At 41.6% G+C, this 72,089-nt stretch overlaps 1 protein-coding gene across 1 annotated transcript; it reads left to right on the top strand.

Moving 5' to 3' along the window:
- The first annotated feature begins 22,897 nt into the window (after nucleotides 1-22,897).
- Nucleotides 22,898-39,338, top strand: NPTX1 (neuronal pentraxin 1). The gene is made up of 5 exons (XM_072403515.1): nucleotides 22,898-23,443; nucleotides 25,004-25,211; nucleotides 28,455-28,699; nucleotides 30,880-31,059; nucleotides 32,988-39,338. The coding sequence occupies exons 1-5, from the start codon at nucleotides 22,988-22,990 to the stop codon at nucleotides 33,207-33,209; spliced, it is 1,311 nt and encodes a 436-aa protein (XP_072259616.1). The 5' UTR covers nucleotides 22,898-22,987; the 3' UTR covers nucleotides 33,210-39,338.
- Nucleotides 39,339-72,089: the final 32,751 nt, after the last annotated feature.

Genomic DNA, 72,089 nt, shown 5'->3' on the forward strand with positions numbered 1-72,089 from the left:
TTTCTATTTTTGAGACATACCAGGAAGCAAAAGGAAATCACCTTTAGACAGGTGTCACTGGATACATTGCCCCAATTGAAGATTTCGACAGACAACGATAAAAACCAGTCTCCAACGCAGAATTTTTTTAAGGGAGGAAGCTGTAGGTGGGTGGTGGCCCCTGTATTGTGACCCAGCATAATATTAAAACTTTGCTCCGGTGCTCACCAATGGAAAACCCAACACATTGATTTCTGTGCATCTTCTCACAATAGTTGTATCTGTAGAATATAATTTTGCTATAAATGGACAGAGTGATATTATGATGAAAGATTAATCAGGTCTGAAAAAAAATAAATAAATCTTATTTGAAAAGTAAACATAAAAGAAATGTGACTTCAGCTGAAAGCGAACATTGACCAGCGCTAATTGCAAAAACACAATCAATGTAACATCTCAGGGGATTATCGATCGGAGGGAAAAGGTTCAATGGCCATAAAACGTAATGATATAAACAAATCAGAGGAATAAGCAGTAATTATCCCCAATGATTTACCTCAATAACCTGTCAGCCAAAACGACAACATCAGAGGAGAGAGCGATCGCTGTCACTTGGTACACTAATGTCGTTAGTATTGTTCTTGGCTACAGAACAACTCCCTCCTATGTTATTAAGATAATAGCCGTTCTGTAGCCCTGTGCTAGGTTGGTACAGTTGAAACTGGAAAGTGGAATCACCAGGTGACAAAGGGAAAAAGCCAGAACAAAAACTCCTGCAAACACATTTATAAACTCCTCAGCTGCAAACTAACATTTCCCTTTCTGGGTTTAGATACAAAGTACGTTTCTTTAGCTGTCTGGATTCTATTCTGCAAGTTCTGGTTATACCTGGACAAGAAATGAGAGAGTATTGGGGTCATCAGGATGAGAAGACACAGGAAAAAGCCCAAAGATCTGGCATGTGCACAAAGAGCAGCCAGAAGCCTCCTGGGTTACGTGACATGGGTATCCCAGGAGGTTCTGGCTGCTCCTTCTGCACATGCCCGATCTTGGGGCTTTTTCCTGCAATGCACAGTGAGATCCTGAACTCCCCCCCCCCCCCATTTACTGCAGAATACAACACCCAATCTCGTGCCTGCACAGTGCGAAATCAGGTGGAATAGCCAAAAAAAAAAAAAAAAAAAGATGGAGGCACCAGGCCGAAGGAGGACTGAATAGAGGAGAGGACAGCTCTGGAAGAATCTGCAGAAGTAAAGTTAAGCAATTTTTTTTTAGTTTAGTTCTGCAGAACCTGTTCCCTCAATGGGAACCGCCATCCTTCCATCCTTTTCTTTTTGCTTAGGACAATTTTCGGACATCTGGATTAGCCAGTGCAATGAAACTGTGCAGTTCATTCATTGGGCAAAGCCAGAATTGATGGGAAACCAAAGATGACCCTGCACATTCGCCTCTACCCAGAGCAATCATGCAAGTAGGAGGGATTACTGCAAAAGGAACATCACCTGTCCCATTCTGCAAAAATGACCGACCTGATCCTGGAAACTTAAAAGCTGAGCATTAAACAGAAAAGCGCTCAGTGTACAATGTTCATTCATTCATCTCTCACTGGAAACAGTCACGAAAGATCATTTTGCAGAGACAGATTAATAAATGAGCGTTGTACAGTTCAATGGAGCGGGGAAGGGGGACAACAAATGGGTGGCACACTGAATTGCACCTCTCCATAGCAAGTAACAGTGGTTGTTCTAAAATTAGTCTTTGACCAATCAACCATGGCAGATTGATGGACAATGTCAAGGAACCATTGTATAGGTCAGATTTTTAACTTAAATGTCCCCAATGGTGGTGCAGATGACATTAAATTTCCACCATACCGCAGCACATTGCACATCCTCTCTGCACCGCCTTGTCCAAAAAGCCCAGGAAAGTGGCAGAGATAAAAAAAACAGGTTAAACCCAACTTTATAATTTCCTCCATTACAGAAGGTACATTACCGCCGGCGAGCTGTCAGCTTCCGATAAACAATGCGACTAATAAAAGCAATATCGGTGCCAGTATATCAAGCCCAGCTTATGGCCCGACCTCGTTCTGGGCCGCTCCGACACCGGCGGTATTGTGCGTTTCTGTATATTTAAAGACGACGGCATAAAAATGAGAGATAAAAAGCTGAAAAAAAAAACAAACAACAGTCAGAGCTGAATTATAAGATTGTCTTCAACAAAACAGAAAAAAAAAAACAAAGAAACCGAACCGCAGAGCTCTCATCTAAAACCCGGGCTTTCTATGAGGGTAAATAGGATTTGTTGGGAGGTCACAAAGGTTAAATCAAGTGGGTCAGGCAGAATAGAAATGTTTAAAACACGTTTAGCCGTGAGCAGTATCTGTTGAAACATGCTGTATAGCACAATTCAATTGTTGGGATGTTTCTGGGCTTTAAAGGGGACTGTGTCACATGCAACACCTGGGAGATAAGGCACTGATGGAACCAGTCATCCCCCAGTCATGTGAAGCGTGCTATTTCTGGAACATGGACTCATCGCAGTGGTTTTTGGCAGCACAACGGTGTGAACGGAATCCACAGGTCCTGGTGTTGAGAGCTTTGGGCAGCATGATCCAAGGCTGCTGGGGTGATCGAGCATTTAGCTTCAGGAATTCCTGAAAATAGTTTCCATCGCAGCCTACACATACTGCTGTATAGCTTCAGTGAATAAAAGTGAATCAGTACTTTGATCTAGAACAGTGGTCGCCAAACTTTCGCACCTCACAGACCACTAAATTCATCATTTTAATTCCTGCGGACCAATAATATGAATTTTTTAAAAAAGATAAAATATTTTATTTGTAAAATAATGCTCTTCCTAATGGTGCTGACAAGGACTGTGGTGGCTCTGATTCATTGATCAGCTCACAGTTAAGTGAAGTATTACTAATGTTACTATTTTCATTAGTTGCATTATCTTTGGTATTACTACGGAAATGCAAAATATTTGTTTGCTTTTTCTCACTCATTACGGGTTTATTTCATTTCAATCTAAGACCAAACAAGAAATGATAGTTATCAAACTCAAACTATTTGATGCCATTAAATATAACAGTTAAAGAAAATACACAGCTAAGGTCATACTTACCTAAAAGAACATCTGAGAAATAAACAAATAAAATACAGCAATCAGATGAGAATCAGTATTGGCGGAGCGGGGTGACTGTTGTAATGGTGGAAACAATACTGAAGCGTACGGCTCTGCAATGGTTGCCTCATACAATTTAAGATTACACTGACATCACGCTGAGCCTCCCTTGTTTTTCCATCTCTAGTACAATTGTGAATTTAGTGCAATATAAAGGCGAAAATTATCATTCAGAATATAAGATTTTATTAGAATATTTTTTTGTTTTATTATTTATAAAACATAAAAATTGCAAATAATATCCAAATTTTTCTCACAGACCACCAGCAGTCCACTGGTTGGCAACCACGGGTCTAGAAGGTTCCTTCCCTTCCTTCTGCACTACCTGTGGAAAGAATGGACAGCTCCGTGTAAGTAACCGGAGTCAGAGCTTTCACTGGGATATAGACTCCACCCGTACTGATGTCTGCTGATTGGCCCGATGTTGACACATGGAGCGAGCCACTCACCCTCCACACCTACAATAGCCAGTTATTTCCTTCCCTTTCCAGCAGGTGAATCTTCAACAGCACCTATTGAAGTATAAACAACTATACAGACAAAAGCATGCTATGTTTAATAATGTGCAGGCAACCTATTATCTCTCTCATTTTCTCACCTGTACAAACACTAAACGCTGGGCACACTTAAAATTTACTACATACCTTCCCCCTTTGGATGCTTTCAATGTTTGTTATCAGCTCTTCTCTGCCACTGCTGACAGTACAATGAATCACAAACCTCAGCTCCTTTGTATTGTTTCTGTGCTTATACAGGTGCATAGTAAGCAACCTTGAACCACCGTTAAATTGCCTTGTGACTCTACTGAATGTAAGTTTAGCAGAAATCTGTTTTAGATAATTACTGACAGAAGAGGAGTTTAGTAAGGACAGGAGATTTTTCAAGCTCACGGCACTGCCTCCCAGACATTGGGCCTGATTTAATAAAGCTCTCCAAGGCTGGAGAGGATACACTTTCATCAGTGAACCTGGGTGATCCAGAAAACCTGAAATGGATTTCCTAAAAGTCATTTGCTTTTTGTTAACAAATGTTTTCAATCCTGGACCAGATCCAGATCACCCAGCTTCACTGATGAAAGTGTATCTCGAGCCTAGGAAAGCTTTCATAAATCAGGGCATTTTATCAGGCCTTCTTGGATGGTGCACAGATAGGGCATTTCCAAAGCTCAAAGAACTGCCTCTCTCACACTGTATCAGGAATTCTTGGAAGGACCACAAATGGAGCATTTCCCAAGCTCACAGCACTACCTCTCAGACATTGTATCAGGCATTCATGAAGGGACTACAGATGGGGGATTTCCAAGTTCAAAGCACTGCCTCTCACACACTGTATCAGGCATCCATGGAAGGACCGAATCTGCAAACTAGAACTCAGAAATCATATTCAGGGGTCTGATTGCAGGGAGGTGACTGCTGGCCCTGCATTGTACGTTCTGATATCACACTGAACAGCAATGTAAAGATTTGAGGGACCTGTTACATATAGGAAGCCTGCAGAATAAAAAAATACATGTATTTACTCCCACCTAGCTGAGATGTAAAAGCTTTTAAAGTTTAATACAAAGCAACTTTCTGCACGAATCTAAAATAAGTATATTTCGCTATTCTATGCAAAACCATTAGAAGGTCGGGGTGGACAAGCGGCCAATATAACTCCACTGTAACACGAATGCTTTTACATATCTCCGGCTCGCTGAATCCTTGGAACGACGTACTGTCTGTACATTATTCTCACAATAGGAAGTGGAATCAAACAATCTGATAACATTAAACTCATTTACATCTCTGCGAAGTATTATTCCAGCATTAATATTCAACATCAAAATAAAAGAATACCAACTGGCAAACTCACAAGGGATTGAGCGATTTAATGTTTCTGTATGTTCACAAGGAGGATGCATTGTAACAAAGATGAGATTCTTCAGATTCCTCCCCAGCACCTCATTCACCTCTCCTAATCTGCAACCTTCAATGAACAATATAGTACTTCCAGGTACGGAGGAACATGTGACTCATTCCTTTTCTGCAATAGGTCAGCACTCGCAGGTGAGCCCTCTATAAGCTCCAATATGGGCAACTTAGAGCTTTCTTTACTCAATCCTGGAGGCTAAAGAACTCCATGGGCAAAATACATGAAGGGCATATAAATAAATGGACCTATTGCTATTGCAAAACTAACATACACACCTGAACAGCTTGTAACTGTAAATAGATATCAAGCACATCATCTACCCACAGCCAACAGGACCTGCAGCTGCCACAATGACAACTTGCCCCCTCTGCTAAGAAGCCACCCCAACATTTACTTCCGGCTCTGTGTAGTCACATTTATCGCTGCAATGTTAATTATAGATATATTCTCTATCCATGATTATCCAAACTATCAGCTAGTTCTGATCATTTTATTAAAGTACACCTCTATTATCAGTGCTTAACCCAGAATTTTTTTAAGCCGAGTGGGAATAAATTGTAGGCGGGTGAAAGCCTATGAATTGTGACCAACGCTTCAGTAACCACCCAAAAACAGCTGGTTGGTTGCTGAAAAGTGCCGGGTGGTGCACCCAGCTAAAATGGGCTGGGGAGAACACTGTTTATTATACAGTATTTATATAGCGCCATCATATTATGCAGCGCTGTACAAAGTCCATAGTCATGTCACTAACTGTCCCTCAAAGGGGCTTACAATCTAACGTCCCTACCATAGTCATATGTCATCAATACAGTATAAGGACAATTTTGGGGGGAAGCCAATTACCTAACTGCATGTTTTTGGGATGTGGAGGAAACCAGAGTACCCGGATGAAACCCACACCAACACCGGGAGAACCTGCAAACTCCATGCAGATAGTGTCCTGGCCGACATTCCAACCTGGGACCCAGCGCTGCAAAGCCTACCTCTATAGCCTACACGTTTGGGTTTTCTGCTGCCTATTCTGGAGATTATTCCATCATTTCGATACCAGTGACAACACAATCATCAAGAAGGGAAATAAATACAAATCTACCTGAAAGGAATTCAATGGCAATAAAAGTTGGTTTATAAATAGAAGGGTGCTGGAAATTCATCCAAGTTTTCAAACTTGCTTTATCCTCCAGCTCTGTATATATGAAACACCAAGGGAATATTGGTGAGAGCCCCCAGGTCCGTCCACCCAGCTCGGTTTATAAGGAATACTCAGAGGAAATATTGATATCTCTGTATACCGGTAGGCTCCGGGTTACATACAAGATAGGGACTGTAGGTTTATACTTGAATTTGAATGTAAAGTCAAAACAGGTACATTATATTATTAAATTCAGTTAAAAGAAAGATATTTGTCTCAACATTTTATTAGGCAGCGTGGTGTCAGTTACTGTATAAAATCCTCACTGTGAGCTAATTACAAACAAAGCAAAAAAAAAAACCCCTTATGGAGCCTAGACATTCATTAACTTCTGAACCAAACTGTGCTTTTATATGCAAAAAGAAACAACTGCAGAGTTTGTTGCAGAACAGCAATAGACTTCTTCTGCAAGTCATGCAAACTACCCCCTCTCCCCATCAAGCCTCCGTCCTGCACACAAGGGAGCAGGGAAGCCCTGTTCGTATCTAGGAGTCATCTGTATGTCGGATGTCCTTAACTTTGTATATACGGAACAATCAGAGGAAATATTGATATCTATATAGCCATCTGGTCCCCCCAGCTGTGTATATGGAATACTTAGAGGACATATTGATATCTCTGTATGGCCCCCCCCCTCAGGTCTGTATACATGAAATACTCATAGAAAATATTGATAATATCTTTGTATAGCTTCCCAGTCTCTGCAACTTTGTATACCGAAAGGAAATATTTGCAATATCCCTGCATAGTCCCCATGGCCCCCCGGCTCTGCACAGATATTATATAATGGCAGACTGGGGTAGAATCACATTCCCCCTTCCTCCCCCTGCCCTACAATGGGCTATGCAATGATGGCAAACCTATTTAATGTACAGCGCTGCGTAAAATGTTAGCGCTATATAAATCCTGTTTATTAATAATAATAATAACTGATCACACTACAACAGTGACACCAAAATTCCTCAACAGTTCTTTATCTTCCAGCTCCGCCCCAGCCAACTATCTCCTTGTATATACACACGAACACACGTCTGCCTGATTCTTCAATTATGATATTATTGTTATTATCAAACACAGCATTTATATGGCGCCAACATACTATGCAGTGCTGTACATTAAATAGGACTAGCAAATGACAGACGGTGACACAGGAGGTGGAGAGTACACTGCACCGAAGAGCTTACAATCTAGAGGTGGGGGAAGTATCACATAATAGGGAGGGAGAATGATATACAGGTATAACCCCCCTATACCCATTCACCGCCCCCAATCATCTCTGTACATGGTCACATGGCATTATTAGGCTTAACACTCCCCAAATCTCCTAGCTGTGCACCGTAATGTACAGTAATGGAGTATTCGTTGTGCCCTTGTACCCCTTCAGTCCTACAGTTCTGTACAGCGATATAGAGGAACCCCAACATATCCACCCCCAATTATCACCCAACACATCCCCCCCCAATTATCACCCAACATAGCCCTCCATCACTACACAGTGATATATGGGTAATATAGAGATGATACCCGCACATTTTTGTCTCATCCTATCCTCCAGAGTAATGAAGCCAATATACCCCGTACATCACCCCAATACCTCTCCATTACTGTGCCCTCACATTATCTCTTCACCCACAAAACCTCCATCTGTAAACAGTGATACATGATCCCCCTGCCCCCCAATATCCTCTCACCTAATCCCGCCCATTCACCAGATCTGTACAGCAATTTATGATTTACCCCACTAATACCACCACCCCCAATATCTCCCCCTCCATCTCTGCAGGTAAATCCCCCCCTACTTGTACCCGGAGACCACCAAACTCCTTGTACACGCTCCTATCGTCTCTCGTCTGGACTATTGTAACCTCCTTCTCTGTGGTATTCCACTAACCCCTCTTCCCCTCTCTCGCTCTCGCTCTTCCCCTCTCTCTCTCTCTCTTCCCCTCTCTCGCTCTCGCTCTTCCCCTCTCTCGCTCTCCCTCTCTCTCTCTCTCTCTCTCTCTCTCTCTTCCCCTCCTCTCTCCCATTCTTTCCCTCCTCACATTCTCTATGTCAGACATTGGTGTGGATCTGCAGATCTCATCTTCTGCACAGATTTGCACCTGGACACTTGTTTAATAAATTTGTAACCGATGACTTGGAGAATCTTAGGTATCGGCCGCCTCCCACATCAGGGTCTCAGATACATATAGGGGTCCATTTATGAAGCAGTGAATCTGACATTCACTGAAACATCCTGGTGGAGAATCCTCCAGATCCATGTCTTTTATTGGGAGTGACTGATCACCAGGGAATGTTTTAGTAAATGTCACATTCACCGCCTTATAAATAGACTCCATAGAACTGTGTCAGTGAATATTTATCATACTATTGGTCGGATGTAACTGGTCCCATAATAAGGGGTACAGGGGAGGAATAAATATCCAAACTCCTCATGACAGGTCCTCTTCAGGTCCGGATTAACAGGAAGCGTTTACCATGACGCTGAAAGCCGATGGAGTTTAATGCAGCAGAATGGCTGCAGCTGTATTGCGAATCGCATCCGACATGTCAACGTGATTAACAAACTTCATTCCAAAATGCTGCAGCCGATTGGCCAAGCAGCCATCAGCTTAATAATAGATGAGAGCCTTTGGGCCCTGAATGGGCCCCGTGTTCACCATTGGTCTGCACAGTGTTCTAATCTGTTCCAGGGGCACCCTGGGGAATTCCGCCAGCTGTTTGCATTCCCGGAAAGGGGAGCCCTGCGCCTTCCCGTAATACGGATTGATTTCCATTCAGGCTGGAGAGGCCATTCACAATTCCAGGCAGATGCCTATCCACCGAGCCGGTCTAGACAGCAATGTTTTATGGGCTCTGGCTTCATATAAATCTCTTATTTTACAACACCGGGGATCCCGGAATACCTTGCTCATCAACGTTTAAAATCAGCCAATCGACTTACGCGTTTTAGTCTCATTGGGAGCATTGGTCACCATGAAGAAAAATCCAACGCAGGTGGGGGACTTTCTCATCACCCATCACCTGGATAGGTAAAGTCGCTTACACTCATCGGATTCATTATTTATCATGGTCCTGACGCTTCCTGTGAAACCAAAGCGAGTGAATCCATTGGCTGATATAACATCACTTATTGGGGAACAAACCATCGGTCCTGCAAAAGTGCTGCTATACTCACCTCCTATCCAGAGCTACCCCCTGCAGTGTTCTTAAGCTACGTACATACCCCAGATGATTCTCGGCCTTACGTGTGCAGCGTTTCCCCGACATCTTTTATCAATTCACGGTGAATTGATAAAGGACTGTTGAGGAATGACCACTATGTAGGAGAGCATAGCCAAGTGCCCAATGGACATTTATCCCCCCATCATCATTCATCACAAAAGATCAATTCTGGCAACAATCATTGAGCGTCTGTACAGGGCTTTTGTCTTCATAGTTTAATAACATTCAATGCTATCCAACCAGGAAGATGGGCAAAAAACTAGAAAGAATTCAGGACGTCATGACCCCGCCCCTGAGGAGCAAGCTACAATGGCAGTGAATTTATGCAAAGGGCGGTGCTTATATCATCATGTGATCACTGCTCCCTACATCATTCATTATTGGATAGCAGGTCATGTGACCAGTCAGAGGCCATCAGAGGAAGCCCATTCTATCCCTGCATTTTCCAGGCTGGCCCACCTACAGAAGAGGCCCCAGTGGGTCATGTGAAGAGCCAGAAGCCAATAAGGGAAGCCGAATATCAAATAAAGCGTTAATACTGTGACATGATATAAACAAATAAATGCCTCTATTTCTGTCCACCAAATCCTGAAATTTACACAGCCCTGCCTTATAGGAAGGAACCTGATTCTTCCCTTCTGTGGATTCACTTTTACCTACAGGTGTTGTCCTACCCCTCATCCTGTGATCAGCTAATAAATAGTGAAAAAGCAGACCAAGCAGCTTCTCTGTGTCACTTTGCTCTCTCCTCCTATCAGCATGCACATCTGGCTCTTTGTGTTGCTTTTTGCTCCACCATCTTGAGCTCTGCTGTACAGACTGTGAGATACTAGGCCAAACTTAGGTACTTTTTAAAATAAATATATCTATATATATATCTATAAGACAGTATCTGTTTTCGTATAATAATATTATTCTTTTATTATTTTCAATAATGAATATAACTCTGATTGGCTGTAACAGATGTCTGCGCGTTGCTGATGATTGTGGCATTTCCCTTTGTAGTGTCTTCTTCCATGAGCGCAATGATGTTCAGGACTCGTCTCTAGAAAGTGATGTAATTAATAGACAAAGTGATGGCGGTGACACGTGAGTGACACGCCGTCCCATTTTCACCTCCATCCCTTTGAGATGATTAATCACGATAAAAGTCCAACGCTCAGCTCGGTGACAGAACCTCAAACAAAGGATTAATCATGGAGGCGGACAGCCGGAGAACCTCTGCACATTACAGGGATGGGGCTGAAACAATTGTCATATGTTGGATTCAGTTTTGGAGAATTCTTCCGCTAACAAACCGTCATGGAGTCAACATCAAATATCCGAGTCCAAATTCTGATTGGTCTGAATCTGCCAAACATAAACCAAGAAATAAAGATTTTATAATATGAAGAGCCAATATATATATTCTGTCCTTTGACTTTGGTCCAGAGGTCACATGATTCTCATACTGGGCATTGATTGGTTGTAATAACACATAAATAAATACATTGTTTCCATTATTTCTGATATATTTAGATCAGAGTTCCTCCAGAGGGACCTGGGCCAATGACTAATTTCTGCCTCCCAGGTCAGTTTAAGTGATACCAATGATCTTCTTGGCTAAAAAATCAGTAAGGGTGACATTCTTCCCAAAGGCCAGCAATGTAAGAGGAATTCTTCCCAATGGCCACCACACTAATATACTCTGAGCTGTGGATAAAGTAATTATAGGAGGGGTTCCTTGAAGACCTAAAAATGATTCCAATGGTTCCCCCATGGTAAAAACTTTGAGAAACTCTGTTCTATAGTATACACTATGACTTATGTGAATGTAAACACTAATAAATAATTTAATTTATTTGGTCCATGGACTGTTAACAAAACCCTGGGCTAGTATAAACCTAAGGGGCAATAAAAACACATGGCCGTGGTTCTGCGAAAATGTAAAAAGTCAAACTTTGTTATACACCTTATTCTTGGTGCTGTGTGATCTCTCTCAAGGCTTCTGGGTTTAAATGACAGCCGAAGAGAATGAGGAAAAAAAGGAGATAATAAGGAGAGAGAGATGGAGAGTGAAACTAAAGAAAGGCGAGATGGGTTGAGGAGAGAACAATGGAGAGGTATGAGAGGGAAAAGAAAAAAATAGGAAGAAAAATGAGAGGAGAAGGAGAGAGAAGAGAAGAATATAGAGAGACATCCATAGAAAGAGACAGATACAGAGTTGAGAGAAGGAAAGGGAAAGAACAAGAAAGGGGAGAAAGGAGGGAGGGGAATTAAGAGAAAGAGTGGAATAGATAGAGGACCAAATAAAAAGAGACAGGAAAGAAGAAAGAAAGAGAGGGAGGGAGAGAAGAAAAGGCCCTGATTTATTAAAGCTCTCCAAGGCTGGAGAGAATACACTTTCACCAGTAAAGCTGGGTGTTCCAGTGAACCTGGAATGGATCTGGTCCAAGAGTCAAAGCATTTGTTAGGAAACAGCAAATGACTTTAAAGAAATCCGTTCCAGGTTTTCTGGATCACCCAGAATAACTGATAAATGTGTATCCTCTTCAGCCTTGGAGAGCTTTAATAAATCAGGTCCTAAAAGGAAAGGGTGAAAAAAGAGAGACAGAGCTAGGAAACATAGGAGGGAGGAGAAGAGAGAGAGGAGGAAGGAAAGAAAGAACAACAGAGTTACAAAGAAGAGATATGGGGAACATGAAGCAAAAAGCACGCAGAACACATATAAAACATCAATGTAAAGTCAAACAGATACCCAAAAATTCTCATTTCCCTTGGCACCCCTGACCACAGAAATTGACCTAAATTTGCCTGGGACTTAGGGGCTCCCTGAACACCCTGGAACCTACCCAGCCCCCTCCTTTCACATCTGCTGTAAGTGTTCAATAGAAGGAAAGGCCGGCTTTAATGTTTTACAAACCAAATCAATGATAAAGATTTGAATTTTATTAACCCAGCAGAGTTCTGACACCCGGCCAGAGCTGGGCACCCCATATTAGCATACAGCCACATTTAAAAATCATTTCCCTGCTCTCATTTATAGGTCTGCACACAAAAATATATTCCTGTTCAGCATCAAGCAGAACACTGCATTTTTTAAGCCACAGATTGAATATTTAATGGAACTGCATCCTGGCCCCAGCCAGCGTAATGCAATATTGATGGATGCTGAGCAGGAGGCAGGCTCATAGAGATTTCTAGGTGTTATGCAACATGCAGATGCATTAATTATTAGCGGTGATGTGTGCGGCCCACCGCCTGCAGACTTGGGGTGGGGGGCTGTGTGAGAAGAGGTACAAGGAGCCCACATATTAGAAGATGTCTGGTATAAAATCAGACAATGTACATTGCAGGCTTTTGTGAAAATAAGAGGCGAGAGGGACGGAGGGAGAATGTGTGAACGATTGGAGCATAAAAAAAAATTCTGGATTGTTACGGAATCAGTTTATGGCTGTGAGTTGAAATAAGGGCAGGGACAAGCTCGCTTATTGATATGCAGTAGCCGACCTTTCTCTGCAAGAAGAAAAAATGGAGAATAGATTTCATCTGCAAGGGGAGATCTGTCAATAAAACTATTTCAGTTCTCCCCTAAAGGGTCAGTGCACCAAAAAGCAATATTTTAGTCAAGGACAGGGCCTGAAGGGCTGAGTCAGCTTTCCGATTCGCATAAGTCTTCAATATTTTAACAGTGAGATATCCCTGATATATTTCCCAGATCTGCTCTCATTTTGGGGAGTTTAGGGTGTTCCTGTGATCTAGAGTATGCATGGCGGGTTCATGATGATGGGCATTCTGCACAAGCTGCATGTGCTATTCATTTGCAAAAGCAGCATTTGATATGTTTTTCTTGCAGTTCAAATGCACCTCAACAGGAAGCGACACAAAACAGGCCAATTGGATTTGGTGTGTGTTAAACTTGCATTCCGATCTGAGCCGCTACAATAAACTTCTGATATTGGTTCTCTTTTGGCCTGCTTAATGTACCGTTACAAACATTTTATTATATCTCTTATAGCTGATAACTTCCCAAAGAACCTTGTCCCTCTTTGTTATTGGAAAGAGATGTGAGGAGGAGCCCCCTGGTTTCTATTGCCCTGATATAGTGGATTGTTGTCACCCAAAGAATGGAAAAAAAACTGGTGTTAGAATTGCCAGGTCTAGTCATTGTTAGTATATTAGTTTTTTATTCTTTGGTTTAATGCCAACTAATGGGATGCAAACTGTAATGACGCAAATGGTGGACATAGTCAAACATGGGGGCCCTGTGCAGAGTTGACTTGAGTCCATTGTGGGGGCTCCTGTTGTCTGGAGATGGTCCAGGGCCCTTGTGCAGCAGCACTCTTTACATCTTACTATGTCCGCCCTAGCATGACGCAGAATGCAGGATTCATCTTATGGTATAGGCAAGGAACTGGAATGCAAATTATTTCAGTGCAAAGATGGACAAAGTTGATCTTTTAAATGCATTCTTATATCAGGAACTGCAGTGGCGATGGCAGCTTTGCTTTCTCAGGTCTGCACACCTTCCATAGTCTATACCTTGGGGTTGGGGTGGAGATGGAGTGAGGTTCCCTCTCTCCATTCCGAATGTTACATTGGTTTGATATTCATGTATTTTGAAGTCTAAAGAATTAAAGAAAGTATTTTTGAAAGTTATGTTTCTACTATTTATCATTGCTAACAGCAGAGCTGGCAGGAAATGAGCCCAGTAATTATCAGGTATAGAGAGCTATAAATCCTAGTTTTAGGAACACAAAGCTCTGACTGCCATAGTAAAAGGTCATTCCACCCAAAAAGGTTCATGCCCACCTTGTGTGCCCCAGCTCTGCCTGCTACATTCTTCATATTGAAATCTGCAGGCATGGTGGGAATACTTCATAATGGGTCGATCCGGTGTGCAGACCCAGGAACTCAGTGCAGACATCTAACAGGAGAGCGGAGAGGAGAAGGGCAGAGACAAATAAAAACAGACAGACATACAGAGGAGAAGAGGCAGGGAGAGGAGAAGAAAAGAGGGTAAAGCTACGTACACACTTCCAATATTTATCGTTGGTAAACGATACGACATACGGTAAACATACGGTAAACATTGGTTTTGGTAAACATTGGTGCCAATGTTGGTAAACAACCAACATTCCTGCACGATATCTCGTAAAGCACCGATCCTGTACATGCACATAACGACCTGATCAATGAATGATATTGTACGCATGATAGATGCGATTGTTTTATTGATACAGGAAGTGAATAGTATATATATATATATATATATATATATATATATATATATATAGTGAAATATAAATATATATATAAGTATAGACATATATATATATACACACACACATGAACACAATACAGTAAAGCACCTGTACAGGACGTTCGTTCATCGCGCATGCTCGGAACATGCACGATCACTGAACGACCGTACACAGAATAGATGGTGAACGATCGTCGTCCAATCAGATCTGCCATGCCGGTCGTTCATTTCCAACGACTATCCTCATTCGTCGGCCTTGTTGGTCACTTTTTTTTAGAACCAATTTAGGTTTAACGACCAATTGGTCGTTCCTTTCCGTTAATTATTAGATGTCTGTACGCAGCTTAAGAGAGGAGTAGTGAAAAAGACAGATGAGAGACAGAGAAAAGAGGGTGAGACAGGAGAAAACAGGAGAAAAGAAAAAAGAGAAAAGGATTTGAGAACAAACAGAGAAAAAAAGGAAGGGAATGAAAGAGGAGAAAGGAAAGTGAGAGAGACAGCAAAGAAGAGAATAGAAAGGAGGAGTTGTGAAGAAACAGAGAAATAATGTTAGAGAAGAAGAGAAAGAGACAGAGAGGAGAAAAGACAATAGAGAGACAGAAGAAAGTCAGGAGGCGTTGAGAAGAAAGAGAGATGGAAAAGATGAAGTAGAGGAAGAGAAGAAATAAGTGAGATAGACAAAGAAAAGAGAAAAGAGAGGTGAAGTTGAGAAGAAGCAGAGAAGAAAGGGAGATGGAATAGAAGGGGAGAAAGACAGAGAGCAAGAGAGAAGAAGAAGAGATAAGAGGAGAAAAGAGAGTGAAAGAGACAGGAGTTTCAGAAGAAATGCAGAAGAAAGAGATAAAACAGAGAGATGAAAGAGAAAGAAAAAGAGAGAGGATTTAAGAAAGAGACATGGGAGAAAAAGGAGAAAAGACAAAGGAGATTTAAATAAGAGAGAAGAGAGACAGATGGGAAATGAGAGAGAGAACACAAGGAGAGAAATATAAAGCAGTCTATCTCAACCTGATTACCCTGGAAGAACCATGAAAACCAATTCTAGGTCTTGGGGAATTCCTTCCAAAACCAAATTCTACAGTTGGAATGCCCCCTTTACACTGGTGGATTAATTGCCACCCAAAAAAAGCTAAAATCATAGGTGTCTCATGCTGCTGACCCTAAATAGTCCTAGACCTGGAACTATATACTCACCATCCGATGGGAGGTCCACCAGCCATAGCAACCTATAGAACCTTTATTCAACGGTCATTTGGTAGAGACAAGCTGCCATAGGGTGCAGATAAATCTGTTGGGACCACTGACCTCCCATCCCACAAGGGGGGATTTACAGGTAAAAGAAACCCGCATGGTAATTGAAGCTTTTGTACCACCTCAGCAGGAGCACTATGTTTGTTCTATTTCACTCAGAAAGTATAGATATTGATGGATGGATCAGTTATGAGTTCACCTGATGTTGCACCAGACACCGCTCCATAAATCTTTTTAGAAGATCTTGGTGCAGATCATTAGTCAATGCCTGGAAAAGACTCAGAAAGAAAAAAATGATTGGTAATACTCAGGACAGGCACCTAATACAACAGTCGCAAAAGAGCCACCATTGCCCCATGTGACTACCTAATCCAAAATTTGGGGTTTCACAAATTTCACGGCAGACTTTATTTTTGTATCTGCTTTCATCCCATAATCCTCACCGCCTTGGCTCATCAGTCTAAGAACGAGTTAAACCTTCACTGCATGTTGGTGTCCCAGTCCCACCCCGGCAAGAGAAGTAACGTGAGACTTTTATCTTAATGGAAAACATCCTGGATTTCATCCTTTGGGGACCGATGGAGGATGGAAAATAGGAAGCTCAGATGCCTAATGGACACTGTAAGTTCCAGGATGGACTTGGATGGACCTGGTGTGGTTTACATGGATATAAATAAATTTGGAAAGCCACCGATTGGAGGGATTGTGGTCTGCGCTCCTTCCTGACTCCTTTTATTAATAAAGCTTTCATAGTGCATTAAATCTGAATGGACAAGGCTGATCCTCATGGTAGCAGTTCCACCTCCAGGACAATGGTGCACCCCATCATTTGAAACTGATACCAAGCTTGGTATGGCAAACTGCACCATACAAACCCAGATGTGCACACGACTCTATCTGCGGCACAGATCTTCAGAAACCATGTGACTTTTGGGAACCTCGCCACGACCCAGCTGATACCATTTACTTGTGGATGAAGCTAAAGTTGAGCTTGCAACTGAGTGCTGCAGCTTACCATGGGTAAGCGTATTGCATATTGTTGCGTATTGCACCACAGCAAAAATAGGAATTTCAGGGTAAGTTTACATGGGCGTGAGGTTGCAGTGCCATTATTGCTTTCTCATGCCCGTGATGAATGCCTGCGGTTGAGATGCTAAAGTAGTATTGTCCGCATCCATGACCGCCCATAAGGAATGAATGGGGGCAGTAGTGACTATTTCAATAGTTCACTATCCTTCAATGTCAAATAATAAAACAATGGTTCATTAGAAACCAGTGCAGCAGTGGAGGCTGCTGGCACTTTGCCAACCACCAGGTGCAACCCCCTGTTCCCGCTGCTCTGCAATAGTGTAGTGCTGCACCATTGGCCACCAATTAAATGTTGGGGGTGGCAGTGGATCAGTACCATCTGCTGTCAAATATTAAATTGCAGGTTCATTAGGAACCCGGGCTGCTGCCAAGTTGCCAACCATTAGGCAATGGGAACCCCTGTATTAGAGTCTGATCAAATTCCATCCCCTTGTGACAGGTACTCTTTATCAAAAATAAAACCTATTTCTGGATGACATCAGTGTGGCCCCACAAGCTATTCTCTCCCCTTGGTTTGTTCATTTTTCATTATACATCACTGAGAGAACCAATCAAGCATTGAAAAGCAAAATGCTATTTTTTGCCAAGGAGAACATTTTGACCTGGAGCTCTCTGCACTGAATTACGTTGGATGGGATGAAGGACGCGGCTGCTGGTGGCTCTCTCATGATGCTCCTATGTCTGCCGCCTCCTCTGAGCCAGAAGCAGGTGTGCGCCCTTCATCCTTCTGCCATTCAGCAGCACCATCTGCGCCACGGTGAGCTTCACTACACTACAGCATGTCAATATGTGACTGAAATCTTTGGGTCACGCTGGTCTTTCTGAGCAAATGTCCAGGTTATCTCAATCTGAGCACAACATCTGCATCTATTCTTTTATGAATGGAGTAGGGAAGGGCTCGAAGCCCGGTTCCAAAATTAAAATGCAAATTTTAGTTGTCACCAACACAGGAAGTGAGTTTGAATTTTCTAACGGAATCACATGTTATGGTGAGTCATTAAGTAATTTAAATTGTCAGGGAAGTCTTCCTGGTTTGTTTGCACTGCAATTAGAAGCTTATCTTAGCCTGTCAGTACATCAAAGTAAAGATTCTCCTCCCGAAAGTAGTGATCTGAGTAGATCCAGCATGCTCAGCCTTCCTGTTCTTTAGAGAAGGAATAGAAGGAGGATGAGCAAGCTGCACCCTGCTGTGATCACTTCCATTGAAATGCACAATAGACATTCTTGTGGTGGATTGATGAACAACGTTGGGGGACCACATGCTGGATGATGAACGATTAAGCTCATCGTGGGCACAAATCTAACATGTACATAGCTTTGGTTGGTTGTTTCCCAAACTTTAAAGATTTATTCCCAGTTGCCTTGATGTTTCTGGAACAGGAAGTGTTGATAAATATCCTTGAGATGCAGACCTAAAATAAATTTTAGGTCACAGAGGCAAAAGTTGGGTACAGTTGGTAGATCACTTATGCTGCCCAAAACAAACATATGCCCATGGGTCTTAAATATGAAACAGCAGAACACCCCCCACCCCAACGTTGTTTAGTTATCAGCTGCTTGCCGATCTTAAGGAGTGCTGTTGTTTTTTTGATGGGGAGGATGCAGCGGGGCTCCATAGAATGGAATGGAGATGTTCTTTCGACAGAAATACCCATCGATTATATCGTTACCGGTGACATTTATTGAGTGTCTGGTGAAATTTAGTAAAAAATGCCAATCTGAACCTTCTGCTTTGTATGAGCACGTATTCTGCGGTCCTTGGTGGTCCAGCATTCTGATGGAAATGACGCAGTTTTATCAGAAGGCTATTTTAAATCGGGCGCAGTTTAGGATTGGACGCTTTTTGCCGTCATTCTGATTTAAGCCCCCTTCACTCTTCAGTTCTCTTCGTGCTGAATAGAAGGAGATAATAGAGGAGGCTCAGGGGGGGCAGGGAAGAGACTCCGGAGCGCAGGAAGGAATGGATGCCGTTAATATGATTGGTGGTTTTGTTCTCGACGTACACATTGTGCCGATTCCCCAACACGGAATGACTGCAGTGTGACAGAACGAGTATAAAGTATGGAAAGACATGCAGCTATTAAACAGGGATATGGCCGACCCGTAAAGAAAATTCAGCCATCCTTCTCCCTCCCAAAAAAAAAAACAAAGTAATAGTTATCAATCAGTCTTGCAGCAGCCATGACCCCATGCCTAGGCATTTGATCGTGTGATCTCAGTTACGAGGAGCAGAACAGTTCAGGTGGAGTTGGGGGAATCCAGGTGTTGTTGTCAGCACTGAATTTTAATTATTAATATTATACAGGATTTATATAGCGCCAACATACTACGCAGCGCTGTACAATAAATGAGGGTTGCAAATGACAGACAGATACAGACAATGACATAGGAGGAGAGGACCCTGCCCCAAAGAGCTTACAATCTAGGAGGTGGGGGAAATCACACAATAATGATATTAAATTAAATTCTCTCCAAGGACCACATTAAAAATAGGCATGAGCCAACCGTACCAGCTTTACCATTGGCTGGTGGTTGTCCACATTAGCCAATAGGATTGTTGCCTCTGTGTACCTTACCATAGGTGCCCACCACCAATGTTCCAGCAGTGACAACAACGGGTATAGGAACAATATTGTCGGGTTAGGAAGTGCTCCAATATGGCAGGATCACCAAGTATTATTTTAAAGATTTTATGGTAATGTGATAAAGATTATGTGATATTTTGGTGATTGGATTACATCTGAAAACTGGTCTTTATTTCATCCATAAATGTATTTTTTAAATACCGACAGTGTAAGTACCGGAAAATCACCCCTTAAGTATAGCAGGGCTGAAGTGTAAGAGGAAGCAGCAGCAAAAAAGCAAATCAGTACAGGACCTATGAATGATAATGCTGATAGGAGGAGAAAGCAGAGTGATGGAGAGGTGAGCTTATCACTAGGGCGTTTCTCCTTTTACTGTCCAATCATAAGCCAGATTGAATGATGCTAGCCACCAAACTGATGACATCTAGTGGCAGAAAAAGGTATGACATGGAAAAATCCCAGGTCTAAAAGTAAAAGCTAGTTTTGTTATCTTTAAAAGGCCAATTATATTTAACTTTTGTTTAACTGCAGACTTTTTCCAGATCAGCAGCTAAAAAAGTATTGAAGCCAAAGGATTAAGATGACAAGGGGCCAATCATCAAGGAAAGCTGCTTCCACGTGCAAAGGCTGCACCTGTATATCCTGACACATTACCTTGAATATAATACATTGATATAGATTTCTCCCATCATACTAACACACCTGCCTCAGCCAGCTGACTCATTCTGCTCATTATTTGCCCCCCCATGTACAGCTGTCATCCGTCAGCCTCCCATCACCATCCCCCTCCTCTCTACAACCGCCAGCTATGCGCCATCACCCCCTCCCCGGGAAAAGCACGATTCAGTGTTGATCAAATATAGCAGAAACTTGATGGTGCTGCTTCACCGTTCACCAGAGTGTATGATTCACATCGCTGGGAAAAGCTAAAAACACTTTTTTGGATGTGAATGACGGCGTGGAGGAAGGAGGGGGTGCCAATCCGCGCACCATCTGGAATTAGGATTTTTTTTTAATTTACACACAAACATTACATTAAAAGGATTACTGGTTATTAATAGGATACGTGTGTGATTCATCGTTTATTTTATTGTTTACATTGCCGGTAATTGGGCGCCAACTTGGAATGAGATTCCCAATTCACTATTTTAGTGAATCTCAAATGGCTGGATATACAAAACGTGCAATTCACAGCAGGCAAATATTTGGGTGACAGTTTGCATTTTGCAATGAGATTCACCCATTTGTAATTTCTGATTGCCTTGGTATGCATGTATGGGCCAGGCTGTTCTCCAGAAATCACACTCTCAATACAATCAGTGAAATTCCCAAGAAATCAGCATGAGATTCTCAGTTCGCTATTTTGGTGAATCCCGGATGGGTGGATATATAGTGGGAGTGAGACGCTGCAAATGAGCAATTGGTAGAAAATGTATGTTACAATCTGCTGTCTCTGACCAATGGCTAGGCGGTCCTGCAAGGACTGCGCTGGTCCTGGATGACAATATGGAATGAGATTCTCCAGTTTGCTTTTTTGGTGAATCTCAATGGATGGAAATTAGCACATGAATGTTTTTGTAGAAAATGAATGATCCATGTAATAATTTGTTGTCTTTATCCAATGGCCAGCTTGTCCTTAAAGGACTCTGCCCCAGTCCAAGGTGACAATTTGGAATGTGATTCTCTTCTGCCATTTTGGTGAATCCTGAATGGTTGGATATATATACAGTAGGGGTGTATTGTTGCAAACTAACAAATTAAAATTTGGGAACAATGTTGCAACTTGTGAAACCTGCCATGGTTGTTTCCCAGTGGTTGCCCTGCAGGTGCTAATTTTAGTTCAGTTTCCACCAAATCAGCAGGCGGAGATTCAGGTAACAATTTGAACTTTGCAATGGGATTCACCAGTTCCTGAATGCCTTTGTACATATAAATATGGGTGTCCAATTGTTATATTGTCCTCCAGGAACTTCGCTTCCAGTCTTAATACAATGAATGAAATTCCCAGCCAATCAGCATGTGGATATTCAGTGACAGTTTGGAATGAGATTCAACAAATTGGGCATTTTGGTGAATCCCAAATGTCTGGATATGCATTAGGTGCAAGCAGCTCTCTCTTTGGGCCTGATTTATTAAAGCTTTGGGATACACTTTCATCAGTGAAGCTGGGTGATCCAGCAAACCTGGAATGGATTTCTATAATATATATGAGTTATATATGCTACTGTACAGTTATATTACAGGTTTCAGTGTTTTTTATTTATTTATGCACCCTTGTCCCTGGTGACGTTGGTGCCTGCGGGAGAGCAAATAAGTGTATTGAATCCAATACAAAGTAATCATTATATTATATATATATTATATATGCTACTGTACAGTTATATTACAGGTTTCAGTATTTTTGATTTATTTATGCACCCTTGTTTTATTAGATTTTAGTGTTTTTTTTTTTTAAATGTATTTTTACATTTATTAAATATTGGACATATTTCGGTGATTTATGCCTAAGAATTACAAGCCTACAATGTAAAATACATTTTAATGAAAGACAATGTACTGCTTTTAGACATATAACTCTGGACAGAAATGAACCGCCCAGTAGGGTAATGATTATTTGCAATTCACCATGCAGATATTTGGTGAAAGATTTGGCAAAATGTATCCATCAGCCAGGTCATCTCCAACGCCTGTGCTCCCACTCCCAATATTCGCACATTTCCAGCTGAATACCAATAAATGAGCCCCCACATTGCCCATAGAACTGGCTCTCCCTCCATCTGCAGTACGCATCGCTGCAGTCACACAGCCCATGAATCACATTAAAACTATTGGGGCTTTTCCAAAATAATTACAGACCTGCAGAAGCCCCTTGCTGGGATTGGGGGATACCCTGAGGTTGTCCCCTCCTCCCACCATGTTTTACACTTTTGCTGAGCACTTACCATGCTAGTGGAGGGTTGTCCAGGAACTCTTCACCCTGCAAAGATATAAAAGAACATTTTAGGATTGCATCAGACACCCCATTGCGCAGCAGATTGCTGGTTGCATTGCAATCTTCCTTTGTGTGAATGTTGCCCCCCAATGTGTGATGAAGAAGGGAGCAGGCTGATCCATGTGAACCCCCTTTGTAAAGTTGTGTCTGCCTATTAGGAGGAATTCCTGCCCCTATGACGATCAGCTCCCTCCCAGCTCTATATAAGAGCCAGGCAGTGCTGCAGTGTCAGTGGACAGCTCCTGGTGCTGAAACAAACTCAACCAGTCAAAGCCATCAGTGCTGAACAAAAAGCACAACCAACAACTCCAAGCAAGAAGAGCCAAGGAGAAGCCATGATCACAGGAGCTTGCTGGAGGTGCCTCCTCCTCTGCTTCTTTTTCCTTAGAGGATCTGCACAGAATTTCCCCCAGACTAGGTTTATCTGCACCTCAGTGCCTCTAGACATGGATATGTGCACTTCCTCCATGCAGAACAGTGGTCCCACCGAGGACCTGAAGACCACCATCTTGCAGCTGAGAGAGACAGTCATCCAGCAGAAGGAGACCATCATGAATCAAAAGGATACAATCAGGGACTTGACTGGCAAGCTGGCCAGGTGTGAGGGGCAGACAGTGCTGGAGGTGCCCTCCAATGAGCCCAAGACTGGAGCAGCCCCTGGCTCCAGGAGGAAAGAGACTGGGACTTCCAAAAACACCATGGGAGATTTGTCCAGGACCCCCACGGCTGAGACCCTCACTCAGCTGGGACAGACCTTGCAAAGTCTAAAGACCAGACTGGAGAACTTAGAGGTAGGAATGGAGCTTTTTTTCTCTTGGCTGTGGATTTTGTGGTGGGTTGACTTATTAAAAGTAAAATGCATAGGGGATGGTGTTGTAGATAGTAAAGGAAAAAAGGTGTGCTGTGCCTGTGGTGGGGGGCTGGTGTGATGCCCTTTGTCTGGTGGGACATGTGGTGGTGAGGAGAGCATGGATGGGTGCAGGACATAGTGGGAGGACATTACTGGGTGCAGGACATAGTGAGAAGACATGGCTGGGTGCAGGACATAGTGGGACAGAGCATGGTAGAGGTACATGGTTGGGTGCAGGACATGGATGGGTGCAGGACATGGTAGGAAGACCTTACGGGGTACAGGACATGGTAAGAAGACTTGACTGGATGCAGAACATGGTGGGAAAACATAACTGAGTACAGTACATGGCTGGGTGTAAGCATGGATAGATGTAGAACATGCTAGGAGGACATGACTGAGTTCAGGACATGTTGAGAGGACATGTCTGGGTGTAGGACATGATAGGAGGATATGTCTGGCTGAAGGACATAATAGAGGTATGTAGGACATGGCAGGTGTATGACATGGGGGTGTACAGGACTTTCTAGTAGTCATGAGACGTGACTGGGTGATGTCACACTAAAGGGCTGTGGGACATAGAGGGGGTCCAGGATACTGTGGGATATTTCTGTAAATCGGGCTCGTCCTAAAGATAATATGATACATGACATAATATGATAATAACTATACAATTTGTTCCTGAATTTGGTCTTGTTAAATTGAGGTGGCTGACCAGGGATTGGGGGTGAATGAGTATTACTGATATGCATTATATGTATGAAACCTCCAAAAATCTAGAACTCATGAGCTGAAGCACACAGTTTTCTAATGTATAATCATGATGGGGGACATTTGTCCAACACAGCTCTGTTTTCGGGGTCCATCATGGTATCGCAGACCAACTGCCAAGTTTCCAATGAGACAGGTCTTGTAGATATCGCTAAATGTGACCACCATTCATATAATGGCAACACCCTGATAATAAAGAAAGCCGTGTACGAATTTCTGATTTGCTTGCATCCAGTGGACATGTAAGAGTTAACTTCGGAGTTCTTACTGAAAAATCTCCCCATAGCCGATCACTAGTTCTTTTTTCTATGAAGGAAAGGGAATCAGGACTGTGCTGTGAATCATTTGCATGGTGGACACTGGTGGGTTAGAGCTTCTTATAAATCTCCTTTTTCATACTTAATCGGGGTGACCATGGTCGAGATACAATTAGTTTCCAATTGATCACCCTGGTTGAATTAAAGTGGCGTTCATTCACTTGATAAACGTGTACGCTTGGTTGATGCCCAGCATGCACATTTATGCATCTCTACTGTGTGCGTTTTCTGATCATGGGTGCCCTTGAAATAGCAGCCTGAGGCTTTACTTTGCAGCCTCAACAATCATCCACATGGTTACTTAAGTCAATAAGCTGCTAATGGGTTTAATTGAGAAAGTAGAATGTTTAGTGATGTTTGTGACAATCCACTTAACTGATGGTGTGACATGTCACCCCCCTTCCCCTTTGCAGCAATACAGTAGAGGGAACTCATCCGTCCAAGCCAGCAGTCTAAAAGATTTGTTGCAGACCAAAATAGACGACTTGGAGAAGCAAGTCCTGTCCAGGGTCAACAGCCTGGAAGAAGGGAAGGTCAACGTCAAGAACGAGACGGAGCTGAGGGGCAAAATAGAGAGCGCCCTCACCTCTCTGCAGCAGCGGATCACCGACCTAGAAAAAGGTGCTTATGAGAAAATGATGAGAGTCCATTGTGATTGCAGCAATTCGACTGTATACATGCACACACACCACAACATCCCCCATATTACACAAATCAGGCCTTGGAATCCCAAACATGAGGGGGACTTGGTGATCATTACCTGGGAAGAATAGATTTCTAACATTTAATACATTTTTGAGTTTTGGAGCCCTCATTAATTAGTTACAATTTACAAAATTTGTTTTTATTGGATTTATAGTTGTTAGATATCTGGATTAGAACGTAATCACTCCCCAAATTCTTTCTCTGATTCCCCCCTTCCTCGCTCATCCCCATTACCTTTCTTCACCTTAATCCCTTCTACCCATTTATTTTCTCTCTGTTCTTCCTATCTTTTCTCTTTTTTCCTTCCCTCACATTCCCCTTTCCTTCTCGCCTTCCCTCCTTGCATTTTCTTTCCTCTTGTATCCCCTCTGCTCCTCTGTCCTCCTCCTCAATCATCTTCTCCAACCTCTCATTTTTCCCTCTCCTTCCTTTATAATAATTTTCTACCTTTCCAGCTTCTTCTGTCTCCTCTTTTATTCTCCGTCCTTTTTCTTCCCTCCTTCTCCTCTTTTCTTCTCTGCTTTTCTTTTCTCTCCTTTCCACCTCTTCTTCCTTCTACTCTTTGTCCTGCTCACTCCTCTCCTTCCCTATGCTCTTCTCTTTACTCTCCTTTCCCTTCTTCTTTTTATCCTGCTTTTGCTTGTTTGCTCCTCTTTTTTTATTTTGCCCCACTCCCCTCTCTTCTTTCATCTCTCATCGCCTGAATTTTTGTTCCTCTCCTCTCTTCTGCACTCCTCTCTCTCTTTTCCCTCTTCCTCTTGCCTGTTTGCTCCTCTTCTCTTCTTTCCTTTCTTCTATCTTCTGCACTCTTCTGCTTTCTTTTCCTCTTGCCAGTTTGCTCCTTTCTCCTCTTCTTTACTCTTCTCTCTTCCCCTTCTTTCTCATTCCCCTCCATTAAATTCTTCTCTTCACTTTGACTTCTCTTTTTGCTTCAGTATTTCTTCTCTCTCCTAATCTTTTTATTTCCAATCTTTTTTTTTTGCATTTTTCCTCTCTCATCTTTTTATCACTTATTAGTACCCCACTCCTCTCCGCCGTTCCTCTCTCTTTCCCTCCCTCTATCCATGCATATTTTTTTCCCTCTCTCAATCCTTTAATTTTTTCTTTCCATTTTTCTTATTCATTATCTTCTCACCAACCCTTCTGTTTCTTTATCTTCACAATGTGCAGCCAGCTTTCTATTGCCTAACAGGTTTACAGGTCTGCACCCTATGCAGCAGTTACATAACATAAGGAATTAGAGAGGAACTCATTTCCATACTCTTAGCCTTGGCCCATATTGTATGCCTCTGTGTATTGCTACCTGCACTGAGAACAGGCGAGCGCATTCACATTGCAGACAGCTGTATGCTCTGGTCGAGGTGACCTAAGAAAGATTTAGCTCTCTCAGCATCCCCCCCACCTTCCAGACCTCAGTTTTTCTATGTAGCTAGCTTTATTGAAGCTGCCTGCCACGTTATGCCATCAGAATAATGATTAGTGTTTGCAATTTGTTGTTTTATAGCGCTGGAAGAAGTAACCACAGCTTTTCTTACTAAGGTGAAATGCAGCCTTGGCTGCGAATGGTTCTTTGGCGCCTTCTAGTGAAACATTTGGGGAAGTTGCAGGTTTTTTTGAAACTTTTTTTGGGAGTGATGTCATATCAGTGATATATTTTTATGCAGTTTAAATATATGTCACAATGGTGCAGACCTGGACTCGAGGCATCGCTACTTGCCAATATTTTGTTTTTGTGTGATCTGTGTTTTTTTGCTACTTAGGGCCAAACTGAAGCTTTCTTTTTTTATTACTGAAAGGCAAAGCTATTTGCACTGCAATGTTCTGTGTTAAGAAGCGATCTGATCTGCAGCATGCAGGGAATTTCATTAAAAGCTGCAGCATGCTGGAATGTAATAAATAAATAAAATTGAAGGAAACCCATCAAGGGTTGTTATTGCTGTCAGTGATAAGACAAGCATAGCATTTCTAGCAAAGTCATGTCTTCTGTAGACTGGAACTAGTTCTCTTTAGCCTGACAGCAGAAGCTCAGATACAGTTACATTCTTAATGATCCTAGAATGAACGATTAAGCTTGCAACTACCCAATCAAAATTCAGTGAATGATATTAAAGTGTCTGAAAAGCCAAGACTTTTTATATTTTCCTCTTGGATAATGTGCAGCAAGGTTAGAACCTTCTATGATGCTTTTAAGCTAATTTTTAGTTAAAAAAATTTTAAACTATGTTCCCAATGGGGAGTAACTCACCTTATTGGTGGCAGGATTATGATCATTGGTACAGAAAAGGATGGAAAATCTAGAATCCTCCCATTTGGGGACACCTGTTCTGGAGATAACTAAGAGAGGACTCCCCTAAATTTGCAAAGGTTTCCTCTTGTTGCTTAGATTATGCCATTGACTAAAGCGTTTTTGTTTCCAATGGTATCACTCCTTTGGTGTGATCCTTTCATGTAAGGCAGTGCTTCTCAATCAGAATTCCTCCGGAGGTTGCTGGGGGTTCCATGAGCAATGAGAAATGTACACCTCTTGGGTCAGTTTAAGTGATACCAATGATCTTTTTGGCTGTCTGTAAGGGTCACATCCCAATGGCTAGCAATGTAAGACGAATTCTTCCCCCTTACCACCACACTAATATACTGTGAGCTTTGGATATAGAAATTATAGCAGGAGTTCCCTGAAGACCTGAACTTTTTTTAAAGGTTCCCCCGTGTTAAAACGATTGAAAAACACTGATCTAGAGGTTTCAGGGTTGCAATTGCAAACCCTGGCCCAAAGCACAAGAAGAACATGCACCATGGCCCCATGGAATAATTGGGCCCATGTTACATGGGAAGCTTGCAGCAGATCATTGTATTTAAAAATACATTGAAAGCCCAACCATTCTATCCAAAGGGTGCAAAGATTCCAGGCACCTGCAATGACAGGTGATGCCACAATTTTTCCTACCATCCCATTTCATACACAAGCCACCTTAGGGAAAGATCACTGAAATGTGTATTCCGAGTATTATCTCAGCAGTGGTTCCAAATAATCATTGTTCCTCAACTGGGGTTTTTTTGCCTCCATTATCATTGACTTCCTCTTAGGTTTAGGTTTGCTTCTAAACTCCAGGCTATCACTGCTGTAAAACTGAACCTTGCCTTTATTCCTCATTTCCTTAGGTCAAAAGGAAAGCAGGCCTGCAGACAAATTTCAGCTCACTTTCCCCTTGAGGACCAACTACATGTATGCCAAAGTGAAGAAGAGCCTCCCAGAAATGTACGCATTTACCGTGTGCATGTGGCTCAAATCTAATGCCTCCCCTGGGGTGGGGACTCCATTTTCCTACGCAGTGCCAGGCCAAGCTAACGAGCTGGTGCTGATCGAATGGGGAAACAATCCGATGGAAATATTAATCAACGATAAGGTAAGGAAAGCATTTATTTGCTATTTATTGGTTCAGGAAGACACACAATTGAGCTGATTACTTAAAGGAATTCAGGCTGTTCACCTGCCAAGTCGAATTTTCCTTTTGCAAGGGATTGTTCACTATTTTCTTTGAAATAAATGTCCAATCAGAAAAGTAAGATGATTGTATGGTTGGCATCTGCTTAGATTTTGAGTTAGGCGTAATGTTTCTTGCAATGGGATAATAACTTAAAATGTAAAGAGAGATGTGCAGAAGCAGTAGCAAATGTTCAGGTGTGCCAAAATGTGTAACTGTGACACAGTAAAATGAATGCGAGCTCAGAAATATGAAGTGTCACTCATTGGGGTTAAGTACTTTCATTTTAAACTATTGTTATTTTTTTGACCAGGTATTACCATTCCTTTTTTTTAAAGGCAATATATTGTATATTTAGTGTTTTTGTATATGCATAATTGTTTTTATGTTTATTGTGTTCATCCTCTAATAGTTTGGCTTTACATAAGGTACCTTGCAGGCACCCCTGGGCTTTCTTACTAGAAAGTGAAACATGGTTTGCTAACAGAGTAATATTGCATAAATAGTTACATACTGTAGATGATTAATAAAAAAATTATGAAGCATTAGTTTATACAAGTTAAACAAGTAAGGAATTGTGCAACTTCCTGTAACACTGGCTTGTAAATCTTGTTTTTTTATGTAAATAAAGTTTACATCTGTAACAAGTTTCAATGGGAAACATTAATATCTTCCTATCATTGCATAGTAGTCCCATAATTTAGTACAGCACCCTGCATGGAGAGTGAGCAAAACTCTAAGGTGTGTGATGGAAACAATACAGTTGTTGACTATAAATTGGTAGATTGAGCATAGCTATATGGTGGGAGGTAAAACACGTAGAAATGGTGGCCGGTAATGCATGACTAGCTGGTAGTATGAACAGCATGGCTAGATGATGGAGGAGAGCGCATGCCTAGATAGTGGAAGGTAAAGCATGGACATAAGGTGGTAGTTGGAGCATGGCCAGATTGTGGGAGGTAGAAGATGGGCAGATGGTGGCCAGTAATGCATGACTAGTTGGTAATATAAAGAGCCTGGCTAGATAGTAGAAGGTAAAGAGTGGCTGGTTAATGGAAGAAAGAGTATGCCTAGATGGTGGAGGATAAAGCATGGCCATAAGGTGGTAGTTAGAGCATGTTTAGATGGTAGGAGGTAGAACCATGGCTAGGTGGTCAATGGAACAACATGTATAATTGGTGGGAGGTAGAATATGGCTGGATGATGTGAAGTATATTATTACTAGATGATAATATACAGAGTATAGAGGCTGGATAATAATAAATAGAGCACAAGTAGATAGTAGGAGTTGAAGCATGGCTGGATGGTGGGAGGTAAAGCATGGCAAGATAGTTTTAGGTAGAACATGGTTAGATGGTGGTGGGTAGAGCATGGCTGAGTGGTCACTCGATGTGACATGGCTAGTTGGTGGGAAGTAGATTATGGCCAAATGGTTGTATGAAGAGTATGTGCAGTTAGGAGACCGAGCATGTGAGGATGATGGGAGGTAGACCATGGCTAGTTATGGAGAGGCCAAGCATAACCAGATGGTGGTAGGTAGAACATAGCTAGCTGATAGGAGGTAAGCCATAGATAGGAGGTGAGAGGTAAGACATGATTAGATGGTGGAAGGGAAACCATATCTTATCATCTAAAAATAGAACCAAGCTTGATTGTGGGACAAGTGTTATTAGGTGGTGGGAGGTAAAATATAGCTAGGTGGTTACAAGTAGAACATAGGCAGAAGGTAATAAGTAAAGCATGGCAAGATTGGAGTAGTTATCCAGACTCTACATCTGATCAACTTGGCTAGGTGGTCAGATGTATGGCTACATTTTGGGATATCAGGGCATAGCTTGATGGTGGAAATACGAGTGAAGTTTGTTGGTAGGAAGTAGACCATGGCTAGTAATCACATAACCAAGTTCTATACTGATTCACTCCTAACCTTTTTTACTCTCAGCAAGTCGCATTATCAGAAACCAGGGTGTGTGTACCCATGAAGGAACACTTACAAAAACTTAAATATATAATATGCCTTCACAACAATAATTTATTTTTCATCTTAACTTTGCTGTGAGCCATAAAACATTTTACATTGACATTATTATTTGTTTCAACAGGTTGCAAAATTGCCCTTTGTAATTAATGATGGCAAATGGCATCACATCTGCATTGCCTGGACAACACGGGATGGTGTGTGGGAAGCCTACCAAGATGGTGTACTTAGAGGAAATGGAGAAAACTTGGCACCTTACCATCCCATCAAACATCAGGGAGTGCTGGTGCTGGGCCAGGAACAGGTAAATGTGATAGGAAGACATATGTTCTATCTGCTTACTGTCCATGTCCTTGGTCACAAGCTTGTTTTTGTGTCTGTGAATGATTTCTTGTTTTCGAAAAGGTTTGATATCATCCTTACAGTTGTTAATTTTAGCTGAGGGTTTTTTGCAGTATTCTAAGTTTATAAAAACAATGAAGTATTATAGAAATAAAAAATATTCATATGATTTTATATTTAAATACAAAACAAAAGATTTATGTATATTATTATTACATTTTATCAGTGCAACAAATTATTTTACTGGTATATAGCACCAATGTTGTGCCATTTAGAAGCTTTGCAAAGATGGTGAAAGCCCTGGGGCACAATGGCGGGTATACTTATGTGGTGTCCAATATGGAATAGAATTTAGGAGTGTGGAGTGAACAACACAGCATATAAAGTGCAGTGGTCAGGTGTATATAGTGTGTATAGTGTGTATAGTGTAGCATATAGATTAGGGTTTATGTACCATGTTTTCATGGCACCCTAGGGTTCCGTCAGAAGTTGCTAGGGGTTTCATGAGCAATTTGTAACTCTCAGGTCAGTTTAAGTGACACCAATTATCTTGTTGGTTATCTGGAAGGGTGACATTATTCCCAATGCCCAGCAATATAAGAGGAATTCTTCCCACTGACCACCACACTAATGTCCTGTGAGCTGTGGATATAGGAATTATAGAAGGGGTCCATGAAGACCTTAAAGTTATTTTAAGGGTTCCTCCATGAAAAATAGTTGAAAAAGGCTGATATAGAGCATCTACCACATGCAGTATGGAGTGCAGGGGTCAGGACTGTGTAATGTGCTTTGCTGAATTTATGTTCAGTTCAGTGGCAGTTATCGGGGAATGCCACCTTTAATGTTCGTGTTCCATGGTGTGTGCCCTCTTTAATGTTAGTTGTCAGAGTGAGTCAAAGAGAATTTATTGTATAGGCAAATTTATAGCATGGGTTCTACATGGGATAGGAAGATAGGGTTATTGGTGAGATATGATATTGGTGCAGTAGCGAGTATAGCCAACAGTGGGCCTCTGTGCAGTGCTGACCTGGGCCCCTAGTGGGAGGGTCTGGGGCCCCCGTGCAGTTGTCACACTCTGTACCACCTTATGTCCGCCCATGTATTAACATCTAATCCTGCAAAGAATAAGTGCCAACCACTGTGCCATCCAAGGTTCCAAAGCTAGGGAGTTGGAAGAACCCAATCAGCTTATGGGAAGAACAGAACAGATTTCCCATCTTCACTTTTTCCATTGACATATTTGATTGGATATCCCATTCCATTACTGGTCTAATTGTAGAGGGTGACCTGCCCCTGTCAATTTCTTGTAATGAACTAGCCCACATCTCTGCTCTCTGTTAAGTTTATGGGCAGCACACTACTTTTAGAGAGTCATACCCAGATTTGTAAAGACACAATTGGTTATTTTTATAAAACAGGGAATCGGACATTCAATAAATTCCCTGTGGGAAATATCCAGGTCATTGTCTTTCAATGGCAGTATTTGATTGCCACCAAGGAATGTTTGAGGGAATGTAAGATTCCTTGTTTTATAAACAGAGCCCAATGTGGGTTTATATCATTTGTGGCTATGGAGGGGTAAATCCAAATAAAGGTTTTTGTGCACAAAGTTCAGCTTTGGGGTCTGGTATTCTCTTCAACCATCAATTCCACCATTTTTTTTTCTATTTGGATGCATTTGAATCCCCATTCATTATTATTTTCATTACATAATAAAACCAAAGCATATTCTGCTATGGTATATCTCCTGCACACACCAAAAAACGAATGGATCTTTGCTGAATTATTGGGTGAATAATTTTTAGACCTCTTAGTAATTCCAGTTATTGAGAACGTACATTGTTTCCATAGAGGACAACTTTGACAAAACTATCTTTTTCCCTTTTAAAGGACACCCTAGGAGGAGGTTTTGATGCCACCCAGGCTTTCGTTGGTGAGCTAGCTCATTTCAACATGTGGGACAGAAAGCTGACAGTCGGAGAGGTCTACAATCTGGCCACCTGCAGTAACAAAGCCCTGACCGGTAACGTCATCAGCTGGGCAGAAACCAACATCGAGATCTTCGGTGGGGCCACCAAATGGACATTCGATGCATGCCGCCAAATCAACTAAAACTCCACGGATGCCCGTTTCCTGGCTAGAAAGAAATTTCCTATCATCGGCCTCATCCTGCACATGCCTTTTAGACGTGAAAATGTTGGGGAGGGGAGGGAGGTGTCATCGGCTAAAAAGGTGGTTCAACTTTCTTTTTTTTTTTTTCCAACCTGCAAAATGGCAAAACAGGAACAAAAAAAAAAAAAACAAAACAAGCCAAATCACATGATTTCAAACCCATTTTTTTTTATTTTCCATCAATCACCTGTGAGCGAAAAAGCGTGATTTTTTTTCTTTGTATAGGAAAGGCATGCAGAGTTCAGCAGGACATTTCATTTTTGTAACACTTTTTCTACATAGGAAGATCCCCGATTTTTTTTTTTTCACATTGCCAACTTGGTTTAACCTTCTGGCTGCTGGAGAGCTCTGCACATGGGTTTGGGGAGGGGGGGCTCTAGGTGTCTCCAGCAGCGTCGGGGGTTAATCCGGAGTGCCTTGCGCTGGTACAGAGATTCAGCACATTTTCTCATCCTTTGCATTACTTTTTAGACTTTTCCTCTTTGACGTATAATAATAACGGTATTTGTCGGCTATGCGGTTTGAGCTTACCCATCCACAGTTGCGTTCATTCTGTTTCAGATTGCTATCATCCAGAGCTTTGATCTGAACTCGTTGTGACCTACAGCCAGGGTTTTGGGGCCTTGCTGTCTCTTTGATAACTCCAGCAAATGCTAAAGCATGGTAGACAAAAAAAACAACCCAACCCTGTTGACTGTTTTAGTCACACCGTAGCATTTTTGTGACCTTTTTTTTCCCCCCAATTACTGTAAATATTTTTTTTCTTGACACGCATGCATGATAAGTTAACTGACATTCCTTAATTTTCTTTATTTTTTCACCTCCCGATAGAATTCTTTCAATTTACTTAGTGGAACTTTTATGGCTGAACTTAAAAAAAAAATCAACTGTGCAAGAGGACTCTTCTGCGATTTGATAACGAACAAGTTTACTATGTGAAAACCTTCAATTTTCCAGGCAATATTTCTAATTTATTTGGATCCCTTTGTAAAAAAAAAGGAAAAAAAACCTAGAATTTTCTTACCGTGTGGTTTGAATGCTGAATCTGGTGACAGATTATTTTATGTTTTAAAAGAAAAAGCACTTTCTCTGCTAGCCATGATGAATTTAGAGCAAAAAAAACTTTCAAAGGGTATTATTTTTCCATGCTAAAATACAGTATATGTAGCTCATGTTTTACTGGTTTGCTGATGTCTGGAAAAGGATTCTGAGGGAACACGCTTAAGGCTTGCTTGTTCCATGTGCTATGACCTCTCGGTGACCATATCCATAAAGCGTATTTAATCCCAAGAAGAAAAATGTTATATTTTGCAGCATACCAGCCTTAGATATGCTGACTGCATTGTTTTTTAATGTTCAAAATTTTTAATTTGATGATCTTGATAGTAACAACATGTCCTAAGGTGACAACGCTATGGCTATCGCAGAAGTATGGCTATGGCTTCATAGACATACTGGGCCTGATTTATTAAAGTTTTCCAATGGTGGAGAAGATAAACTATCATGGAAAAACCTGGATGATCCAGCAAACCTGGATAAGATTTCTTAAATTCATTTGCTATTATTTGCCAAATGTTTTTAGTCCCTGACCAGATCCATTCCAAGTACATTGGATCATGCACATTCATCCATGATAGTATAACTTCTGCAGCCTTGGAGAGCTTTGATAAATCATACGTCTATGGAGGCCACTTATTGGAGACTTCAAATATATCTCAAATATGAGATTTGTAATTTACAGACAGGATTTTATTGTTCTTTCAGTTCATTTCAGTGACAACACATTTCTATACTAAAAATGTTCTTGGCCCGGAAAATGAAAACTAGTGCAGCCACCACCTTCAAGGACTGATGGGCTGCAACATGTTACAGTTTTGTTCTTGGTTTTGGATTGAGTTTATTTTTACAACCAATGGACTATTTGCTCAGTAGGCAATGTTTGTTCATGAATTCAGACTACATCTGATCCATCCATTGGTAGTGCAGTCTGCATTCTTGACTACATGAATCTGCAATGGTGCAATTTCACGTAGTCACAAGGTGGTCAAACACAACCCCACTGTTGCACAAATGTATTCATATCTTACAATAAAAGTGGGTAAATTAGGACATTTTCATGGTTGCAAAAGAAAGTAAACACTTTGTCACCCAAGAATTCACCTTCTAGTGTTCTGTAATGTAAAGGCATTGATGGAAAAGTTCTCCTTTTTCAAAGCCCATTCATGGGTATTGGATGGTGACTCAATGGAACTGGCCAAGTGTTTACGAAATCTAAAGTGGAACAGGGAAAGGTTGGGTTGGTTTTGTGGGCCTTAAGTGGATGAAAGCCACAGTCTGTCTACTTCTGGTATAAAGACAGGTCTATGTGTTCAGGGCTCCAATGTGTCCTATTTTTTCAGGATGGTCTTATTTTTCCCACTGTAAGTCTTTTATTTATATTTATATATCTATATATAAATGTATTTATTTTATTGCAGTCTAATGATATAGTTCAGCTAAAGGGATTGTTCTAAAATGGTATTTAGTGTTCATTTCCCATTGGTGAAAGCCAGTGGACTTCTTCTCCATCTTTGTAGGTGCTTCATGACAGTACTTGGTTGGGCCAGTCTGTGGACTACTTTAGATCCAACATCGAGGAACCTTAGCAAAATGAATGTTATATATAATAGACCTGTCCTATACCCCAGAGATATCACATACGTGTTCTGCTGGTAGGCCACACCTAGACAGCGTTGATGAATATCATAGCTCAAAGCAACAGATAGCCAGTCTGAAGTTGAAGGGAATTGGGGTAAATGGGGATAAGACACAAGTCCTTCACACAGTGTTGAACCCTTAAAATGATCCCAGGGTGGCCATACCTTTGGTAAATCCTTGTAAGGTTTATAACTGATTTGAATATCCCTTATGGGAAAAAAACACTGTGGGGCTCCCCTAGGATGCAATAAGAAGTTCTCCTGGCCAAGAGAAGTGGATAATGGACAATAGATTGATGGTGACTTTGTTGACTGTATATCCACACCACCTGCTGGTGCAGTATTATTGCCAGTATGGCGGTGTTTTGGTAAATGCCCCACCCCCTTATCCTCAAATTTCTCAATAATTAAAAAGGTCCTCGATTGTTCTTGAAACAATTGCTTGTTCATTGACCTTAAAGTCCCATACTTTATATGTAGCCATAGACAATCCCTATCGCTGAAGATGTCAATGAACCCATGTTCCTTCTTGATCTGCAGACTTGCACTGACTAGATTACGTCTCAGGTATATGCCATTTTATGATTGACGCTGTCCGAAAAGACAATGTATATTTTTTGCCTAATTACTGTGTATACACCTTCGTTAAGATGTAGCTAGTAGGGGTAGTTCTTTGACCATTGCCTCTGGCAAGCTTGACTGCTTAAGCCGTCCATACCTAAAGCCACATCCTCTGATCTGGCGCTAAGCCTCACCTGCTGTACCTAAGCCACACCCTTGAACCTGGCGTTAATCCCTTTCGCACCCAACGACCTGATACCCTGCCCAATGGCATGATGCCCTAACACTAAGCCCTGCTCCCTCTTTTAATACTTTCTAGGCCAGTGTTTCTCAACCAGGGTTCCTCCATAGATTGTTAGGGGCTCCTTGAGCAATGAGCAGTTTGCACCCCCCAGGTCAGTTTTAGTGACACCAATGACCTTTTTGGTTATCTGTAAGGGTGACATTCTTCCCAATGGCCAGCAATGTAGGAGGTATTCTTCCCACTGACCACCATGCTAATATACTGTGAGCTGTGGATATAGTAACTATAGCACGAGTTCCCTGAACAATGTTTGAGGGGCTTCCCCCATGTTAACAAGGTCGAGAAACACTGCTCTAGACAAATTGCACAGTCTAAAAACCATGACTGTTGACATTGATGAATCTCAAGACAGACAGACATCAGACAAAAGTATAAAATGCCTGTCTGGTACAAAATTTTATTTTATTTGCTGGATTTCAGTTCCCTCGTTATCCCGTCTGATATGGTCGGCCTTACTCCACCCGAAACTCCTGCCCCTTTTGATATCCGAGTGTTCTCTACCACAATATAAAAGGGACTTTATTATATGTGATTTTATGTATTCAATAGTAAAAAAAAAGGTATTGAGGAAAAGCTAATTATACTTGGGCTACCCTCCCTCTAATTATTGTAAAAAAAAGTATAGAGATATATAGATAAAAAGCACTTATTTTCACACAAATTCTATGTTTTCTATGGATTCTTTAACCTCTTTGGAGACAGACTGTAGTTATCGCTTGAAATCTTGTTGGAGTTCAAAATTATTTATTTATTTATTTTTGAATGGCAAATCCAGAGAGAGCTGAATGGTAATCTGTAAAACGATTTGTATCGAGGATCACTATCTTCTATTGAAATGCAAGTTGACGTGCTAACAGATAATTATAATGTGGAATGGTAAAGCCTAAAAAGTCCCGGATTGAATTGGTTTACTTTATTTCCCAAATCAATTTTTTATTAATTTTAACAAGTTTGAAAGCACAAAAAATAAATGTAAACTCAAAATCAGATTTGTTTATGTTTTACATACAACCTGTATATATTTAATATTTTTTATTTAGCTTTATTTTTTTTTTCTTTTAAGTTTATTTCTTACTTTTTATTGGTAATGCTCACCAACTGCATTACAATGCAACTTTGTGGTGCATGCCATGGCTGCAAGTCCATTGAATTCATGGCAGGAGGAAGGATTTAAGTTTTGGCATAAAAGAGTGGCATCACCAAAAGTGACTCTTGCTGCTCATTGCTCTCTATTAATGGAGGCATTTAAAAGGGTTCACAAACAAAATCAAAGCACAAGGGATTTTCTTATATTAGCTAATGCATTTTATGCATGCATTTATTTTTTATGTATTGGATTTACATCTGCTGTAGGTAAAATGCAGCGTTCAGCACACAAGCACATTGATGAATGCCAGTGCTAGGCATATTGGCGCCTCTTGGCACGCAAGCCACAGGCTTCGGGAACAGTGTATCCCCAGGATGGAGAGGCATATGAAACGCTTGCAGAATACTTAAGGTATTTTTAGGCTAAGGGCTATTTTAAAGGCTGACTGCAGTATTCTTCTGCAGCGCCCATAACCAAACCATACCATTCCCATTTGAGAACTATTTTGTGCACGGTTGGACAGTACCAAGTAGCTTCTGGCCATACGGATTCTTTTCCTCCTCTGGAGGAAGAACCATTTCTCAACTCCAACCGTACTCAACTGTACAACAAAGCTATTGTCTATTCTACGGTTGCATTGAAGTTGAAGAGGGGCAGCTTGGAGCAGCTAGCCTTAAAACGGGCTCGAGTTTAGCAATGCTTTAAGTCAACTTGCATTTTTGGGTATAGTGGTCCTTCTCAGGGTATGTCCACATGGACAGTTCCAAAGCTGATTGGCATGCACTAGGTGAGCGTGCAAGGATGGGATAATAAACATTTCCTAAAGCGGCTTTTGGACACTAAATGGCAGTTACCTTGGGGGTTACCCATCCTCCAATGCAAAAAAAGAGCCGGGAGTGCCCAGCTTTTGAACCGTCTGTCTTGAATGCCCTACGCCGAGCATTAAGCAAGCTCCTGGCGGGCTGGATCCACACATTAAACGCAGGCTGCTAAAAAACCTACTGTACAGAACATTTTTCTTAAAATATCCTATTCACTGTGTAAAAAAAAAAAAAAGGTTAAAGACCTGAGTAAAAATGGAAGCACAAAATAAAGCTTTATTTTTATCTCATACACCAATTTTACAGCTGTTGAGTTGCCAATGGTTTTCCTTTTCTTTACCAGCTTGTTGCTACAAACGACAAACATGTTTTTTGCTGACCAAAGCTATAAATTCTTTTTTTTGACCTTGCTGTCATATTTCTGAAACTCTCTGTTGTGCTTTCTGATTTGTATGGGTTAAAAGCCAGATCCCCCCACCCCACGTCTCTGCTCTACCCGTTTATTGTTGATTTTACACCATGCTGTTATGTTGACTTCACTGCTGGAATATGTTGTTGATTTTATTTTTACACAATAAAAAAAAAGACAAGAAGCAAAAACATTTCTTCTTTTTTTGTTTTGTGTATTGTTTTGTTGGTAATTGTAAAATGTCAACAAACAATCATTCATGTATTGTAAAAGTTATTTAACAACTCGTAAATTACGTTTTCATGTACAAATGTTCCATGGCCCTTTGGTTTATCCCATTATGGGTTGGTAAAGGTTCGTTGGATAAGAATGGATCAGCTTGGTAGGTAATGGAGCTTAAAGATGAATTATGGGCAAAGCCCCACATTGAGATCCAAGTCATGCATCTACGTTATGCCTGTCAAGGTTCTCATTCACCCCATGATATATATATCCCAGTGTTTCTCAACCAGGGTTCCTCCAGAGGTTGCTGGGGGTTCCTTGAGCAATGAGCAGTTTGGGACTCTCAGGTCAGTTTACTGACACCAATAGACTTTTTGGCTATCAGGAAGGATGACATTCTTCCCACTGGCCAGTAATGTAAAAGCCATTCTTCCCACTGATTGCCACGCGCTGGTATTAAGAAGGAGTTCCTTGAAGATCTAAAAGGTATTTCAATGAGTTCCCTCGTGGTAAAAAGGTCAAGAAACCCTTATCTAGTTAGTCACGTTCAAATGCACTTGTTCTATTCTGTGAAGGTTCTCATTTATCCAGGTTATTGCATATCTTGCAGCCACATTCAACTAGACTTGTTCTTATAGACGTTGAAGTTGAAGCCTTCCAAGCTGGAAATACCCCAGCATTTATCTGAACTAAAGAAGCAGCTTGGAAGGCTACAAAACATCTTCAACATTACAAGATTGAGTCCAGTTCTTGTTACATACACAGAAGGTCAGGTTGAAAAAAGACATAATTCCATCAAGTCCAACCCCTGGGGAAATAAACATATTCCAGATAAAAAACACTTAATTGATTTAGAAGAAGGCAAAAAAACCCTGGTACATTTTGCTCCAACAGGGGAAAAAATTCCTTCCCGATTCCATGAGGCAATCAGATGTTCCATGGATAAACAGTCTGCTATCATTATTTTAAAGCCTTAATCCCCAGTTATATTCTGTGCTTCTAGAAATCAACCAGCTTTTTCGTAAAGCAATCTATAGAACTTGCTGAAACTCCTTCCTGAGGGAGCCGATTCCACATTTTCACAGACCTTACAGTGAAGAATCCCTTCCTTATCCGGAGCTTAAACTTCTTTTCCTCCAGACGCAAAGAGTGCCATCTTGTCCTTTGTAATGATCTCAAAGTGAATAATTGGGAACATAGTTCTCTATATGGACCATTTATATATTTAAACTGTGATCTATACGTCTATACGTCTCTTCTCAAGGAGAATAAATTCAGTTCAGCTAATCTCTCCTCATAGCTGAGCTCCTCCATTCCTTTTATTAATTTAGTTGCCCTTCTCTGCACTCTCTCCAATTCCACAATTTCCTTGTTGAAGACGTTTGGCAGCTTTCCTGGTTTGTTGAAGGCATTTTGTTGAAGATGTCTTGTTGAAGACATTTAACAGCTTGAAAAGATGCCAAATGTCTTCAACATCACAAGAACACATCCAGCTGAATATTACCAACTAGTAGCGAAAATTTCCTTGAACTTCCAATGGGTCCGCAAAATTTCGGCAAACTAATTTCGCGAAACCTTTGGAAGATCGATGAAATCATTACAGGAGGATTCCCAGGGCTGCATTCATTCTTGAAGCCCTGGGAATCCTCTTGTTTGCGATCCCCGAGCACTAGAGGTTTAACGCAGTCATGCAGCCCTGGGGATCCTGTGTGTGATCTCGACACTAGAGGTTAAATGCGGAGAAGTCTCCTCATTCAAAACCTCTAGAGCTCTCTGATTGATTTTAATTAAAATTTGAGCTCGATCAGCGAATTTGCACCATCCGCTTACAATTTCGGTAAGCGAGAACGGCCGAATTTGCCACGATAACAAGTTTTAAAAACTCGCTCGCTCATCCCTACCAACTAGTAATAGATGGCCCTGTTTTTGTTTCTACAACAATTTGCACATTTATTCATGTAAATTAAAGAGCTAACACGTGCAGATTTCCTGACACCAAGGATGCAGTTATGTAACTAGAACAGGGTGGTTCCACAAACTGCACATTTCCATCCTGTTCTTGGACACTCAACATTCGTCTTTTGCAGCTTGGAAAGCAAAATTACAGAAACAAGTCCAGCTGAATGTGACTAACTAGTACTAGATGGCCTTGGTATTATTCTTACAGCAATTCACACCTTCAGTCATGTAAATTGAAGAACTAACACCTATGCAGACTTCCTGACACCACAGATGGGATTATGTAACTAGAACAGGGTGGTTCCAAAACTTGCACTTGTTCCATCCAATTCTTTGACAGTCAACATCTGTCTTTTGCCGCTTTGAAAGCTGACTTACAAAAACTCATCCAGCTGAATGTGACTAACTAGCATTTGATGGCCTTGTTCTTTTTTCTACAACAACTCACACCTTCAAACATGTAAGTAGAGGAATTGGCACTAGACTTACACCAGATGCAGACTTCCTGACACCAAAAATTGAATTATGTAACTAAAAGTGGTTCCACAACTTGCACCCCTCGCACCCTGTTGTTGGATAATCAATATCCATCTTGTCACATTGCATGGTGGTTGGATTAAGATGTTTGTCTGGGCTTTATTAGGAACACATACAGATTTGATGTTTGGTGGCCAGTGATAATCATTGTCACCTATATATACATTGTACACCTACTAGCCCTTGATATTGAGCATTGATGGACAGCCCCCGTAATAAAATCCCTTTGTGCATTTGTTGGCAACAGAAAAGAACAAGATCCCTCATATACATTTAAATTGATGGTTGGAAGTGCCTCCTTACATTCATGGTCATTATAGTGCCCCATTACATTGATGGCCACTGGTTAAGGGTCCCATTACATTGGTCTTCTATGTAATTGCTTTCTACCTTTGCCACTGGTAGTCATTAGTAAAGGTTTCCTGCTACATTTGTAGTCATTGGACATGGGCATCATTATATTTGTAGTCAATGGAGAGAGAGACCATTACATTTTTCTGTTATTGGAGAACGCATCTGTTTTTGGTTCATGGAGAAAATGCATCCTTATATTGGTGGTTAGTGAAGAAGTGCCCCATATATTGGAAATATACCATAAAGGATGTTTCAGAGACTGGTGGTGCTTCTGAGACTGGTGGTCAATGGAGACAGGTTCCCTTGTTCGATAAGTAAAGTGGCAATGTAGAAGGAAGTAGGCAGATGTTGATCTTTCTGGCTTTTGTTGACCTCAAGAACAGTGAGGCTCTTAGTAAAATCCTCTCAGGCCTCTCAAGCCATCAGAGGAAAAGTTTGACAGAGATGGGGTTGATGAAACATAACCACTGAGGAAGGTTTCCTATTGAGTCCAAAGTATACTACAAATACAATGGTGGTTATACAAAATCACCACTGTATTTGGAGGGTGGGAAGTCAGTCATGAACCTCTCTGGTGCTGTGGGCCCTGGAAAACCACTTGGCAATCTTTCTTGAAAAGTACAGGTTGACGGGTTTCAAGGACCAATACATTACATTCTTGAGCTCCTGAGGAGGTTTTTTTTTATAATGATAATTAGGTCTAGCTAAATATTGGATATTCAGGAATAATGTTCATCTTCTGTATTTTCCCCTGTAGAAATACCAAACTTTTTCATAGCCACCCAGCACCCTCATCTTTAGGTGAGCTCATATATTGGTCCTTGGCTCCCTAGGATGCCAAAGAATTAATTAGTCAGTGCACTCAAATTATATATATATGTGTTTGGTAAAGGCTGGATACATGATACATACCTGCTGTGCCCACAAGCTCCTAGGTGAAAAGGAGCACCCAAAGCTTCCAGGTGACCAGGAAAAGACCTGGGAATTATAACCGGAGATCTCACTGTTGGAGTATCCAAGGCATGGGGATAGTTGGCTCCATGTTCTGGTGACAACTAAGAGTGTGTTTGCTCCAACATTGGATAGATTTGTCCTCGGTTCTTAAGTCATTAACCTCCCTGGCGGTATGAATATTGAGTATTTTTAAATGTAAAAGTGGTACATTTAAAAATTCCCATTATTTTAAATTTCCCCTTCCCACCTACCTGCCTAACAGTCCCACCCTCCAGCCTAAGACACACAAGCAGATGCCCGGCCGGCATCTGCTTCCCCTGGCCTCACGTCCCCAACGTTCAAACATCGGGGACTCATATGTCGGCTGGCATCTGTGTAGCCTGGAGATGCTTGGCCGGCATCGCCAGGGGAAGCAAATGCCGGGCTTAGCTGAAGGACGCTGCAGACATCGCTGGTGGATGCCGCGGGAACTGCTGGTAAGATTTGGTAAACTCCCTGGCAATACCACTCCGAGTGTGGCTCGGGTTGCCACTTTTTGTATGGAAAATTCACCCTGAGACACAATTGGGAATACCGCCAGGGAGGTTAAAGAATAAAGTGAAGTGAGGAAAGAAAAAAAATCACAACTGAGGTTACATCCATTCCCTACTCCAAAACAAGTTCTGCCAATGGGCCTGATTTATACAAGCTCTTCAAGACTGGAGAAGATAGATCATCATGGGAGAACCTGGGTGATCCAGCAAACCCGTAATAGATTTCCAAAAAATCATATGCTATTAGTTGGCAAACGTTTTCAATCCTTGACCAGATCCACAGATTTGCTGGACCATCCAGGTTCTCCCATGATGGTCTAAATTCTCCAGTCTTAGAGAGATTTCATTAATCAGGTCCAATGTATACTTTCAGGGCTATTGCAAGGAGGTAAGTTAACTTTGCTACTTGAACAGCTTATATTCCTTTAGTTTTTTCAACCCCTTGTGTTACAGAAGAGATGAGCATCAATGATTTTTTTCACTGCTGTCATTTTAAAAAGGTTGGCACACCAATGGCAGGTGAAACGTATGCCATATAGTGACCTAATAATGGAGTTCAGGGTATTCCAATGAGAGATACTAAAAATACTACAACATGCCAACACATTTCAGAGAATTACGCACTTCCAACCTTGGGGGTAATGGTTTGGTGAAGGTTCTTGCATGGCTGTGCCCCTGCGTACAAAGCCTGGGCCATGGTGTGTCCAGTTTGGTTTGGAGGAACCCATGTGGCCTTAACAGGACCTCAACCCTAATGGACACCATTGAAATGAATTGGCAAGCTGGTAACAAGCCAGGTCTTCTCCTCCAACATCCGCACCCAACCTCCACAGACACCCTTCAAAATCTCATAAAAAAACCCCTCTAGAATTGTGAAGGTTCCTACAGCCTCATGTGATGTGCACTGTGCAGTGTCTGCAAGTCAACCACCAGGGTCCCCTAATGGTCCAACCATTCATGTACCAACCATTCCAACCAATATTATTATCTCAAATCCTCTTGGTTTAGTAGCAATCCCTAATTCAACCATTTTTTTTTTTGACCTTCAGGTCACATGATATCCCAGATAACTCCGGATTCCATGAGTGACATAACCGTCAGCTTTAATTACTCTCGAAAAGGATTTTTCATGACCTTCTGTGGGATCTCTAGAGAGAAGAAGCCAGGAAGAGATTTTCCTTATTAGTGTGTGACGTTGGCTGTGTTTATGTAAGGTTGTCACAGTGACCTCTTTTTAGGAATCGGCGAAGAAATAAAGGTCAGAGTGCTAAAAGCTTCATAAAATGTTATCATGTGATACCATTACCTAAATCATTATTTAATATCGTACTGAATGTAGAATCAACACACAGGGACAGATTTATTAAAGCTCTCCAAGACCGGAGAAGATAGACTATCATGGGAGAACCTGGGTGATGCAGCAAGTCTGGATTTTAACTGTTTCAGGATTAATTGGATCAGTCCCCAAGTCTGTGTTTGTACAGTGCGAGAAGAAGCAGAAATATGATAAGCTTATCTCTCCATCACTCTGCTTTCTTTTCCATTCATCACGTGAACGGATTAGCTCTCTATGCTGCTTCCCCTTCCCCTAGCTTTTCAGCAAAAGTGCATTCATGAACATTGAAATGTCCATTTTTGAAATCTGAACTCCCGGCTGATATAAAATACACTTTGTAGTCATGTGTGCAACATTTAGGGTTTACTTTATAAAATAGGCAATTTGACATTCCCTTAAATATTTCCTGGTGGGAAACAATTACTGCCATTGAAACACGTGGACCTGGAAGATTCCTATGAGGGAATGTTTGAGGGAATGTCAGATTCCTTGTTTTATTAATACAAACGGTGCAAATATCTAAATGTGACTTGGTAGGGTCCAGGATGACCTAGGCTCAAAAGAAATGGGTTTAATGATGCTGACCATCAAACTGAGGACATCTAGTGGCAGAAAAAAATACAGCAGGTGAAATCTCTTGATTGAAGGTTTATATTGCAACAAATGCTGTTTTTATAGCTTGACTGCCTAAGGTGCCACAACTTCTCCGCACTCCATTCCGCAGTGAATTCCAATTAAGTACGTCTTGTTTCATTAACGTCCTGCTTGGCCCGAGGCGAATCAATTAAGAGACCCGAATGACCAAATGATTAGAACTTTCCCAGTGACAAAGCCGACTTTAATTGAGAGGAACAAGCCAGAGTCAATTGCAGAAGCAGGCAAAGTGAGGAGGATTCTTGGCAGGTTTTGTTCCTGTGCTGTACCTGTATATCTCTGGCAACACACTAATGAGAGGCTGCAAACATGACAAGACTGCGCGGAGATGTCATCACAGCTTCCTGGAAAGTATTGCGTGTGACATGTCTCATGTTCCTGGGTTGACACCTCTCCAGGCTGCAGCTAATTGCAGACCGAGTCACTTTAAATGGTGACGGTAAAATCGACGGAATGATGAGCTTCATATAGGGCGCTGTTCATGGCCTTCTATTTAAAGTGAATTTTTGTCATAATTAAAATTCCATTTTAAAAAAATGCGACTAGGCAGAGATTTATTGCAGAAAAGTACAGGAGATATTACCTCTGCAATAAAACATACTCACCGGCCTCTCCCTAAACTGTGCCAGCCAATCAAAAAGGTCGAAGATCTAAACAGGGAATAGAAGGGGGAAAAAGATGGCCATGCATGGACAAGTACATGGACAAGTGAGTATAATTGTAAGGAGTGAAATGAATAACTAAAACATACTGGCACTTGGAAAAAATCATGGCGGGGTATGAGTAATGAATGGGCAAATGCACCCCTGACCCCATCATCGTCTGGGGGTAGTTATATGGGCAGTTATACACAGGGCAAATTTTTGGCTCATGGAGTCTCACCTGTGAGAACAGACATCTTCTTTCTTCTTTAGTTCCGATATTAACCTGACTTGTGTATGACTGGTAATGACCCAGTGTATAGAAGACATCTACTACACAACGATGATGGGTCAGGGATGCCTTTGCCTGTGCAAATAATCATACATTTAGGTTTTTCAATTAATTTCATTGTTTCAGTCTTTTTTAGTGATTGCAGGGCTTGGTTTGCTGGGAAATTTGCCAGTAAGTTAAAAAATTCCTGTACTTGTTCTTTCCCCTTGCAAACAAGCAATGGGTCATGGGTGCCCATGCCTAAAACTGGGATCATTGCTTTTTATTATGGGTCACTAAATGGCCACCATAGTAAACTGGGCTAATGGTGAGTGAGGGTGCAGAGTTGATTGGTGAGGGATAACATGAAAATCATCAATCCTAATGCACCTGGCTTATTGGAAAACATAGAGTGACAGTTGCACCATTTAGCAGACATGACCCTTACTCAATGATTTAAGGGTCGTTTGTAAATCTGACATTCACTAAAAACATTCCCTGGTGGAGAATCTTCCGGGTTCCTGTGTTTCAATGGCAGTAATTAATTCTCCACTAGAATCTCTCTCCGTCCACACTCTAGAGATATCTGCATAGCATTTATCAGGGTCATTGGGCCATGCCTAAATAATGTGCCTTGGAATTCTTTATGATAATCAGGATACAGGGCGTTGTGACCCTATAACAAAAAGCACTCACAAAGACCTTCCTGTTCCAATGAGCTAATGATAGCAGCAGATTTATATAAAAAATGCATTAACAGCTTTTGTAAGCTGTTTTTGGAATAATTTTACATCTTCTTTTTGTGTTTTTTTTATTCATTTATTCCCTTCAATGCATCATAACGGCCATTTTTGCTCATTACATAGACAGGCAATACTTCCTGCAAAAAACAGCATGGTGATTGTGATTTTTTGCTCCTCTTCTGCAATGCAAGTCCATTTCTACTGTAAATGATAGAAGACAAGAAGGGGGAATGTACAGACTTGCATTGATATAAGCAATATAAGGTCATGCTACGTTAAAATGTATTGTTAGGTAAGTACAAGAGTGATGATGATAGTGGAAATATAGCATGGTGCCCCTTTAAGTGAGTGCCCATATACATTCTGCAGCCTGATAATGCCGTATCATTTCTGTTCAGGTAAAATCCCCTCTTCTGATTCCTCTTGTGTGGCTCATATCCATGCATTACCTCATCGGTTGTGAGTAATGATGGCCCCTGAGAGGTCTCCTGTGTCCCCCTGGCCCGGTGTGCCCCTCCTCCCCCTGATATCTCCAGTCTTCTGACCATCTGGACTCGGGCTGATACAACGCTCTCCGTGCAATAAAAGTGGGTCAGCGGCTGGCAGGAAAAAAAGAAAAATTGAATTACGTGATCACTACAGGTAATTCGACCAAAGAGAGCGTGATTTATATCAGAGTGAGCAGAAGATGGATCGATTTGTCTGATTAAAGATTGGGGGGTTGGGGGAGGGAGATTGTAGTGCCAAGAGAGAGCTGCCGGCCTAACGATAACTCCGCATGTAACATTGAGACTTAACTAACTGGTAAATCCAACACTAAGCTTCTATTTGACCCTAACACCCTCAATATAACCCTTCCTATGAGATCCTAACATTGAGCCTGCCTTCAACGCTAACACTATCCCTCCATTGAACCCCAACCTTAACCCTCCCTGTAACCCTATCACTGAGCCTCATTATAGCACAAACCCTACATTTAACCCTAACACTAACCTTCCATTTAACACTAACTCTAACTTCCTTTGTGACCCCAACACTAACCCTCCTTGTAACCCCATCACAACCATAACCCTCCCTGAAACCCCAACACTAACCTTCTCTGTAACCTTAACTCCCCCCCACTGTAATATTGAACCCTCCCTGTAAGTCCAACACTAACCCTGAAATTATTCCTAACACTAACCCTCCCTGTAAACCTAACATTACCCTCTTTGTAACTTGAACATGCACCTCTTCCCTGAAATCCTAAAATTAGCCCTCCCTGTAATTCTCACTGGAACCCTCTCTGTAATCCAATACAATAACCCCCCTCCCATAACACTAACCCCAACATTTACTACTGCCTTTTACCCGTAATTGTAACACTAACCATCCCTGTAATACCCACATTAACCCTACCTGTATATCTAACACTAACCATCCCTGTAATACCCACAATAACCCTACCTGTATATCTAACACTAACCCTCCCAGTAACCTTTACATTAACACTACCTGTAAATCTAACACTAACCCCCCAGTAACCCTTCCATTAACCCTACCTGTATATCTAACACTAACCCTCACATTAACACTACCTGTAAATCTAACACTAACCCCCCAGTAACCCTTCCATTAACCCTACCTGTATATCTAACACTAACTTTCCTTTTAACCAAGCTGACTTTTTCTTTCTACGCTTTATTATTAATTCTCAGTGTAACCCATACGTAGCAAGGATCTCCTTATCCCAAAACTTGTATTTGGCCAGTCACCTGCATCCTATGTCTGAGCTACCCACCACCCCAGAATGCCTGAAAAACGATACTGTGCAACTGGAAATGGCAAAGACAAATGCATATTATACAGTTTGCTGCTGCACAGGGGCCCGGTACCCACCTCAGCTGCAAAGGGCCACAAAAGTGAGAGGGGAAGGGGGCCCAAGTCAGTTCTGCACAGGGGTCTATTGTTGGCTCTGTCACCCACTGTGTGATTTTATTTTAGCCCATAGCATGCTCGGGAACCCCTGTGTGTGATGGATGGGGAGGATTCCCAGACACGCCCAGTGCAGATTCCTTGATGCTTCTCATATATTGTACAAAATAACGATGTTGGCCTATTGAAAAAAAAAAGTGGGGACAATAAGTAGAGGTGCCATGGGTAGGTATGAGCAGGTAGTTCAGATTGACAATGAGAGTACAGGTTTCCTATATACCTAAACAGGGATATGTGAATCTGAGCTTTCATTCCTTCCTCCCTTTAATATTCACAGCTGACAATGGATACATTGTATAAAAGTAGCAAATTAGCACCGCTTAGAAGATACGGCCCTATCGCTTATTATTGATAACAAGGCCCGAACAAAAAGTCCCCGGAGTCCACGTCTTTCTTTTTTTTTCTTCTCTCTCTCTGACCACAAGATGTTCAACCCAGCTTTGTGTTTCCTCCAGAAAAGGAATCCGCAGCTCATAAATATTCAGCAAGAGATGAAAAAATCAGGGCAGAATCTTTAGCAGCTTTTCTGAGCAAGCAGAAAAAAAAAAGGTGACCCATATTGCAAGCAGCAAGGATCAGCGCAGACCTGCGAAGGTGGAGGCCGACACTTGCACGCAGATCACGTCTCAGGGAGTCGCGTCGGCAAGGGTGAATTTTCCATAAAACCAGAAGCTTTATAGTCGTAGGATCCTTTCCGTAAATTGGCACCGGCGTGTCATTGTGATATTAACCCTGGGCACTGGCTTAGGAGACAGAAAATGCGCATACAAAGGGGTAAATGCAGCATGAAGATACATCCGGGATACACGGCGGGGTTGTATTGACTACTATGTGGGCCATTGCCTTGGGTGGCATGGTCATGATGGGCGACATAAAGCCAAAAACTGTTCACAACATTCTTAGTCAATTAATATTATTTTCTTTTTGGATCAGCTTTGGGCATTTGTTTTTACTAATTTCAGGAAAAAAAAAGAACCATAGGAGGTACGGGGAGTCAGAAGACTTGTGTTCAAGGGACAGAAGGTCATCCCAACGTTCTATGGTTTATTGGTTAGTTCTGTCTCCAAAAGTTGATTTACAAGCACCATTTTGTCAATGCAGCTGGTTCATAATATGTATATGCCCTGTGGTGCATTGGTAATGTGCATTGGGGTGCCACCACCACCACTTGGCCCCAACGTGCGTGGCAGTGAAGCATGGTAAAAAGTGCGTATGTATGCAACGCCCTTAAATGAATGGGCATTAAAACTTTCCAAGACTGGAGAAGATAGACTATCATGGGAGAACCTGGATCATCCAGCAAATCTGGAATGGATCTGGTCCAGGATTGAACACATTTTGCTAGCTAATAGGTAATGATTTTTAAGAAATCTATTCCAGGTTTGCTGGATCACCCAGGTTTTCCCACAATAGTCTATGTTCTCTAGTCTTGAAGAGCTTTATTAAACCAATTGAACGTCTCATTGGTAAAGCAAGTTCTGAAATCAGGTGCTTCAGGCTGCTTTCCAGGAACCATTCTTCCCTGAACAGGTGAGCGGCGGTGGCGGTTACGGATTATGCACGCATTTTTATTTTTAGCCTTTCTTTAAGAAAATAAAATGTTTCAAGAATACGAGTCATGCTGGGCTCAGCAGAATAATCAGGAACTGCCCACTACAAAATACCAGCCATACTCCACTGAATTCTCCAAGCTGGGTTTTATCTCCATCTGTAATAACATAAAACAATGCTGCAAACAATACAAGAATAAAAAAGATATATATAAACACTGCCCGGGGAAATGGTCACATGGTAATATTTCATTGGGCTGCCTTTAGCTCTGATTATGACATTTACTGAGATATTATTTCCATAATCTGATACAATGTCACCACATTTATTTCTTTCCCCCCAAGATCTTGTATTGATGATGGGAGAGTCGGAGCTGTGTAACGCATTCTCCAGCCATTCCCACTGATTTTCAATGGGGTTCAGGTCTGGACTCTGTGGTAGCCAATCCATGGGTGACAATGATGTCTCATTCTTCCTGAACCATTCTAACACAAGAATTCTGGCATTGTCATCTTGGAATATGCCCATGTAATTATGGAAGAAAAAAGTCCAAGACGGCAGAACCTGATCATTCTGTATATTTAGGGGGTCAGCTGACTTAGATTTTTGTGCACAATGTTGCTGAACTTAGTTCTAAACAACTGAAGCCACCCCAGATTATAACTGCCTCCACAGTCACCCCAGATCAGCGGTCGCCAACCACCAGGGGTTCGCGGCTCTGACCAGTTCACCCCTCAGCGGGGTCAGAAGAAGGACCCCATGTCCCCCGTATGGACACAACTCACCCACTTTCCCATTGCAGGCTCAGACCTATGATGGGAGAGTGGGTGGGTTCTGGCATAATGACCAACATATTGGCGAAGTTTTTTCCCCTTTGAGTGACACACGGCTCCCTGCATATGCGCGGTCTGGAGTCTGTGCATTTACTGGTCCGTAGGTCCGAAAAGGTTGGTGACCACTGCTCCAGATTATACCACTGCCCCCAAAGACTCTGCCTATCATACTACTGCCCCCACTGCCACCCACAGGCTTCTTAGATCATAACATTGCCCCCACAAGCACCCCAAACCATGTCATTGCCCCCACAGGCATCCCAGATCATAAAGCTACCCAACAGGCACCCCAGATCATAACACCGCCTCCCACAGGCAACCCAGATCATAACACTATCCCCCACAGACACCCAAGATCATAAAATTGCCCCCACAGGCACTCCAGATCATAACACCTCCCCCCACAAGCACCCCAGATCATAGAGGAAGAATTTAATGAAGGGAAGTCTGGAGGGCAGATTTATTGAAAGGGCAGGCTGGAGGACAGCTTTGGGTGAATATATCAGACGCCCATCCTATATTTAGAAGCTGAAATGGAATTACTAACAGGTTCTCAAACTTCCATGGTTCTTCTTCAGGATACAGAAAACTTTTGTATTAAACAAGGGTTTTGAAGTGTCTAAAGTTCGTGTTTTCCCCCATTGAGATGCTTCAGCCCACTTATCTGATTCCTGACAAAGAGCCTACAGCCTGCCAGTTCTATTGCTGAATCATTTTTATTATTATTATCATCCCACCTATTGTCACCATTCTGCCTACAACACCGGCAGATCCAGACAGACGGGAGAATATTGTTCATTATGAGTGCAGGAGAGACAAAGGGAAAGAGAGATGTGTGAACAGAACTGGAGATATTTTTAATCAGGTTTGCAGAAAAAAGAAAGACCTTGATGAGACTGACGTAACTTTTATCAGTTGTTACACAGAGGTGGCTTTTAGAATTGGTGGAAAAACTCTGCTCTAAATAAAAATTGGGGTAAGTTTAAAGAGAAACATTTATTGGTCAACTATTGATTATGGAAGATGGAAATGACTGTGCCATCTTTGTTCAGACATTATACAGGGTCACCATATACTTCCTTCCTATGAAGTTTGGGTGCAGGGGCAACTCCTGGCTTTTTTTTTGGGAAATGCATATTGCATCATCTCATGTGATTTAGAGACAGATTAAAACAGAATGGGGCCCCAAGGAATGCAGCAGGTTTGGCCCCTATTTTTTCAGCTGACATGAATGGCGCACCAAAGCACCTTGCTGGCCAATCTGTAGTGCTTTGCTGCAATGCTGTGCAAATACTTTGCTGCATGGAACATTTATGCAGCCAAAGCTGAGCAAAGGAGGCTGAGCATAGAGGATCTCTTAACGGATTTATTTCTAACCGTACGAGGCCATTGCAGTTACACCGGTAAAATAGGGGTAATCTGATGTAAAGGAGGGCTCTGATATAAAGGGAGGGAGTCTAATATGAAGGGGGGTCTCAATATGTCAAGATGGGGATATAGATTAAAAAGGGGGACTCTAAAGCTAAAAATAGCTAAATATTGGAAACAACAGGTTCTCCCGTACCATGAAGTGATATTGCGAGCTGATAACACATTACTAAACAAAAAATTGTTCAGTAATCCAAATGACACTCAGGAAAAGTTCTCTGTGATAAGGAAACCTTGGCGTGCACTTTTTTTTTAACAAACTTGCCCTCTAAATAATCCTTTTATACTGATATACATTACACACAGTCTGAAAGCGTAAACTGGGAATTTCTCCTTTATTTTTAGGGTTGTTTTAGGTTCGGGCCCCCACAGTTTGTAGTTCACATATCTGATTGTCAACACTATTGTTTTTGTATTTTCATGTGTATTGTTTGCCCAGGAAGATTGAGAGGTCTGCTATGATTACCAGCTCTATTATAATGTTTTTTTTTATTTATTTGCTATTTTAGTCTGTAATACTGATCCTCTCCACCTCCCGTTTTTGGTCTGTATTTGTTTATTTTTTTTTTTATATTTTTTTTCGTATTTCTGTTTTGGAAATAATAAAAATGTATTGAAATATAAAAAAAGGGGACTCTGATGTAAAGGAAGGGGCTGCTGATGTAGAGGTGGGACCCCAAAGTGATAGGGGGACTCTGAGGTAAAGGGGGGCTCCTGGTGTAAAGATAGGACCCTAAAGTGAAAGAGGGGACTTTTATGTAAAGGAAGGGGCTCTTGATGTAAAAGTGGGACTCCAAAAATGAAAGAGGGACTCTGATGTGATGTAGCAGGGGCTCCCGATAAAAAATAAAGGGGTTTCTGATGTAAAGGTGAGACTTTAAAGGGAAAGGGGAACTCTAATATAAAGGAGGTGATCTCCTGATGTACAGGTAAGACTCCAAAATAAAAGGGGGGCTCTGAGGTGAAGGAAGGGAGGCTCATGATGAGAAACAAAGGGGCTCCTGCTGTGAGAGTGAGACTCCAAACTGAAAAGGGGCAGCTTGCTACCCATTAATGTTTCCAAACAATTGCACCCAACCATTGAAGTCAATAGATAATACGAAGAATTTAGAGCACAGAGAATTATTACTTGGCATTTAGAGCAACATGCCATACATGCGGAGGAAAGAGTCATTTCAAGGTGTTCCAGGACCTAAATTACTACATTGAAAACCTATAATGAAAAGCCAGGGGAAATAAACCCATTGTGTGTGTTATTATGAGAAGGTGAAAAGTCAAAGCATAACATGGTGAACTGCAATACATTACAAGGTCCCAGCAGATGATGGAAGTCCAATATAAATGGAATGCACCAACCTATATCAGAGCTCATTCAGCTTCCTGGTGGTGGTTATGTGAGCGAGGAGTTAATACTCTAAGATAGAGAATGGTGAACAAGCTCCATGTTTAGAAACAAAGTCACAGCAGGTCAAAAGGTTTTATTTTTAGCCAGTATGCTTTCTACTTCTTTATTAAAAGTTATTTTCAGAATGCAGAAAAACTAAAGAAAACCAACATGCTAATGAACATAGTACTCCGTTTATTTTTACATTCAGACACACACAATAGGCTGGTTACTCTTTCCATTGCGTTTCCGTGCATTTTATTGTTGTACGCTATTTGCAAAAAGGCATTGCTTAATAGCTTGGTGGTGATATGCCGGCCAATGTTTCTGGGCTGCTTAACATCAGATTCATTATAAACATCAAATCCACTGTTAATCTTTTAGAAAATAGAGTATTATTGATTGATGTTTGATCAATATATGGAGTGAATGTTGACTGTGAATTCACATTCTTTGTCGATCAATGGTGCTCCCCTTCCTTCTGACCACCAATAATGGAACTTAGCAAATGCAACTCTCCCTGGTATCAGTGGTCAGAGCAAGGGCAAAGCATTGATTGAGCAAAGAATGGAGCTGAGCAATATATTGACATTGATAACAAGGAAAGTGGTCAATATCTCAGTGATATCGATCATTTACATAGGTCATTCTCCTATTGACCAGTGTATGAGTTTAATTTAACTCTCTGTAGGAGTGTCGGACATAACACAGGTTTGGGGTTACCTTTTAGCTGACTGCTTGTACATTGGACACACCAAGAATATTACTGATCTCAAGCCAAGGTACCTCCCTATCAAAGTTAGTTTCTCACCCTACCTACCCCTCTCCAACTATTGCCCCAATAGGACCATTTTTTAATGGAACCAAATTGTTACCAGAATCTGTAGCCATGTGACATGCCGGGTCCCAAGCATTCTTCCTGCGAATAAAGGATTTTGGTGTAAAAGGGAGATTCTAATGTACAGGTTGTGGACTCTGATGTAAATGAAGAAGCTCTTTTTGTAAAGAAAGTGATATAAAGGGGAGAGTTTAACGTAAAAGATAATAGATATTAGATAATAAGGGTGGCTATGATGTAAAAGGAGACTCCTAATGGGGAAACACTGCAATGTAAAGAGGAGCTCCTGATGTGAAGGGGGCTCCATATGTAAAGGAGATGGTCCCAAGTGACAGGGATCTTGACAAAAATTACCACTGGAGACCTTGGATCTAAAGCTAGAAGACCATCAGCTGCAGTGCAGGAGACCAGGTCCTAATTCTCCAATGGGGCCAATAGGTCTGTAGTTACACCACTGTCAGTACCCAAAATCTGTACTGTTATCTGAACAGGGCATTGAATTTGCTATCCTGGGAATATGTCTTGGTGTATACCCAGCAATGGCTCCAAATGTTTGAGCTTTCGCAGAAGAAATCTGACCATTGATCTCCTTCAGAGTGATCCTTCCTCTGACGTTGCAGATGGTACCTTTGGTTCAGAAGGTCCTGAAGACATCATTGATGGTCACAAGGATGGGTGGCTACAGAAGCCGTTGGCAAAATGCCTGGACTGCCATAGTGGATCACTGGCTTCCACAAGACTGTGGTCAAACAACTGAGCTTCCACAAGACCAAGTACCAGAGCAGGGCCATACCCATGCTAGAAAAATATACTCCAGAACACCTACTCTTTATTATTCCAACTCTCATAAAGCCCTGATGAAGTGGGACTGGTTAAGACTTTCAAACACATTGATTTTGCTTTATGGCAAAATAACCGAACTGGAGTCCCAGCCATAGGCATGGGACTTTATTTATTCTACCACACTTGGCCACTTGGACCACTAGCAGAAGAGGCGCCATGTTAAGACATGTGATACTGGATTTAGGTTGGTAAATTGGTGTTTGAGGCTTTAATAATGAGTTGGGGAGGAATTGGTGGAAGGATTGAGCACAACTTACTGTACCTTCCCTTGACTTGTCTCTAGCTCTTTCCATCAGCTGAACTGAGTAATTTTCTCAGTCTTTCCGAGGAGCTAAAATAAATAGTCTCTGCCGCAGTGTCTATATTATTGGTGTTCTGACATCCCCATTAATGAAGTTATGGCTTATTAATACGAGCGTCACAGAAATCTCTGTCGGCTGCACTCATTCCGCTCAGTGTTATTCCTGGAAATGAGCTTAACCTGCAATGTGAAGAATTGGAGCTGTATAGCTGGAGCTGTAAATAAAGTAATTAAAGGAGAACTCTGGGGATGAACAGATTGATTACCAATGCACTGCTATGAAAACTGATCCATTTAATGTTCGTGTAAATGCTAATTGAAAGATATTACGTTTGCAAAAGCATTTTGGATTATATACCATTCCAATTTTTTTTAAAGTATTTATTTTCCCTTTTTATAAATTCCCCTTTTATTAATTCAGATATTTATCACATCTTAGTGATATTGATCTCTTGCAGGTACTTCTTTCTGTTCACAACGGCTGGATGGCACAACAGTGAATCACAACTATTTAATATGAGTTAAAGGAGCCACTAGTCCCCATGGGGAGCCCTTGTGACAGGGGATAATGCAATAATTTTAGGGCTTATTCCCATTATAGGAAAGCAATGGATTTGACCAAATGCACATGGGATTGTGAAGGTCTCTCTGACAATATTAAACCTACCTTTCACAATTGTGAAGGATTCCTCCAGCACTTCTTTAAAGTAGATGCAAACCCAATCACTAAAGGATTGTTCTCAATAGAGTGTTGTGCTAATGCATGCGTTTCTATGCATGCACATGTAATAACAAGCTGCCTTTTACTAAATGTGCATGCATGGGCATGTTCATTGCAATGGGCTGTGTTCAGTAGCTCTTTAATGATTGAACTACCAAATGCAGCACATTGCACACAAATATAGTGCATGATGCATTGTTCAAAGCACACTGTTGTATGCTGCCAAGTATTGTGCGCATTTGCAAAGGTGTATTTGAGAAGCTATTACGAAACAATGGCAATCCAGCACACCAATGCATATCCTGTGTGTTGCATTAGAAATGCATGCAATAATACATTGAGAATGAAAGCAGGCCAGTGATTGGGTTTGTATCTGTTTAAATAAAGTGCTGGAAGATTATCTTACAATTCTTAACGGTAGGGCCACCATTGTAGGAAAGACTTCTCAACCCCATAGCAGGGGCTACAGACCTCAAACTGTTGACCGTTGGGGTTCCCTAGCACCTGTGATATCATTGACAATTTAGGACATAATATGCATATTCCATCCTGCAGCCAGCCCACCTCACTGGGATCTCCTGGGACTTCTTTAGCTGACCATAGTCATGGCATGGTGCCCAACCTGTGGCCTTCTGGTACTTGCCAAGCATCCCCCATAGTCAGCAGTGGAAGGGTTGATTTTGTAAAGTGTTTGATAATGGCAATGAGTTTCCAACAGTCATATATATACCATTACCCGAGTCATTGGCTGTCCTTCACACCATGCCCCTGATTCATCAAGCAGAATCGGATTATCGCTTAACAGATCCTCCTTAATCGCGCAGCTGAAATCTAATCGCCTTAATTGGCAGATTCGCGCCCCCTATTGCTCATTATTATGAAGGCAGGAATCCGGCTGGCAATGAGGAGGCGAGTGTATGAGCACACTCGAGTCCGGACCGCGGTAAACCGCGCTCGCTGGTCGCGCGTACTTTCGCGCTTCTAGCGAGCGCGGATTTTATTGATGAATCAGGGGCCATGTCTCCAGTCTCCTACCATAACAATAGAATACGATCCCTGTGCATTTCCTCTGCAATCTTTGGGCAATTATTGTTGCATACATGGGAGCCTCCTGAGGCCGTAGTGGAGGCCAAACCCTATAATGGCCAAGCACCGACCTATAAAGCCCATTTACATTACTATAATTCTCATTTCTTGCAAAAGGAATCCACTTCTAGAGCATAGAATAGAGATGTTGGTTGGGAGATTACATTTGTTTGCTCAACACTCAATATCTAAAGCTGGCAGCCCCAAGTAAATTCGCTGCTGTTTGTAGAAACTCCGACAGCTGCTCCCAGTTCCAGTCCTCACCTCCTAACTTTCCCACTCCTGACTATAATCCCCACCAGTCCTGTGAAGCAGCTAATGGATCCTGATTGCTGGGAAAACACGAGCGGAGTACATGGCAGAGAAAAGATCGGCTGGGAATGCCAATGAGCGGGCACCTCTCCTTGTGTTATCTGGTTCACCTGCCAACTATGGTTCTCCCGGCTGTGCTGGGACAGCTACACACACACAAGACATCTTTTATTAACGTAGGATTCTCTCAGATGTTGCCGGAAAGATGAAAGAGGATTATTGACATAAAACTGCATATCATTAAAAAGAAATAAAAAACAGCAAAAGCTGCAAAGCCTTTTGGGTGTTGCGGTAAAGTTTGCCTATTGACCCTTGCTTAAAGGAGAACACTGGTTTATTGAAAGCAAATCTAGAGCAAGATCATAAAGCTGTAAAAAATGCTGGGATTTATAATGCCATAGCTGACAGTTTATAAACAGTTTTAGGTTAAGGAACTGACACTGCAGATTTAAAAGGCCCACCGTCATTTGGTAAGGACACGTTGTTCCTGCACATGCACACTACACATGCACGGGTGTGAAAGGCCCTTAAGCCGATAACCTTTATTCCCACGGTCAGTCCTAGCAGACTGAAGGGTTTATTGGGCGTCTATTTATGTTGATTCCTAATATTCCTAAACATATTAATGAGAGCCTTAATCAAGTCCAGCCTGTGTAATCTGTCTGCACGGCACAGACTCTGCAATCCCTGATCTTATAAAGTTGTCACCTCTCAAGGTCTGCTATGTCCAGCTTATAGACAAGGTCTGACATGCTTATTCTAGAAAGGATCTGACATGGGGATAAGTCTCTACACTTCTCTGTATTGTATCAGTCTATCTCATTTATAGTCAGTCCACCCACAATTTATATATAAGGGTTTGGTGGGGAGGTACTGGTTATAGCTCGTATTTTGAGTTCCTGAGTTTGCACACCTGCTGTACCCAATATGAGGGTCTCCTAGCATCCTTGTGCTGGGTTCCCAGGTCTGTATACCTAAAATGCTCATTATAAGGGTCCCCGCTATCCATGCACTGGGTTCCTGGGTCTACACCTGCTGTGCCCATTGTTAAGGGTTCCTGCCATCCTTGTGCTGAGTTCCCAAGTCTGTAACCTGCAATTCCCATTATGAGGGGCTCCTGACATCCACCTTCTGATGTCCCAGGTCTGCACAACTGTGCAGACAATTAGGGGCTCCCATCAACCCTGTGCTAAGTTCCCGGAACTGTACAGCTGATGTATCCATTATGAAGGGTCCTGCTATCCTTATGATGAGTCTCTGGGTCTGCACAATTGTGATCCCCATTGTAAGGGGCTCCCATCAACCCTAGTTCCCGAGTCTGTACACCCACTGTACCCAATATGGGGGGGGCTTCTGACATCCCTGGGTCTGTACACCTGCTGTGCCTATGTTATTGGGGTTCTACTGAGTATGTAACAATGGGGGATCAGGGACCCCGAAAACGTGAAGGTATTCAAGAACAAAGCCAGGAATTATACCGGGAGATCTTGCTGTTGGAGCTTCTAAATATAAAGGATGAGAAGGTCTGATTCTACCCACCCTACCACTCATATATAAATAATATATTACTATGGACAGTGAATATTTATTATTGCAGTCAGAGCTGTGTGTTCTTTCAGCAATTTGACTAAAATCAGGATTTATAGGTCTCCATGCTTGCTAACCATAGCATTCATCCCTTGGCTGCCAAGTCATCAACAATTATAAATAAATACTTTTTAAAAGTTCCAGTTCTTAAGAATAACCTAAATATATTATTATGAAATTCAAATAAAACTCAGAAGGAAAAGCGGGAACCCCTCGTACCAGCAGCACCAGGTGTGTCAACCCACAAACATCTGACAACATCTGTTATTGGGAGCGTTCTATCTAACCGACTGTGGCTTCTCTATTGAACTCTTGGCATGCTGTGCTTATTATAGGATCTTTAGTTTGCATTTACTTTTTGCAAATTTCTTACCAGTCCACTCATTTTTGCTACTATTAAGGATTGTGCTGTTTTGCAGATTTGTTGGTATTAGTGGGTTACACTGCTCCATCAGGGATTATTTGACAAGTGTCTGTTTTGAAATGATTTATACACAATTTGCTTTTGTAGGGTTCTCATTATTATCACTTTTATGATACTTAATAAGGATTTCTTTTGCATATTGTAGCCTTCTAATAATTCCATTTCCAGTATTCCAAAAACGCCCTTACCACTGTAGTCCGAGACAGATAAAATTAAAAAATAGCTTTTGCCATCTCTTCTACAGCACAGTTTCCTGTACATTCACTGACCCTTAAGCTAGGTACGCACTTCCAATAATTATCGTTAGAGAACGAACGATTACCATTATATTTATATAGTTGGAATATAATCCACCAATAGTGTACACACGCTAGATACAATCGTTTGAACGATGCAGGAAGTGACATGTAAAGGAGAAAATGTATTGCAGAAACATGCACGATCACTGAACGACTATACACACAATAGATAGCGAATGATCCGCCGTGACAGTCGTTCATTTCTAATGACAATCCTCGTTCGACGGCGTCGTTGGTCACCTTTTTTGTGAATGATTTTTGGCCAATCAGTCGTTCGTTTACAACGATAATTATTGGAAGTGTGTACGCAGCTTTAGTGTAGTTTAGATCATTTTCTGTGTGCCCAGGGTGTCATGGACACACCGCCTGGAGATGTCCTCAGATGTCCCGATCTCACAGAAGAATGCTACATCATTAGTCGGCCATCAAAAGAACAAGAAAAGAACAGCTTTTGCTGCAATACTAATCTCCTCTACAGTGCTGTTGCAGGGAGATTCACCAATCCAAGGTCCAGCACAGTTTTGCTTCCTGGTTGGATGACCCCTAAGTTTGTTCAGCTCATTTCCTGTAAGCCTGGGGTGTCATGGACACACCCACTGAAGATGTTCTCAGATGTCCCGATCGCATAGGAGAATGCAATGTCATTGGCTTGCAACCAGAAGAAGAAAAGAAGAGCTTTTGCTGCAATACTCTTCTCCTCTACAGCGCCATACGAGTCTCACTGATCCAAGGGCCAGCACAGGTTTGCTTCCTGGATGACCCCAAGTGTTTTTCAGCTCATTTCCTATGACCCCAGGGTGTCAAGGACACAGTCCGCAAAAGTCCCGATCTTACTGGAGAATGCTATGTTATTTGCTTGCTCCCCCCCAAAAAAAGAACAGCTTTTGCTGCAATACTCATCTACTCTACAGCGCTGTTGCAGGGAGATTCACCAATCCAAGGTTCATCACAGTTTTGTTTTCTGGTAGGATGACTTCTAGTGTTGTTCAGCTCATTTCCAGTGAGCCCAGGTTGTCAAGGACCCCCCCCAGATATGTCCCCAAATGTCCTGAACTCACAGGGGAATGCAATATTACTAAATTAGCCCATCAACAGAAGAGTGAGAATTGTTCCATGACCTCACATGCCTGGACTAAAGACTCAAGGAAAATTATTAAAATAATAAAAGAAGGGTAAGGAAGAGGAAAACCTGGAGTTGGGCTTTAGGTTCAGCCATCAACCAAGCGCTGAAGCATTAATTTTGGATGGCCCGATATTTTGGAAAGGAATTGCTAAAGTGTCCTACAGCATCTGCAGTTCCCCTGTAATAAAAAATGATACCAGCTCGTAGCTGTATGCTAGAAAAAGGTTGAATAAGGTTTTTTTCCTCTGCAGGTCCCTGATTTCCTATACTCAAGAGAACTGCATTGCAGCCAAATGAAAGGTGATTATATTATTTTTATGTTCTCTTAAAAAACATCATTATTGCGTAATGGCCACTAAAACAGATGGCACTGTCATGGAGTCCAGCTTTACAGCAAGTAAAATGGCCTTTTGTGCCGTATTAAAATGCTTTATTGATCAGAGACCTCAGGCTTATAGCTCCGTCATTTTGACTCAAAGGTTCTGTTATTTCCAGCCGTGCCGCGGCCAGTTCTAGCTGTGATATTTTTCATTAATAATTTAAAGAAAATTCCAGCAAAAAGAAAAAATACTCCGTTTAGTCAACATATATACATCCCTTTGGAAAAATGTTTCCAAATGTGTTTTTTAAACTGTGCTGTGTGCAATAACCTGCAGCCCTTCCTGATATGAAATTCCTATATTTCCATGCACGCCAGCACCGACTGCTGGGAAAGAAGGCAGAGAGCAACACTAAGCAAAACCGCACACATCAACTCAGTCAATTCCTCCCATGATGGAGACCAGTGGCTGTGCTGGCACACATTGGCACTGCCATGAAGTTGGTCCACAGCAATGACGTGAAGCCAAACTTTTTCATGTTGTATCCTAAATGTTGCTAATCTCCCCTGGCTTCTTTCAGCCCCGTTGTGTCTTCATGCACTCCTTGCAACATTGGCTACCCATGTTGCATGTGACAATGTAGAACTGCAACTAAAAAACAGCTATCACCCCATTATAGGTCTAAAAAACTTTTATAGGAGGATCCTCAGGGAAAAACCTGCATGGGAACTTTTAAGGAGACCGGAGGTGATGTATCATGCAAATTTAGCGAAAATGTGGAGCTCTGGCATTTATATGGGGCATGGTCAATTTAAATGAGCGTCTAAGATATTACCAGTGGCATACAGATAAAACCAACTACATACAAAGATTACAAACAACAGGCAGATATAGGTGAAATGCAGATAAAACCAACAGGTTAATAATATACAAATAATTTATATCATAACATCTACCTTTTATACAATGCTATGTGTTAATTGGAATACTCTTTATATGTACTGTTTCATATGCACAGACTACCACAATTCGTATACAGTATTGAACCCCTGAAGAAGCCCCACCATGGCGAAACGCGTCGGTAAGTATACAATATTTATGGTTACTTTACACTTCTGAATTGATAGTATATCTATGTATAGATCATATTATACCATATCTGTGAAAAATACCAGAGCAAGGGATACTATTTACTGAAATGCATGGAATAATTATGTATGTATCAGAAGTATATGAATATATAAATAATTTTTCATAAAACTCTTTTCTTTCTCTCACATAAATATTTACAGATAAAACCAACAACCGACAGATATTACCAGTGACATGTATATAAAACCAACTACATACAGAAATGACAAAAACAGGCAGATATCAGTCACATGTAGACAAAACCAACAACAGGTAGACAACAATGACATGCAGATAATACCAAATGATAGACAGATATTAATAACACATGTAGATAAAGCCAAAGACAGGCAGAGATCAGTGACATGCAGATAAAGCCGACAACAGACAGCTATTTCCAACTGCACTCAGATATCAAGGACAAATATTATCAGCAATAGGCAAATATTAGACATGTAAATATCAACAGGAGACAGGTTCTCATAACAGGCAGACTTATCCATGGTCTATGTTGGTGCTAACCTCTCCTCTTCTTTTCCAGCCTCCTGATTCTTGGTGGTTGAGCAGAAGACTACACCTCTCCTTCTTCCCCTTAGCCTCCCCCTGCCCAATCTTGCAGTAGAGATGGGATTTAGCACTGCGGTAGCCGGGACTGTTGGGAAAGCCACCGATTAGAACATTGGATCTGGAGGGTCAGAAATTGTACTGATCAACAAGAAATACCAGCCTAAAGACAGATAGTTTACTGGTTTGGAGGATAATTTTACTAAAATCTGCAGAATATAAAAATCTTAAAAAAACATAATCCCGTCCTTCATGTCAGGAAGTTTACATAGGTGTAAAAACTTTGAAAACTTTAAAAGTTAAAAAACTGATGCAGACTTCCTGACACCAAGGATTGGAATATGCTAATGAATTATGCTAATTTTAGCAATTTTTACATCTTCAAAAAATTACAAAAACAAGTCCACCCAAATGTCACTAATACTTGATATACACTGATGCGGGTATTTGAGAACTTTCACGGTTTTTCCTTGCCGGGAAAAAGGAAGAATGCTGGAGGATGCAAACTGAATGGAAGCCAGGTGTGGAAGGATCGAATACAGATGAATTCTGAGACCTTGGAAACTGGTGGATAGCATTGATCAGTACACTTGTATCTAATGTAATGTCCTTTGATCAACCTCGTGAGGTTATCAGCCACTGAGGACATTTCACATTTTTCTGCATTCAGATTATATATGATGTTTGATTCTTGCAATTGCCAATGTGACCTTTCCCGGATTAAGAGAAGTCTTGGATGTATCATCGTACCCAAGCCATGGGTTATATACTCCGGGATTCCAGAGCACAGCTTGCAGATTCCAGTAAGGTGACGGTATTGCTGAACTAGCACACTAGAAGAAGGAAAGGCTTCATCACACGCACCAGGCCACATAGAAGATTGGGCTTGCAGATTGGTCTCAGTATATTTGATGTTTTTCAACAAAAGTCCTAAAGTACTAGAGTATAATCCAAATGGTTATTTTGAAAAGTTGAGTTTGTGCAGAAAATGATTTGGAGTTATATGTAATTCATTAAAACGCCAGTGCATAAAGTATCCTTCAGGAGATATCGACATTCAGGAGACATTCGAGAATTCGAACAAACATTTCACAGGATGGGATTTGAAGGCATACATAAAAGAACATTATATTAACATATCATAAGAAAGGTGGCTAAAACAAGTTGAACATAAATATGGCAAAATATGGATTGATGAAAAGGAAGAACTGTATTGGGTACATCACAGGTGGTAGCCAAGGTTAGAGATAGATCCAATTATAGAATCCAATCCTGGCATCAATACATGAAATTAAATTTATACACAGATCTGTGCCCAGCGGTGATAAAATATTGGCTTCCCAAGACTGGAGGTTGCTTGCCTACGACGAGTTTCATCCTCTTGGATGTCCGCTGTGGAGTCAGTAGTAAAAATGGCATGGGGGATGACAAGTCCTGGACTTGGTATGGCTGCAGGGCGGCTGCACACAGGTAAATCTGTGCCATAACTGGCACGAATGCTGGGCGAGTAAGGGCTCCTATCAAAGCGAAATATTGTGATAAGCATGCTCAAACTGGTTAAGGCCATTATATGACAAACAAGGGGTTAGAAATTCCCATAAAAAGGGGAGTTGGAAAAGCATGGGGGGACCAATTTCTTGGAGGGCATAGATGTGACCCATTGAGAAGAGTCCCATAGAAAACAAATGTGTGATGGCCAGAGAAGCAAGAAATGTTAGTTGGTAACTATTGTCTGAAGGCTTGGTTTATTGTATGGTTTGGTTTTTGGTACACTGGCACAATCAGTTATTTTAGGCTGTTTTATCTACTTTTTGTAGCTACCTTGTAGCTATAATAGACAGTTTTTAAAATCTGCCCAGAGTGTTATGCAGTGGGCACCTATTTATGTTTTACTGTTAATGGCCGGTGCAGGTATCTCCAGGACCCATTCTTGTAGTTCTGTAGGAGTGCATCTTAGCCTTATGGTTGGTTGCTTCCCCTTAGTTGGAGTTTCTATTTGGAAGAGCTCCAAGCCTAGTACTCTTTGGTCCATGAGGATTGGGACCTACCTGGTTCTGGACAGGTGGGTTAAATAAACCAAATCTTCTGTTACAAAGCTTGGGTCCCGGGGGTAAAAGGGAAGTATGGCCCTTTTTCCTTCGGGGGAAGGTTCTTAAGTAACCCATGCAAGGTTTTTTTGTATTTCTGCACGGGTACATTCATTTGGAAACTTGGGTTTTTATTACAGGACCACACTGCAGACTTCAAAAAGAAAAGGAAATGGCTTATTTTTCGGTTAAGAACTCCTGGTAACTATTATCTGCAGGCTCTAATTATAATATTGCTATATGATTTGTTATGTGTATTGTATTTTTACTATGTTTTGCAATTTTTTCTACTTGTATGACTTTTGTGTACAGTATAATTCCCTTGTACGCAGTTTGTTGTGTGTTCACTGGGCACCACTTAATATTAATATTTATTCCTTGTTGATATTATCCTCAATATTAATTCCCTTACAATTTCCTTTTCTTCCCCCATCCCCTGAATGAAGATGCAACTGTAGTCTGGATAAAGCCATGTGATCCTGTAGGGTTGTGCAGTTAATCAGCAGTGACAGCATGAGAACTTCAAAGCGCAACCAGCTGTAGCTAAATCCCTCACGAGTCTTAAAGGGAATCAACCGTCTTTTAAATATATCTGATATTATGTGGATGTGACCGGCATAAAGTGCAATGTTAGGCATCGATAAAATCAGTGTCAACGGGCAACACTAAACAGCAATCAGTGCAATTGTACCAAAATTAACCAAGTGTGCTGTAGTTTAAAGTTGTACTATGCTCTAATGCTTTTTTATATATTCCTTTTAACAGGAGAATTATTTTATATGAAAGTATTTATCTAATATGTGCCGGATGTCTGGAATTTAGATGATTCTGTTTATTGGGCAATTTCAAATAATTTAAATGCCAGCTTTCAGAATGCCAAAATCAGGTTATGGGTGGGGGCTGCCATTAATGAATTTCCTTGGAGGAGAAGCAGGACCATTGCTGTCTGCATGGCTACCTGTACTTGTTGGCACTTGCAGCCTCTAGTTCCCAGGCAGGATAGCACATGAAGGGGTGGCTACAACAGGCACCACAGAAATTCCTGAAAGGCAACGTAGCCACCTGAAAATAAGAAATGTTGTAAGAAGAATTTTGCCAATTGGAATAAAGACAAATGGCAGTAACATGTAAATGCTGAAACAGCACAATATATGTTTTACCTAAGAGGAATTATTGCATTCTAAATTCCCTTTACCATCTTCATACATGTGGGGTGGTTGGGTCTGCTTCATATTGTGCTGTGTAAATAGTGTTCCTACAAGAGTTTTTCACACAGAAATGCATACAGTACAATAATACAATAAGGGAAAACACCCAATATTTGTAAGAGTGCATTGGGTTGCCATTCTTTCTTAATAGCACTCCAAAGGCCCCCTACCAATGCACTGCAGCACAATGAGCAGCAATGCATGATAATGCCTTGATTTGGTTTTGTGTGCAAAGCGTTGAGCTGGGCGACATATTTCAATAAATGGGCTGCTGAAAGCAACTTGTGGCAAACCACAGAGCAACATGCATACCTTTTTAGAAATTAAAATCACATCCAAAGTGGGAATGAAACCTTAATGAGAACAGAAAGGAACTTCTTGGCACAGATATTTTGATATGAAGTCCTGAGCATTCAAACAGTGTTCCCCATTTGTATTTTAATGCTTTATTTCCAATGTTTGAAGTATCATTTTGTATGAGTCTGGGGGAGCAGCACTGCAGTGTGATGGAATACCTTTCTCTTTCTCCTATCAACCTACTGTTATCTTTGTATGGACTCTGTGTCTAACGGTGGATGATTTTCCATAGTTCCTGGACCTACTTGCCTGATATTCCTATGCTGCACCTGCCAGTGTGTTTCAGACCCTTGCCTGTTACTCAATCTGCTTCTGTTCTGCCTTTCTGTACCAGCACCAGCCAAATCACCTGGGATGACTCAAGGACTTATGATTCACCTTGCTTCATGGTCTGGTTTAATTTGGTGCAAAATTGACAAAAGTTGTTACAGTCATCACCTCCGGAATCCATCTAAGATGAGTCATCGAACTCAAGAGCTTACAATTCACTCGGCTTCTTCGTCTGGTTTAATTTGGTACAAATTTGACAAGAGTGGCTACTTTTATCATCTCCAGTTTCCACCAAACATGGGTCACAGAACTCAAGGGGTTATGATTCATTTGGATGTTCATCTGGTTTAATTTGGTGCCAATAGGCAAGAATGTCTACCTTCATCACCCTCGGCATCCACCAAAGATGAGTCATACAACTCAAGAGCTTACGATTCACTTGGCTTTTTCATCTGGTTTATTTGGTGCCCAATTGGCTTAAACCCCGGGAAATGAGTCCTAGAGCTCAAGGGCTTACAATTCCCTTGGCCTATTTGTCTGGTTTAACTTAGTGCAAAATTGGCAAAATTGTCTACCTTCATCTCCCCCGGCATCCACCAAAGATAGGCCATAGAACTCAAGAGCTTAGGATTCACTTGGCTTCTTCATCTGGTTTATTTTGGTGCCAAATTGGCACCAATTTAGCCTAAATCCCGGGGGATGAGTCATAGAACTCAAGGGCTTACAATTCCCTTGGCCTCTTGTCTGGTTTAATTTAGTGCAAAATTGACAAAATTGTCTAGCATCATCACCCCCGGCATCCACCAAAGATAAATCATAGAACTCAAGAGCTTAGGATTCACTTGGCTTCTTCTTCAGGTTTAATTTGGTGCCAAATTGGCACCAAATTAGCCTAAATCCCAGGGGATGAGTCATAGAACTCAAGGGCTTACAATTCCCTTGGCCTCTTTGTCTGGTTTAATTAAGTGTAAAATTGTCAAGAGTTGCTACCTTCATCACCTCCGGCATCCATGAGTAATATGACAATGGCCACGTGTAGTGTCAAACAAGAGTGCATATGACAGGGTAACAATGCAAAAACATGATTAGGAAACAGCTGTCACCCCATAATAAGCGGTGCCATAACAATGACCTTTGTGACAGGTTTATTGCCTGTTATCGCATTTTTTTCATTCATGGCAAGAAAGAGGAAGTGTTGCTCATTGCGTCTTTGTAGTATGGGCTCTACTGAATCATTCTGCAATGACAGTTTAATCCATGTTAAATGAATTGAACCAATTAAAGTAGATGTAAACATTAACCAGTTCACTTTAATCTCACTTGCATCAGGCCAGGAAGAAGTTTTGCCTGAGGCTTAATAAAGTACTACGTCATTGCAGTTTGTTTGTACGTTGGCAACTTTTTTGAATTTACATTACTGGAGTTAGAGTAAGTTATTGAACTTTTTTTGCTCTCTCAACTTAATTACAATGTGACCCTGCGGAAGATGATTGCGCGTACCGATGACGCGCCCTGAATTAACAGCCTGTACATCACCGTCCCTCAGTGGCCAAATAATATTAGCTCCCTGCAGAGAAAGTGGATTGTGTTGTAAACTGTGAAAACAATTGTTACTATGGGCAAAGCATCATTTCCTGCAAATCCTTCTCACCACAATTAGCTGAATCGCCCGGGATGAGTCATAGAACTCAAGGGCTTACGATTCATTTGGCTTCCTCGTCTGGTTTCATTTGGGATTGTTGGCAGCAAAGAAATCTGAAAAGATTGGCAGCTCTGCATGTCACGGTCAGGAAGGGGACTGGGATAAACAGGGTTATGTACACAAAATGCTTTGCCAGCCAGCTCACGGTGTATGGTGTCTTCTCCAGCAATGAGATTATGGCCAGCAGTGAGAACCCAAATGACGTACTTCTCAAGCAGCTATGATCTCACCGACTGGCTTAGGAAATTTTGGACAATATTCAGGACTTGCTGTGCAGCAGGTGGACTGTGAGATCAACTGTTTATTCCTGGATGGCATTGCATGTGTGACTGCATGAAACAAATACATTGACTAATAGTCATGTGGCCATTTTCGGATTTCCTTCGGATTATTCTCTGGTATATAAATATTCTGGCAGGAATAATAGGAGTCCCACCTAATGAAAAGAGTAGGTGCTTAGATTTGAGAACTTAGCGTTAGGATGGCAGGCACCCCTCCCAATGGGCACAGTAGGCAGGGGAGCCACTCATGATGGGTACAGCAAGTGTATAGAATCTGGATCTCCATAGGATACTGGAAGCTCCTCATAATGAGCACAACAGGTGCACAGCCTTGGGAACTGAGATTAGGAACAACGAGGGACCCATATAATTGGCGCAACAGATGTGTACACCTGGTAGCTCTGCTAGAATGGTAAGAATTCCACATATTGGGTACAGCAGGTGCTTAGACCTGGGAACTTAGCATTGGGATGGCAGCCACCCCTCTCAAAGGGGACAGTAGGTGTGCAGACCCATAATGGTGGGAGCCACTCATGATGGGCACAGGAGGTCTACAGTTCCAGGAACTTGGTAGGATACTGCAAGCTTCTCATAATGGGCAGAGCAGGTGCACAGACCTGGAAACCCAGATTAGGAATGGTGAATGCCCCACAAGTTGGCAGATATGTGGACCCAGTAACTCAGAGCATAAATAGTGAGAACCAGCAGATTCAGGAACTTGTCAGGAAGCTGGAATAGTCACATCAGGTGCACAGAACTGGGAACTTAGTTTAGGAATAGTGTAGACCTGGTAGCTTTGTAAGAGTGGTTAGAACTCCACATAATGGGCACAGCAGGTGGTGATAATGGGAACCCCTCATAATGGTCACAGTAGGTGTAAAGGCTCAGGTAATCACTTTAGGAGTGGTGGGCACCCCTTATAATAGGCACAACAGGTGTTTAGACCCAAAACATAGTGCAGGGAGAGTGGGAACCCCTCTAAATGGGCACAGTAGGTGTGCATACCCAGATACGTGTTAGGAGCTGGAGGCTTCTCATAATGGACACAAGTGTAAAGACCCAGAAATTCAGTTTAAGAATGGTGGGCAACCCCTTATATTAGGCACACCAGGTGTGTAGACCCGAAACATAGTGCAGAGATAGTAGGAACCCCTCCTAATGGGCACAGCAGGTGTACAGACTCAGTTTAGTAGTTGTAAGTGCCCCACATAATAGGCACAACAAATGCATAGATCCCGTAACTCTGTGAAAGAATGGTAAGAGCCCAACATAGGTGGCACAACAGGTGGTAATGGTGAGAACTTATCCTAATGGACACAGCAAGTGTACATACCAGAGAAATCTTTGGTTTAAGAATGGTAAGAACTCCTCATAATGGTCACAGTAGGTGTGCAGACCTGTGAAAGATACACAGAGACTTTTCAGTGTGGCATATTTGTGAAAATCTTGGCATTTGATGGACAGATTTACAAATCCTTTGGTAGGTACAACTACTTCCTTATTTATTTGAGTATTTAGCTGTTTTGCCAGAAGTTTAGCATTACAACCTAAAGCTGCTAAAAACCCAAAATCTTTTTTCATGAGTAACCAATTGACAAGTGCCAATGATATAAGAACACGCAGAACACATATCAAATATTCCATGATGGATGTGGTCACCTCCCTAATCCCCGATAAGGCTCACTTAATATTTCCTACATGTGTTCCATCACCAAGAAAGAGCATTGACTACCATTGTCGGCTCTTACAAGTTCATGTCACCGGTGCCCAACAGCAGCAACCAAATCGCTTTAGGCAGATTACATACATCTTATTATGCCGGAGGCTTTGCAGAGAAATAATCTTTAATCCACCGGAGATTGACTCTATTTTTGAATGGCCATAATATAAGGTGGAGCCCTGGTATGCTCCCTGCAATATGGTGACTTTTTATGCAAGACACCCACAGTGCAAGAACTGATAATGGCCACCCGAGTGGGGGTCCAAAATCTGCCCTGCAAAAACCTAACACATTGCATTCACCTGTAGGTGAATCTGAACTGCAGCCAATAAGTACCGTAGATGTTTTTCTTGCATGGAAAACACTGATGGCATTCAAAACCCCTGTTACCCCC

This window comes from Pyxicephalus adspersus, chromosome 3 (assembly GCF_032062135.1).
Source record: "Pyxicephalus adspersus chromosome 3, UCB_Pads_2.0, whole genome shotgun sequence".
NCBI classification, from domain to species: domain Eukaryota; kingdom Metazoa; phylum Chordata; class Amphibia; order Anura; family Pyxicephalidae; genus Pyxicephalus; species Pyxicephalus adspersus.

Excerpts from the sequence above, each read along its gene's own strand:
- NPTX1 (XM_072403515.1), top strand. The coding sequence starts at position 22,988 with ATGATCACAGGAGCTTGCTGGAGGTGCCTCCTCCTCTGCTTCTTTTTC. Across the intron at positions 23,444-25,003 it reads CCAGACTGGAGAACTTAGAG|CAATACAGTAGAGGGAACTC; the intron begins GTAGGAATGGAG and ends TCCCCTTTGCAG. Across the intron at positions 28,700-30,879 it reads AAATATTAATCAACGATAAG|GTTGCAAAATTGCCCTTTGT; the intron begins GTAAGGAAAGCA and ends TTGTTTCAACAG.